Source organism: Nymphaea colorata, chromosome 1 (genome assembly GCF_008831285.2).
Source record: "Nymphaea colorata isolate Beijing-Zhang1983 chromosome 1, ASM883128v2, whole genome shotgun sequence".
NCBI classification, from domain to species: domain Eukaryota; kingdom Viridiplantae; phylum Streptophyta; class Magnoliopsida; order Nymphaeales; family Nymphaeaceae; genus Nymphaea; species Nymphaea colorata.
In genome coordinates this window covers 10,511,503-10,583,591 of record NC_045138.2, presented here as the reverse complement: position 1 = coordinate 10,583,591, position 72,089 = coordinate 10,511,503, and the positions used below count along the sequence as shown (strand labels likewise).

The 72,089-nt window shown below is 37.8% G+C and overlaps 3 protein-coding genes across 4 annotated transcripts; 1 reads left to right on the top strand and 2 right to left on the bottom strand.

The window, feature by feature from the left end:
* The first annotated feature begins 21,375 nt into the window (after positions 1 to 21,375).
* Positions 21,376 to 35,164, top strand: LOC116246159 (serine/threonine-protein phosphatase 7). Its single transcript, XM_031617882.2, has 5 exons — positions 21,376 to 22,135; positions 24,636 to 25,130; positions 26,103 to 26,249; positions 33,601 to 33,708; positions 34,724 to 35,164. Exons 1-5 carry the CDS (start codon positions 21,665 to 21,667, stop codon positions 34,820 to 34,822), a joined length of 1,320 nt encoding a protein of 439 aa, XP_031473742.1. The 5' UTR covers positions 21,376 to 21,664; the 3' UTR covers positions 34,823 to 35,164.
* Positions 35,165 to 40,699: 5,535 nt separating this feature from the next.
* Positions 40,700 to 43,175, bottom strand: LOC116245834 (riboflavin synthase). Of its 2 annotated transcripts, XM_031617405.2 has the most exons (3): positions 43,034 to 43,175; positions 41,984 to 42,941; positions 40,700 to 40,909 (listed from the first exon to the last, which is right to left on the bottom strand). In XM_031617405.2, the coding sequence occupies exon 2, from the start codon at positions 42,790 to 42,792 to the stop codon at positions 41,989 to 41,991; it is 804 nt and encodes a 267-aa protein (XP_031473265.1). In that variant the 5' UTR covers positions 42,793 to 42,941; positions 43,034 to 43,175; the 3' UTR covers positions 40,700 to 40,909; positions 41,984 to 41,988. The 2 variants fall into 2 exon arrangements, with proteins under 2 accessions (XP_031473265.1, XP_031473266.1); XM_031617406.2 differs by lacking the exon at positions 43,034 to 43,175 and having other exon boundaries at positions 40,700 to 40,900; positions 41,984 to 43,015.
* A 2,639-nt stretch (positions 43,176 to 45,814) lies between these two features.
* On the bottom strand, positions 45,815 to 67,125 carry LOC116249655 (ribosome biogenesis protein BRX1 homolog 1-like). Its single transcript, XM_031622842.2, has 8 exons — positions 66,806 to 67,125; positions 66,562 to 66,703; positions 65,601 to 65,679; positions 65,287 to 65,411; positions 59,926 to 60,027; positions 57,565 to 57,633; positions 57,366 to 57,464; positions 45,815 to 46,236 (listed from the first exon to the last, which is right to left on the bottom strand). The coding sequence occupies exons 1-8, from the start codon at positions 67,003 to 67,005 to the stop codon at positions 46,105 to 46,107; spliced, it is 948 nt and encodes a 315-aa protein (XP_031478702.1). The 5' UTR covers positions 67,006 to 67,125; the 3' UTR covers positions 45,815 to 46,104.
* Between the last annotated feature and the right edge of the window lie 4,964 nt (positions 67,126 to 72,089).

Sequence of the window (72,089 nt, the reverse complement as noted above, 5' to 3'; positions counted from 1 at the left end):
CCCTCTCCCACTGTCTCTCGTCTCCCCTCTCCACCGAACGACCCTCCCTCTCCCACTGTCTCTCGTCTCCCCTCTCCACCGAACGACTCTCCCTCTCCCACTGTCACTCGTCTCACTCTCCACCGTCTCTCTCTCTTCTCTCCCGTCCTCTCCCCTCACTGCCTTCTTTTCCCCTTTTGACCGAACCCTCTCCCCATTTTCTGCTCGTTTTCTATTTTTCTCCAATCAAGCACTTTCTCTCACTGATTTTCACTATGCTATCACTGTTGGATCCGTTTTCAGCTTGGGGATTTGTCTTCCCCCTCGTAACAGCAATTAGAGAAGGCCTTGGTAGTGGCGGCATTGGAGGATTTTAGCCGTTTGGGGACCACTTGGACGCGTGAGGTGGCTGCCGGGAGGATTACAGCAGTTTAGACCTTCAATCGGGGTGAGCAAGGCGAAATTGAACCTATTTTATGATATATTTCTCTTTGGAACGCTCATAATTATTGGTTGAGCATGCTAGAGCTTTGAATTGATTATTTGGAACACATGTTAGTGATTTTGTTTTTGGGGAAAAGCTTGCGATTATGTTGGGAAGCGAAGATTCATATTTTGGATGATCATTTAAGCATGATAGATTAATTTTTGAAGCATTAGGGGAGACATGGTAGAGTTTGTGAGGTTGAGGGGAAGATTTAGGACCGTTTTAGTGAGCCTGTAGCACGCGTTTTTGTGAACGGGTGCATCTTAGAGTTAAATAGGGATAACGTACATAAGTTGGAAATATCTTTGGGGTAGACGCCTTGATTTAAGAAAAAGGGAATTTTGAGAAAGGCGTTAGTGATAGACGGATTGATGGCTTTGAGTTTTGGCATCTATTGGCACGGCTAGGAGTGGGAAGTGACCCTATTGGAGAACTTTTGGGTCGACACTACCCGTCGACACCCTCTTGAGGCGATGACGCGTGCCTCAATGACCTTGTTTTGTTTTTGTTTGAATTGTTGAGGTTTGTAGTAGGAATCTTATCTTGTGTTTGTGTCTGCAGGTTCACCGGGTACGTCCCGTCGACCTTGAGTTACCGGATTCAAAGCTCGAGGCATTTTGAAGATTCTTGTGAACGCGCCACAGGTATGGCGACATTCCAGGCAAATCCCTGCCTGGGCAAGTGAATGAATGTGTGTTCCTAGGATCATGGGATCCTAGGATTTGTGATATGAATTGATTGAGTGTTCCGTGAACGAATATGTGTATGCATGTACATAAATTGATATATGATATGAATTGTTTTGAAAGGCTTATAGTAATTGTTTTGATAATGTTACGCATTGTATGTGCATGCTAGAATTGATAACTGTTTAGGACAGATGAGGCGGGGTATCGAGTCGAGTGTCTCATCGACCCCAATTGTGCATTAGAAAACATTCTAGAATGATAACTGCATAGGACAGCTACGAGCCCACCACAGATTGAGACTACTCTCTGTGGTTTGGCTAAGTTTTCAAAGATGTGATTGTTATGATGATGAATGTGAATGTTATGTTTATTGAATACTCATTGCTTGCACAGTGGGTAGTTGTACCCATATTGTTATGACGGCTAGCCAAAACTGTTGTGGTTATGTGTAACCCTCGTGTGGAGGCAATTGGAGGTGTGGGTTCACTCGTGAAGTGAACCAACCTCAGGAGCTAGCCAGTTAAATGTGTTTGTGCAAGTATAAGTATAAGAATGAAAGAATAAGAGATGAGAGGCCAGTGGGATGTGACTATGTATATGGGAGTTGTCCCACTTTCGCCACTGGTCTCGCCTGTTCGGAGCACAGGCGGTGCAAGGCCCCAGGGTACTGTTGTGTGATGTGCTTGGAGCGTAGGCTCCCACCTTCCCAACCTGGGTGTCCTAGGGAAGGCTGAGTATCTCTCCTTGGAATTCACACATCCATGGATGAGTGCTCTACCGCTGCAGCGGATAGATGGATCCATACTGTTCTGGGCCACCACGGGGGTTGTCTCTCGGCTGTGGGCCGCCCGCGGTGTGCACGTGCCTGTGTTTGCACCCACAGGAACTGTAAATTCACTGATAGTAATGAAACTGCAATGTATGTGATTGAAATATATAGGATTGTTGTGCATGTGACTGTTGTGCTTATGAATGCAAGTGACATGTTGATGATGCCTTGCATGTGATTGAAATTATGTTATTGTAGCCATTGAGTGGCGTCTGCATGTCGTGTCTTGACACGACATAATGATAGATTGTTCTGATGTTTGTTTGTGTACTGAGCCCGACCTAAGAGGGCTTGGACTTTTCCTGGCTTGTTGCCATACTGCGAAGGCTAAGCCTTCAGTTGTTTCCTTTTTTCAGGTTTTGGTGTACCCGGGGCAGCAGGCTGAGCAGATGGCTACACTCACGTCCTACTGGGGAGGTTTTGGGTTTTGTTTTGTTCTTGTAGTGCCGGCGCGTCGGGTTTTTGGTTTTACTGATGCCTTGTTTTGATGAGGCATCGATGTTGTGATTTTGGGGCATTTTTGTCAAATGTACAATTGAATTGAAATGCTATATAATGGAAAGCTTGCCCCATTGTTTTGAATTGCTTGGCTCATCGTCTTTTTGAATTGATGGGCAGTCACACCTCGATGCTTTATGTTTAGAAAAAAAAAAATAGTTTGAGGGTCAAAAAGGTCGGGGTGTCACACCTAGTATTACTAACTTCAACTGGGTGACAATCATAGAGTACGAAGCAGTTCCTTGCTAAGCAGGCCTTGTATCAATCGTGTTATGTTTTGCATAGGTCTAGTTAATGTAGATGCAAGATTGACTCTCTTTTTCTTTCCTGTGTTTTGTTATGATTTATACACTAACATAATGCATGAGAGCCTTAGAAGGATAGGACAAAAACATAATAGCTAAGAAACAGTATTGAAATATCCTGCTCAAACTGATTTTCACAGATATACATCTGCAGTTTCCTATCATCACCAGACCCATTCACGAAAGAACTTGCCACCCATATCATTTCAACATGCAAGCACGTTTATATTCAGTTGAGCTACTGCAACATATGTCCTGTAATATGAATTCACAGCTACATATGAGTATGTATACCTATATATATATATATTTCCTGTTGAATTTACAATTAAGCATCACATGCTACAGAAAATATCAGTCTATGCACATCTGGAATTTAGATATCATCATGTCACATCACCCATACATTCACCATCTATCGTAAGGCTGATCATGCAACATGCTTCCTTAATAAATCTGATTGTATTCTAAATTTCAGAAGCAATTCCATAATCATGATAATCCTTTCATTTTAATGTAATGCATACTAACTATTTCAGTCCAACAACCTACTTCTTACTCTAGACCTGTTCATATACACATTAAATATTTACTTATATATGTCTGTTTCATAAGCATAACATACATGAACTACATGCTGCATACACGTTTGAATATCCCCATACCTTATTGCCCCAAGGTGTTGCCGATACCGTTCGCTTGCAGGGCTGCCACTCCAACTGTAAAGTCCTTCGTTTCAACCTGCTGCTCCCTAGCTTTCTTGATCCTCCAAGCCACGAATGACAGTCATGTTGACCAGTCCCTCTTTGCTCTTGATATTCACCCCAAGATGCAGAAAAACAAGAGTTAGCTCTCACTTCTCCCCAAATTCTGGCTGGAACCTTCCCTCTATGGCTGTAGCAATTAGGAACCTAAAATACTGCAGTATGGGGTCAAATAAGGTCAATACATGGCCAGCAACACCTCCATACGAATTTTCTGAGGAGGGCTTCTCAGCTGCCCTCAATCATCTTTAATTTCTTTTAATATTTTGAGCTACTTCTTCCAGCCAGGTACATATTTAGTAACCCCTTTTTATTTCTTTCCCTAACTGCACCCCTTTATGATATAGTTGACAGTTTCAACTATATATAACAGTCATTTAAATCTACCATTTATCAACTATACCCTTATTAAAACTTTTGTAATAATAGAGAAAAAGAAAAGAAAACGTGGGCATTACATCCTTCACTCCTAAAAAAAAAATCATCCTCAAAATTTCAGCATACCTTGTTGAAACAACTGGGGGGTAACTCTTTCTCATGTCCTCTTCTAGCTCCCACGTACATTCTTTGATCCCATGATACTGCCATTCCACTTGAACTATTGGGACGGTCTTCGTTCGCAACACATTCCTTTCGATCTATGATCCGAAGTGACTTTTCTTCTGTTGTCATATCTTCTAGCAAATCTACCTCTTCGTAGTCTATCACATGCAAGGGATCGGGTATATACTTCCTTAGCATCGTCACATGCAACACTGGATGAACATGACTATATTGCGAGGGAAATGCAATTCGAAATGCAACCTCTCCAACTTTCTCAAGAATCTCGAATGGACCAATGCATATTGGGCTCAATTTTCCCTTCTTTTCGAATCGGAAAACACTTTAAGTGGGTGATATCTTAACAAATATATGATCTCCTACTTCAAAAGCGAGCTTTCTTCGTCGTTGATTTGCATAATTCTTTTGTTGACTCTGAACAGCCAAAAGTTTCTTTCTAATCATGTTGACCTGGTCAGTATAGTGTTGGATTACCAAGGGATCCTCAATCTTGTTGTCTTTTATCTCAGTCTAACACGATGGTGATCTACAATGTCGGCCATAAAGAGCCTCAAACAGAGTCATTCCAATGCTAGAATGATAGCAGTTGTTGTAAGCAAATTCGGCCAACTTTACATATTTATCGCATTCGCTCTTTCATTTCAAGACACAAGCTCTTAACATATCCTCAAGAGTCTGGATTGTTCGTTGGGATTGCTCATCCGTTTGCGGATGAAATGCAGTACTTAGTTTCAATTTTATTCCCAAAGCTTTTTGTAACCTTCCCCAAAACTTGGATGTAAATCTCGGATCTCTGTTGGAGATGATTGATTTGGGATTCCATGAAGTCTCACAATTTCTTCCACATATAAATAAGCCAGATTTTCCAGTGATTACAAAATCTTGATGGGAAGGAAATGTGCATATTTAGTTAGGTGGTCTACCACTACCCAAATAACATCGTGCTGTCATCGAGTACGTAGTAACCCCACTATGAAATCCATGGTGATGTCTTCCCATTTTCATTGAGGAATCTCTATTCGTTGCATCAAGCCACCAGGTTTCTGATATTCCACTTTAACCTGTTGACACACCAAGCACCGTGAGACGAACTCACCAATCTCTTTCTTCATTCCTGGCCACCAAAAGATTCTCATTAAATTTTGATACATCTTGGTGCTTCCCAAATGTATGGTGTATTTTGTTTTGTGTGCCTCTTCTAGCAACTTGTTTTTTAGTCCTGGATCATTTGGAACCCATAATCTAACGTTAAACCATATGGATCCATCATCATTTACATAATAATGATTTTCCTCTTTGTGACACTCAAGCACCAACTTCGCATATTCAAGGCTCTGTTTTTGTTTCTCAATAATTTCATCAAAAAATCTATCTGTAATTATTGCTACACACTTCACCTTTTCATTATGATCTTGCATTGAATGTCATCGTTCAAGGTCTTCCACCAAATTCCATGTATGCATTAACAGTCCACCATCTTTTGCAGGTGCCTTTCTGTTGAGTGCATCAGCTACCATATTGGCTTTTTCCACACCATAGAGGTAATGTCTCTATATTTTTAGTGCAAATACTACGGTTCCTAATTTCAGATCATGAGTTGGATAGTTTTTCTCATGCGGTTTCAGTTGCCTAGAGGCATATGCTATGACTTTGTCCCCTTGCATAAGCACTGCTCCATAACATGTTCCTGACGCATCAATGTATACCACAAACCCTTTTCTCCCTTTTGGTAAGGTTAGAATTGGGGCGGTTGACAAATTGTCCTTCAACGTTTGAAAACTCTTTTGACAGTCATTTGTCCATGTGAATTTGACTCCCTTTTGTAGCAGTTTAGTCATTGGGGTTGCGATCTTTGAGAAATCCTTAATAAACTTCATGCAGTAACCTGCCAAACTAAGAAAACTACTGATTTTCGTTACATTGGTTGGTGCATTCCATTGTTGTACAGCTTCTATTTTGGCTGGATCAACTAACACACCCTCCTTAGACATTATCTGTTCCAAGAAATTTACTCTGTCTAGCCAAAACTCGCACTTGGAGTACTTGGCATAGAGTTGATTTTGTCTCAATTTTTCAACAATAGCTCGAGATGTACCGCATGTGATGCTTCACACTCTGAGTGCACTAGCACATCGACAAAGAACACTATGACGAATCGGTCTAAGTACTCATGAAATATCCGATTCATGAGATCCATTAAAGATGTTGGTGCATTTGTTAGTCTGAAAGGCATCACTCGGAACTCATAATGCCCATAGCGTTTGTGAAATGCTATTTTGGGAATATCTTCTTCCTTAATTCTTAATTGATGATATCCCGATCTCAAGTCTATCTTGAAAAACACCTTTGCATCTTTTAATTGATCGAATAAGTCTTCGATTCTTGGTAAAGGATATTTGTTTTTTATCGTAACTTGATTGAACATTCAGTAGTCAATACATAACCGCATTGACCCATCTTTCTTCTTCATAAAAAGGACCGGTGCTCCCCATGGTGATACACTTGGACGGATGAATCCCTTGCGGGCTAAGTCTTGAATCTACTTCTTTAATTCTTCCAGTTCTGCTGGTGTCATTCTATATGGAGCCTTAGAAATTGGTGCAGTTCTCGGGATCAACTCAATACCAAACTCCACCTCTCGTACAAGAGGCAATCCAGGTAGATCTTCAGGGAACACATCTACGAAGTTCTTCACCGTACGCACCTCATTGATGGTTGTTAATTTCTGGTCGGTTGCATCCATACTAATCGAGTAGGCAGTGCATCCATTTCCCACATATCTCATCGCCTTGATTGCTGAGATGATTAGCTTTCTTTGGTCTTGGGGCATTTTTTCCCCAAATTCTATCTTTTGAGCATCCTCCAATTGAATCTTCAGCTTTTTTCTTTTGTAATCTATCGACGCATAATGATGGTATAATCAATCCATTCATAGGTTTACATCATACCCCATCATATTTATTATCACAAAAATGTCCATGTATTTCTATTTTGACATTTTCTAAATATGTTTTGTGTGTATCTTTGCTTCCCATAGGTGTAGTAACTAACAATTCATATGGCATGCTATTTTCTTTTATCTTTAAGAGTTCAACAAATCTCTTAGAAATAAATGAATGTGATGCACCAGAATCAAAGAGAATATGTGCCCAATGAGAATGAACTAGGAGTGTACCTTCAATCAGGTCAGTGTATTTCAGATCCTCTACTGTGATCACATAAACTCTCCCAAGTACTTTCCTCTCAGCTGGCTAGTTGGCTGCACCATGCTTCTATTCGGCCTCTTTCTTTTTTGGACATTCTTGAATAAAATGGCCCTTCCTCCCGCAGTAGAGACATGCCCCAATATCCCTGTAACATGATTTGCCTGGATGTTGGCGATGACACTTGGGACACTCCTCGTCCTTTCTGGGTGATGATGGCCTTTGTCTCTTGAACTTATCCCCCTACCTCATCTTGTCACAGCGCTTCCTCTTGAAAATGTTCGGTTTTGACTTAGGTTGTAGAAATTTATTCTTCCTGCCTGTCCCATGAGTCCTATTCCAGTCCTCTTCAAAACGTGTAGTCATGTCAATTGCATCGTCCAAATCTCTTGGGCAACTAACCATTACTTTGCTCCTTAACCCATCTTTGAGTCCTCTAATAAATTTATTTGCTCTGTCAGCATCTGAAGTATACACATGTGGGCAGTACTTCTCCAAGTGTTGTATTTGACCACCTACTCGTGTAGGCTCATATTTCTCGACTAGAGATCCAAAAATTCTTGCATGCACTTTTCCCGCGTGAAGGCTGGTATGAAAGCATGTGTGAATGCCACCTTGAACTCCTTCCAAGTTGCTTCGTGATTGGTGAACTTCACCTTATGTTGTGTCTGCCACCATTATTCAGCATCTCCTTTCAACATGAAGGTTTCAAATTAAACTTTTTTGTTCTCAAACATGTCCAGGGTAGTAAAAATTTTATCAGTTTCTTTTATCAACTCCTCTGTATCATCAGTTGTGCCCTTCCCCTGAAACTTTGGTGGATGCAAATTCATAAACTGTTTATGAGTTATGCCTCTTACATCATGATTCATTGTCCTATTCGTATTCGTACTAGTCCCACCTGAAGGAGCAGGCTACACCAGTCATGAATTAACCTAGTAATCGCATGCAAGATGTTCATAATGAACTCCTGTTCTTGTTGGATGCTTCCAACTAGTGTTCCAGATCCAGTAAGATGAATTCCAACATTTCGACTCTTGGTGTTGCGAGGAACTCTACCTCTTCCTCTAGTACTTCCTCCTCTAGTGCATGCCATTTGAACTACACCATAGGGAGAAAACAAAAAGATAACTATTGTGTTTGTAAATCAAACAAACATTTAGGACTACTATAAAACTTTGAAACCCAACATTCACAATAATTTGAAAACATCCTTCTATAACAAGCTCAGATGACTTTTCCTCTGCTTGTGATTGACATTGACATTGGACATGAACTCTATACACTGTGCTCTGATACCAAAGTTGTCAGGACCCAAGTTCTGACATGAATTTTTTTTTTATAGATAATAACAGAAACAACACTGAGTCTTACTCTAAGCAAACTTGAGCAATGACCAAAACGGAAAACAAATCAAACCCCAACAAAACATCCAACATTGTTTTAAGAGACACCCTTTTTGAATCCACACAAAACACTCAGACTGAAACAACTAAAGTATCCACGAAGCACAAACTCAACGCAGTGTCCAAAATGCCAATGCCGATCCATCACAAAGTCTGAGGACGTCAATCCTGTAGCCACAATCTCTCTCAGATTTCCTCTTAGTATGGTAACATCTAGCCTGAATAGAACATGGTCCGACAAAAAATGTACATAATTATGTCAAACAAATTCATATGAGGACTTTATGGTCGACATCCATAAGTCATCAAATCATAATGCACATTAGAGTTATTATCCTGAACGAGGTGTACATGACCTCCATATGTTTGTAGAATTACAACACTGGTCTATTAATAATGATCATGGTCATTGTGACGAGCCAACAACAGAAAACCCTGTGGGTACAACTCACAGGCAACACAAAACATATATTCACCAGGTGATCCAAATAGATCGAGGGTAACCTAAAGTGAAGCTTCCTGATATATCCCAGATCGCCGCAGCAGCAGCATGGTCTAACCACCGGTGTTACCCGAAGCGGTAGACCGGCCCCTCTAGGCACCTCAGTTGAGGGACCAGGAGATGCCTCACTCTCCAAACAAAAGTATAACAAAATCCTAGGCTCTTGTGCAACCCAGTACCCTATGGGCCACCCAGTGCAGACCGAGTCGTGTGCGACTACAGTAAGCTCATGCGCACCACTACATCCTGGGACAGTACCAACCACTGGACCAAAGCTCATGCTCGCACTCACATGTACCATTGCATAAAACATAGTCCATGTCTTCATCTATGCATTCACATGTGAGGGTTATCGTTACTAGACATAGTTTAGTAACTTCCACGAAAGCCAACTTTAGGCCCCAATGTCAAAACAAAATCAGTCTAGCCACTTTCAATTCCCAAGAATTAGGGACAACCACTATAACATACATATCAGGTATACACTACCAAACTTTGTTTATTTACGGTCCTTTATCAATTCATGTATATGTATATTCACTGCTATGGAATACACCTCATACATTCATATATCTTCTTGTTTATATATTCCCTTGTTTCTCCGTAGTTGCTCTCAACATCTTACCTTCGTATTCATGTTTATCACTTTTAGTAGGAAGAACCACATGTCCAAGTCTACTACACCGATCTCTAAAACCACATTTCTTACAATTTTTCTCCATTCAGCCACACACTGCATACACCCTACAATAATAGCTTAACTAATCCTGAGCTTGGTGGTTTCGGCCATGAGTTTCAACCAGATGTTAACAAGTTTGATTGTCGACTTCTACTAGCTTCTATTTGGTGTATTCTCATTTCTTGTCCTGTAAATTTCTGATCCTGATTCTATTTCTTGTTCCCCAATTTCTTGTTAGTTTTTCTCATTGAATGAATTTTCTGTATTAGGCAAAACAATAATTTCTTTGATGACCTTCCTAGGCTAACCTTACTCAAAAGAGTGATTCTATCTCTTTAGATTCATCCCACTGGTCTCCTCTGGTTAATTCGTAGATAACATGGGAACCATACTATTCTTTAATCAAATCTGCAAGATCACTAAATAATTTTATTTCCAACCTTTCTAAACATGTGCAGCTACTCACTGTTGCTCAACATGTCTTCAAGGGACGACTGAGTATTTCAGAATTTCCTCACCCAGATCAGAGCTGTGTGCCTCTATTATGATTAAATATTCCCATACATATCTAGTGTTACTAACTTCAACTGAGTGACAATCATAGAGTACGAAGCACTCCCCTGCTAAGTAGGCCTTGTATCAATCGTGTTTTGTTTTGCATAGGTCTAGTTAATGTAGATGGAAGACTGACTCTCTTTTTCTTTCCTATGTTTTGTTATGATTTGTACACCAACATAATGCATGAGATGCTTAGAAGGATAGGACAGAAACATAATAGCTAAGATACAAGTTTGATATATCCTGATCATACTCATTTTCACAGATATACGTCTGCAGTTTCCTATCATCACTAGACCCATTCACGAAGGAACTTGCCACCCATATCATTTCAACATGCAAGCTCGTTTATATTCAGTCCAGCTACTGCAACATATGTCCCACAATATGAATTCACAGCTACATATGAGTATGTATAAGTATACACACACATACACACACACACACACATATATATGTATACAGATCTTCATAAGAACAGAGGTTTTCCCTGCTGAATTTACAATTAAGCGCCACATTCTACATAAAATATCAGTCTATGCACATATGGAATTTAGATATCATCACGTCACATCACCCATACATTCACCATATATCGTAAGGCTGATCATGCAACATGCTTCCTTAATAAATCTGTTTGTATTCTAACTTTCAGAAGCAATTCCATAATCATGATCATCCTTTCATTTTATTGTAATGCATACTAACTATTTCAGTCAAACAACCTACTAATTACTCTAGGCCTGTTCATATACACATTAAATATTTGCTTATGTATGTCTATATTTCATAAGCATAACATACATGAACTATATGCTGCATACACATCTGAATATGCCCATACCTTATTGCCCCAAGGTGCTGCCAATTCCGTTCGCTTGCAGGGCTGTCACTCCAATTGTGCAGTCCTTCATTTCAACCTGCTGCTCCCTAGCTTTCTTGATCCTCCAAGCCGCGGATGACAGTCACGTGGACCAGTTCCTCTTTGCTCTTGATCTTCACCCCAAGACATAGGAAAGCAAGAGTTAGCTCTCACTTTTCCCCAATTTCTGGAACCCTCCCTCTATGGCTGCAACAATTAGGAACCTAAAGTACTGTAGTATGAGGTTAAATAAGGCCAATACATGGCCAGCAACACCTCCATACGAATTTTTTGAAGAGGGCTTCTCAGCTGTCCTCAGTCATCTTTAATTTCTTTTAATATTTTCAGTTATTTCTTCCAGCCAGGTATATATTTAGTACCCCCTTTTTATTTCTTTCCCTAACTGCACCTGTTTATGATATACTTAACAATTTCAGCTATATTTAACAGTAATTTAAATCTACCATTTATAACCTATACCCTTATTAAAACTTTTGTAATAATAGAGAAAAAAAAGAAAAAGAAAGCGTGGGCATTACAACTCTCCCAGCTTGCTTGAAATCAGTAATCATGATAATGAGGGTGTCCACATGATCTATATGCTTATTTTCATGTAGGATACTAGTCCTCAACCAAACTTTGATCTTGGCTTCCACCTCCTTAGTCCATTTAATTCCCATGAAGACTTCATTGCATGTTCTCCATATCTCTTCCTTCAAGTTAATCTCCTCAACAATACAGCCCTCATACATGAATCGATTTTGTTGCCACCAGATTTTCTAGCAAGTCACAAGGAATGCCAATTTCCAGCATTTCTTCCTCGACTTTCCTTCAGGTTAATCTCCTCAACAATACAGTCCTCATACATAGGGAAGTGGCTACTTGCATCCATCTTTTCAAACCAGTAGCCACTTCCCTATTCGAGGTCAAGCAAACCCCAAACTTGAAAGAAATCCACTACCAAATCTCCTTAGATTTCCTACATTTAAACATGGTATGATTTAACTCTTCGGCACTCCTGCAAAACAAACAATAGTTAGCAATAAAGGTACCTTGATTTTTGAGCCAATCTACTGTAAGAAGCCTTCCTTTGCAAGACAAATATGTAAACCAACATGCACTAGAAGGAGCCTGGGAAGACCAAATATCTATCCTCCATTTCTCATTCCTTCCTGCCTCCAATTTTCTCAGACATCTTTGGCTTTAAAGAAGCTCGACCCATTCTTCTTCCACACTAACTTATCTACACCTACTAACGATTGGAAGGATTGAATCCAACCATCCACTTACTCCAAACCTTGAGGGCCATCAGAGCCTCACTCTCTCCACATGATACTATTTAACTTTAATTGAGATGCTCCTCTCCTTCATAATTTTCCATAAGTTCTAAGATGGCACATCTAGAAAATGGTCTCTCCTGTTGTAAGTCAAGCCAAAATCAACAGATACTACCATCCTGAATTTTCTATTTCTCCTTAGTTTGGATTCACTTTCAACCCCACATCAAGCCTTTCTAGCTCCATGAGCCTTTTCCATTGCCTCTCATAGTCCAAAGCTCTGGCTCAAGAGGTATTTATCAACGTAGAGTCTTGAAAAAATACCTTCAAACATCAGAAGCCTCACACATCTACTAGCAAGAAGAGTAATATTGACGCCCTTCACACTTTTTAACGCAATCTCACCTTCATCACAAGGTCTACAAAGAGACGACCAGCTCATGTAGTGAAGATGGCTAGAGTGTTCATCCTCATTGCATACGAATCTCATGCAAGTTTTTTCAATGGTAGAAATAACCTTATTTAGGAGATGAAATACTATCATCCAATAGTAAGGAAGCATGAAAAGCACATATTTGCCGAGAGTAATTTTGCCTACAAAAGATAAAAAAAATTTGGCCTTCTAAGTTGCCAGCCTTTTATGCATTTTATTCAATAGTTTCATGCAAAGTTTCTCGATGAGCCTTCCCCAAAACAAGGAAACCCCAAGATAGGTGGTGGGGAGTATTCCAAGAGGCCGCTGCAGTATCTCCTTCAGCTGATCTGCACACTGCAGTATCTCCTTCAGCTGATCTGCACACTGCATTATCTCCTTCAACTGATATACATCACAATCAAATGTGCGCCAAAAAATAATTCTGACTTCTCTTTATTCACTTTCGTATGCATTGATCTTTCAAGGGTGTCCAAAACCTCTCTAATTGAGCCAATGGAACTACTAGAGGCATTGTATATTATGAGGACATCATCTACATAAATGACTACCACTACATCTTGATTGGCATTATGAATATTTGAAATCTAGATCATCTTATTTTTCACTTGGCACTGGATTCTAGATTTGAACATCTCCATAACCATATGCCTCCCTATTGTAGAGGCATATGGTACATTCTCCATTCTTTCTTTCTCATCTGTTGAGGATGGACATTACTTATTTCCCAATTTAAAATGTGCTGCTAAAGTAGTACTTACTATTTTGACATCCTTCATACTGAACTTGCTAAGCACCTTTCTCAAAATATTTCTCTTGTGACAACCACACCTTCTTGGCCTTCCTATCACGAACAATCCTCATACCTAACAACTGTTGTAGTGGTCTCAAGTCTTTCTTATCAAAGAACTTGCTCATGTTCTACATATGACAACAAGATAATAAAGTTACTTGATGCAAACTCTCTGATGTAAACACAATGATCTATGGCTGACTTGTGATATTTTTTATTTATCATAAATACATCAAATTTCTTATACCACTACCTAGGTGCTTGTTTAAGTCTATACAAGTTCTTCCTTAACTTGTAAACCATGTGTTTCTTCCTAGCAATGGCAAAACCTTCTAGTTGTACCATGTAGATTTCCTTCTCTAGATCTCCAAAAAGAAAATCAAAGTCTGGACATGCCACCAAACCAAGTATTACCCAGATAGATGATATTTTAACCACAAGAGAGCAAATTTCATCGAAATCAATACATTTTTCCTGCTTGAAACCTTCCACCACTAAGAGGGCTTTGTATCTCACTTGGTCTTCATTTTTAAGCTTGTAGATCCACTTGTTTTGCAACACTTTCTTACCTTTTGGTAGTTCTACCAAATTAAAAGTATAATTCTTATATATAGAGAATTCATCTTTTCTTACACAGCTTGAATCTGTTCATCTTTATGCACATCATCTAGCACCTCTACATAGGATTATGGTTCTCTACTATCTGTAAACATAATATATTCATTAGAAGAATATCTAGTAGATGAAATACATGTCCTTTTACCTATCCCAAATTGTTCTTCAATTGATTCTGAATGAGGAGGAAGCTCCCCCTCCATCTCATACTCATAATCAGTTTGAGTCTCCATAGGACTGTTATTTGTATACTGCTCCTCTGCTTCTATTTCTTCTTTTTGTACATTTTCATCATTTTCACCATACTCAGATGAAAATTCTTTAGGCTCTGCATAGCTTGGCCTATGAATACCATTAGCATTCACACATAACTGTTTGTCTCTCGTGACATCTTCAATCGTCTGATTCTCTCTGAAAACAACATCACGACTCTTATAGATTTTGTCATTCTTTGGATCTCGTAACTCGTAACTAAATTCATCATCTGCATAACCAAGAAATATTAGAGGAATGACTTTATCATCTAGTTTGGTTTGAGGTTTTTTAGGTACATGCTTGAAAGCTTTGCAACCAAAGACTCTGAGGTAGTCATACTTTACCTCTTTATATGACCAAACTCTTTGTGGAATATCTCCATCCAGAGGCACTGAAGGAGATCTTTTTATCAAATAAACTGTAGTATGCATTGCTTCTCCTCAGAAGTACTTTGGCAATTTAGAGCTAGTTAGCAAACTTCTAAATTTCTTAACTATAGTTCTGCTCATCCTTTCTGTAACTTCATTCTACTGTGGAGTATAGGGAACTATGTTTTTATGTCTAATGCTCATGCTTAAGACAATATTCTCATAAAGGAGAAACTATGTACTCACCACCATTACTTGTACACAGTATCTTCATCTTCTTACGAGTCTCACGCTCAACTACTACATGAAAAGTCATGAAAATATTAATTACTTCACTTTTATTTTTCATTGTAAAGGCTCACATCTTCTTAGATGCATTATCAATAAATGTGACAAAATAGGATGCTTTGTCTTTAGATGTCACATTTATAGGTCCACACACATCTGAATAAACTAAATCTAATACATCTTTAGTTTTTGAAGAGTGAGTTTTTTTAAAAGAAGTTCTATGCAACTTACCAACAAGCAATGATCACAAGGAAATACATATGCAACATCTGCCTTTGGTAGTAAATTCTTCTTAACGAGTAAATTGATTCCTTTTTGACCTCAAAGTCAATTTGCATCCTGTGCTTGTCTCAATGCAAACATCTCCTACCCCAATAATCTTCGAAGTGTCACTGTTGCACATGTGAACTAGTTCAAGATCACCTACTCTGTAGGATGAGAATAAATCTCTATATGGTGTGACATGATAAGATGGCCTAATATCTAATATCTATGTAGAATCATTAATCTCAACTGTAAGACAATCATTTTCCTCATATAAAAGTAATACTACCTCATCATTTGAAGCCATTGCAGTGCATTCTTTTGGTTTCACACTCTCTTGACTCTCTTTTTTTTTGTTCTTTTTCTTCTTTTAATTTCCTACAATCAATCCTTTTGTGACCTAAAATACCACATTGAAAGTATTTACCTGTCATCTTGAGCCTTGATTTAGACATAGATTTTGATCTGTCATGCCATTTATTATGGTTCTTCTATCTACCCCTATCTTTCATTACTAGCACTTGTGAGCTCATAGTACCAAGAGATTTTCTCATTGTCTCTTCATTTAGAATGTTGCTGGTTACATGCTTCTATCTGCCTGTAACTCATCATCTAATATCATTTTTATAGCTGATAACTGATTAATTATACTTTGTACTTCATTCAAATGCTCTGACACAAGTCTTCCCTTTCTAAGTTTGAGATTTACCAATTGCCTGATCAAGAAAGTCTTGTTTCCAACTGTTTTTCTCTCGTAAAGATCATGCAACTTCTGCCATAATGACTTTGCGCTCGTCTCTATATATACCAAATGAAATACACTGTCATCTAACCATTACCTGATGATGCCAATGGTTTTTCTGTCTAATAGCTTCTATTTATCATCTGCCATATTTTTTGGCCTCTTGTTCTTAATAGTTGCATACAAATCTTTACAATAGAGCAAATCCTCCTTTTTTACTTCCTATATAGTCCAGTTGTTTCCATTTAAAGAGATCATCCTCGTGGGGGTCGACTCCATCTTTCGATCTTGTAAAAGAACTCTCAATATGGATATATTCTGGTAAAAACATATTACCCTTGCAAATGAATACTTAAGAAGACAACAACCAGCCAATATCAACACTTAATGTTGTCACAGATGCTCTCAAACTTCAAGAATACATATATCCAATAACTACGTAGCTAATGATAGTCTTTAACATCAATATAATAGCCCAAACCAACTAGTTTGATAGTAGAAAGTGCACAAAACTGCTCATACCAAGCTCATGACTGCTATAATACGTGTAATGCTGAAATTCGAATAATAAGTGAACATATTGCAGGAATAAAACAACAAAAAAGATTCACACCAAGTATACATGGAAAAACCCTCAATAATGGGGTAAAAAACCACAAGCAAGGAGACTTTATATATATCAAAGGGGACCAAATAGACCAGCAACAATATCTCTATTGTTTTAAGGAAAACAATGGACACAAGAGAAGAATAGCACTCTCTTATATGAATGGAAGAAAGAACCCTAAAAGAAACAAAAAAAGAGATCACTCAATGAAGACTGCCTTCATTCCCTCTTTCTTCACCCACATAGCCTTGTTGCGTTTTTAACCTCCTTCTCTTCTTGCCTTCCTCCTCCCCTTCTCGTTTTGCTATGTATGAGAGCAAGAGGGAAGAGCCCTCTCGTTTTTGAAACAAAGGAGAGACGAGCGAGAGAGGGGTAGGGCATCATCAGGTGCCCTTCCTCTTTTCATCGCCTGCACACTCAAGTGAGTGGGCAGGCTGGGTCCTCACTTGAGGCTGAACCCGACCCAACACCTTCCTCATGAGGGTTGACTCGTTTGGGCAGCTGGTGGTGATATAAAAGAAAGAAGCATGAAAGATAGGAGGTAGGATTCTAGTGGCAAGCCATTGACTCTTGACATGGAGATGAAGGTGGAAGACACCATCCGTCTCCCAATACAAATTCACCTCCGAGGGCTACCCACTCTGCTATAGAGCAACCATGTAGAGTAGCCAAAGCCCTTGGCAATGAATTGATGGAAGTAGATATTCTTACAAAGAGTAAGCCCAAGGTGGGGTATCCTAGGTTGTGCATCAATGTCCCACTTAGATTAGTCCCCAAATTGGTCATGACCTAGAGGTTGGTTATGAATGAGTCCTCCCTCAGAAAGTGGTGTATGAGGAATGCCTTTGCTTGTGTGCTACCTGTAGATCAAACACCCACCATACAGAAAGTTGCAGGGTGAAGGAGAATGTCAGTGGACCAGTGCCATTGCAAGAGAAGACAAGTTCTAAAGGGTTGAAAGGAAGTTCAAATCACGAAGAACCAAAAAAGACAGGGGAAGAATATTGTTGCAGGCTAGTCTGGCCCCCCTCTAGTTAGTACCTCTATAAACTCTTTTTAGGCCTTACAAAATTTGGAGTCTGAGGTCAAGATGGAGAACACAAGCCCATTGTGCTGTTGTGGCATTAGTTGGCGCAACACAAAAGGTTGATGAGGGAGCTGTGACTACCCAATTGGAAGCGGCTAATGAAAATAACCCCAAAATGCATATGTATGAACTAAAAAAAACCTGATGGGAGAAGATTGAACCCACATCATGAAATAAAAGGTAGGTTTCTTTGTGAATATTTTCTCGACAACCACCGTGGAGGAGACAACTACACCAACAAAGCCAAGGTCCCCCTTGGTCTGGTATGAATAGCTCTCCCCCTCCACCGGGTTTTAGGAAAACATAGGGATGCCATGGCAATGGCAACAAGCACTATAAAAACTGCTCCTGAAAGGGCAACCTAGCATATGTCTCAGACAATTCACAAGCCAAGTTCATTCCACAATAAGCATGACAAAGCAAAAGCAATATTTGATCTACCCCCTTGCAGCAAGAAGAAGAGAAGGAAGAGTAAGAAATTCCTTAAGTCATTAACAATCTAAAGCTTCAATCTCAATCCAAAGATGATGTCCCCGTGATGGAGAGCAAGATTCAAGCCAAAGCGAGCCTGAGTTCCACGATGAATAGCAAATTACACCAGCCCATGTCGGACCCTATCCTGAATGCCTAAGGATCTTTTTAGCTCCAGGATAGAGAAGGAGTGGTCTGGTGGTTGCTATCGTGGAAGTTGGAGGAGGTCAGCAACTGGTCTCCACCAGTGATAGCTCGGAGCATTGAAAGGTTATATCCTGGTCTCTCTCTCTCCTTTATCAGCCATAAGTGATTTTTGTAAACTTGAATTTGTGGAATGTTTAAGGTATAGCTTGAGTCTCAACACAAGAGTCTCAGCACAACAAGGCACTGTTGTATATGATTTGTAACTATGACATTAATTGCATGTTTTGCTTGACATTTTCTTGTCCCCTGCCAACTTTGAGAAGTGGAGCCGTAACCATCAGGGCTTTGTCTTTGTTACTAATGATGCACTTTGTGGGGACATTGCTAGGATTGTTATTGGTTGGAAATCCTCAATCCTTCATGTCACTTCCATTAGTGTTACTAAATAATGCATAGCAATATGTGCTTAGACTGGTTGAGTCAAAAATAGTTTTGTGTCCTATGGAGTCTATCTGCATCCACATTTTGCTCCCTGGGTAGATTCCTTGAAGAATTTGAAAATAAGTGTGATGCAATAGAACTTATCTATCGTTCTGGTAGGATATTTCAATATAATGTTTTCCTCATAGGACAAAACTGGTAGGCCCCATCCCGCTTATCATGTGAATCCCTTATGAACTTTATCCAAGATAGGGACCTACGAGTTGTTGTTGATGAGTTTCAATCTTTCACTTAGAGCAACAACCGTTTTTGGGGAGAGAATATGCGATGTCTTTTGGACAGGTTGCTTGCTGTAACAACTGCTTCTTAAGAATGAACTCTCATTTTCTCCTATGAGTGGCTTCTCGGTTATCCTGGACCATTACCCTTTGATTCTTTGTGCTCTACCGATGGGCCATGGTTGGGTTGGTAGGGGTGTTTTTAAATTTTACTAATGCTAGATGCTAAGAAATGGCTGCATGGAACTCATTGAGCAGGCATGACGGATCTCACAATGTGGCTACAAAATGATCAAGGTAATTGTGAAGCTAGAAGAAACTCCTAGAACATTTTCTTTGTGGAACAAAAATATTTTTGATGACATTAATTCCAGTGTAGTAGAAATCTGCAAATCACTCTTAGAGGTTCATACAAAAGAATGAGGTACTTCAGGATGAAATGAAAATGAGGAGTGGTTACTAAGGCAAGAACTTGAACAGTTCCTGAAGGAAGAAGCAGAAAGAAAGAAAGTCTTGGCTCAGTAATACGAACCAAAATACTAAATTTTCCAAGCATATGAGAATAATAGGTGGAGCAAGCGGAACATCATGAGGAGGTAAGCTCCCAACCGGACAATATGTAAAATTATACTAACTTTTTTGATGATTTATTTAATGTAGATGCCTATGATGACTCACTTTGATGAGCTAAAAGATGGCCCTAAGGTCTCTTACTCCTACAATCAAATGTTGCTTAGGCTAGTGACGTCTGAGGAAATCCATGAGACTAGCTTTTCAATTGCAAATGATAAGGCCTTAGGGCTTGACGGCTTTCCTTCAGTTTTTTTTTTTTTTTCAAGTTGTGTTAGGATGTGGTGGGGCTGACGTTTCTTCTTATCCAACAGGATGGCTAGGAAGCTTAAGTTGGAAGAGTAAAGTTATGCCTTTAGTTGGAAGAAAAGGTGGCTGAGAGACTAAGTGGATGAAAATGACAAATGCTTTCTGGTTACTTAACAATGAGACGACAGGCGAAGGGAGGGGGAGGGCCACCTCGACTATGGCCCCACCTCAGCCAATTGAAAAAAAAAATTTGCATTAAAAAAATTAAAATTTTTAATTGTGCCATATATTGTTTGTATTCTAATTCAATTTGGCCCTACTCAGATCCATAGTTTGGACTGTTCAGCTTGTCCATAAAAAAAAATCAACCCCCTGAATGTGACATACTTGAGTCCAACCCTCCTTTGCCAAATTTTCTACCAAAGTATTGTTTTGTCAGGGGCAATACCCCCTAGCAAGGTTGCAACAGGTTTTTTTTTAAAGTGTTTAGATGACACAAAAGCTATGCAGGCTTTGAAAGGAATTGAATAGCCTGTCCTCCCTTCCCAACAGAAAGGTTATATACAAAAAAAAAAAGAAAAAGAAAAAGAGTTTTAGGTGTCTCATCCAAACTTACAAACAAATTTTTTAAAAATGACTAGAAAACAATTTTTTCACAAGAATTTTTTCCAAAGCAGTTATAAAATAAGGGTGTCATCCAAAAACGCCTACGTAATTGGAACTTGACTCAATTGGCTACTCCAGGTTACTCACTCGGGCTCGAGTTACGTAACTCGATGCCTAGATCTAAGTGAAGCACACATTTGTGAACTATGTCATAAGAATCTGTGCACTATGTCATAAGAATCTGTGAACTATGTCATAAGATCAAGCAGTTATTTGTAATTTCTCAAATATAAAGCGATTATTTATATTTGCTAAAAGTCAAACTGTTACAATTTTTTTAAAAATTATATTACAAAAATTAAAAAAAAAATACTATGAAATATTGCGTACCACCGAAGGTGCCGTACTGTTTTGGAAGCAAGACACCATTGGTTATCGATATTTTACAACAATGCTGCAACACGTGTCAAAACAAAGGGTCGAAGCTTTTAGCTAAAAAGTGAAACAAGGAAAGGCCGTTCGTAGAATTCTGGATAAATTTCCGGACCTTAGAAGATTTTCCCAAGCAAAAAGAAAACCTCCTCCGAGGTCCAGAGGCTGCCGCCGTGACGTTCCAGCGAACCGCCGACCTCCTCCATTCCCGATTTCTTCTGTTTTTTTTCTCCTCCTTCTGCTTCTTCAGCTGGAAGAAGGTTAGAGGAGGTGCCTGTAAGCAACCAGCGGAGCTCTTTGTTTGTTAAATTTTCAAATTTCAAATACGATTGAAAACATTTTCAAACTTAAAACAGTAAATTTAAATTTCTAGAAGAAAACCTAAAAGAAAAAAAAACAAAGGCATAGCGGAAGAAGGGATGTGCACGGCAGATGGGTCGTCGAACGCAGCGGAGGTGCCTTCCCCGCCCAATCCCACTACTGGTGGCGCCGGAAAATCGCCGGTCCAGATTCCCATATCCTGGCCCGACGATGGTTCCCTGACCCTGGAGTGGGTTGAGAACCTTGCCTTCATCTTCGAGTGGTCTTCCAGGAGCGTTGCACCCTCCGACTTCCCCTCCGTCCTCCCCGTCCCCGTTCTCGACCGGATCATCCTCACTGCGTCGAAGATCGTCCACGGCGAGCCCAATTGCTTGAGGATCGACGTCCCCAGCGGGGACAATCAGAGGGTTGTGGTTGTGGGCGATGTGCATGGCCAGCTGCACGACCTCCTCTTTCTTTTGCGGGAGGCAGGTTCGCCTTCCGATGATCGATACTATGTCTTCAACGGCGATTACGTTGACAGGGGAGCTTGGGGTTTGGAAGTTTTTTTGCTTTTGCTGGCATGGAAGGTAAAATTTATTTATTTATTTCCTTTTCTTTTTGAAGATTTGATTGATATTTGGTTTTCTTTTAGCTGGTGAGACAAGATATTCAATTTTTCGTGTCAACTTTGTGAAATCAGAATCCGTGACTAGTTTTGTAGTTATAGAGAGGAAGGAGAGAGGATTGGTGGTGGTAAGATACTGATAAGCTGGGTTTATGTTGTGAGTTGACATTACTATTTTGTTGATCTGTTGCCCAGAACTTATAAGTACGAAACGAGTTATTGAATTGAGTGCTTCAATATTCATGGATGCGAGTTGGTGGTAGGGGATGACAAATGGGGAAGTTTCCCAGTGCTAAAGTTTTGTCAAGAGATGATGAGTAGTAATGCAGAACTGGTTTTGTCAGTTTTCCGGTACCCATCCACTTGAGGCAGCTCTCCTCCTGCTAATATTGTTGGGGAAATTTACGCTTAATCAGATTGATATAAGCGTGGATTCTTCTCAAAACTTTGTGTTTGCAGTTCCATCGTGGTTTATGAGAGAGGAATTGTTTGATTTAACAACCTTACAGAGATTTGATATGGGCGTGGATTCTACTCTAATAAAAATGAATTGTTTGATACCAGAACTGATTCTGCTTTACTGTTTGCTTTCTGCTTTCACTGTCATGATTCTGGAAGAGAGAGTGCTAAGCTTAGAACCTTATAAAGATCCAAGTTCCAAAGTCAAGCTGGAAGGTGCTGAATGGGAGAGAGAGATCGGGAACTTATTTGATATCATGTGATATGAAACTTGGGTGACAAACTTAACCACATAATAACAATGTAGGGTTCATGTATGTATCAAAAACGAAAGGTGGTTCCTAGGCTGTTGCGAGTACCTGTCTGCTCCTATGGAAATTAAATCCCTTCTTTTTGCCCAATGGCCCCAATGGGGATAAGATGGACACTGGCGAATACATTGGTAGCATTGTAGTAAAACCTGGAGAAATGCATGGCTGGACATGTCATTTTTTGGAGTGAAACTGGTACGACTTTAATGATTAATATCTCTATAATGGATGTATTATTAAGCTACTATTAGTTTTGTGTGCTGAAAATATCAAAGTTTGAATCAAGTTTTTGAGATTAAAAAATCAAAGTTCAGAATGAAGTACCCTTCATTTGCTAGTCCATTTTCCTTCTTGTTGTCATAGTTAGTAAACTTGCCGATCCAAGTCGCAACTCGCCCGTGTCGGCTAGGATCGTCCATTTATTGGGTCACAACTCAAGGCATGCTGAGTCAGCTGAGATAATTACATGTTCTTTTTCTAGTTTGTTACTTTTTGAATTGCGAAATGTCACAAACTTTACTAAATATACATAAATACTCATATTACATATTATTCAGTTTTAGTTGATGAAAAAATCAAACATGTAGTCCTGACAAACTTACCTTCTTCATGTATTTATAGAAAAGATACACTATAAAAATTATCACCTAACACAGCCAAGTCTCCAAGCTTTCTGACCTGGTGACCTCGTCTTCAGCCGGTCCGAGTCCGAGCCACGATTTTGCCTACTATGCTTGTTGTCCAAGAGATTACCTTTGTTTGGGCTAGATTTGTGCCACTGATATGTTGTTTTAGGGATTTTTGGTCAGGTATGTTTGGTAGCATCTGATTTGAGATCAGAGGCTACCATGCAGATCTTAAAACTGTGGATCCTTTGTCCTCCCCAATTTGGATATCAAATCTGCGGTTATGAAATCCGTTGTTTGCTTCAGCAGTGGGTTAAGATGGATTAGAGATCAGCCTCACATCTCAGATCCGAGGTTATCAGACATAGTAAATGATCTTTAAATCTAGCACAATTTGGTTAAAGCATCATGGTTTCAGAGGGATATGCCATATGACCTCTTGGGCAGCTTTGTAACATTAAGATCAGAATTGTGACTATCCTTGCAAACTACATTAGCTAAGGCAGTACTAATTGATTGACCTCAGATTTTGGCAAGGCACTTCTAAGCATAGTTACAAATATCATTTAAATTTCCAAAATACTCGTAGTAGTTTGAAAATTTGAGTTAGTATTGCCAAAGCAAGATAAATTTGAAAATATTGCGAATTTCAATTTCTTGCAAAGATATTTTAAAATCCCAATATTTTCATGATGTTTTTGCATGATCCTTCAAGAAATCTTTCTTAATATATTGCAACCTTTTTGTTTCCTTTTTCAGATAACTATTTTGAAGTTTTATCAATGTTTTTGTTAGAAAATGTAGAAAAAATCATAGTTTCATAAATTTCTTGTATATCTTTTAGTTTTCTAAGTTGCTGAGATTTTTCTGTGAAGAACAAACTGTTTTGACTAATCACTGATGCATGAGAAAAAAAAACCTGGACAATAAAAATTCGAGAAAAGAAACTCTTCAATTAATTTTTAAGTTTGGATGCTTGTTTAATTTTTACTTGTTCTTGGGTGCCTATGCTATTAGCGTTTTTCATTTATCTCTCTACCAACAGGGTTGTTTTATTCATGTGCAGATTCTTTTACCTCTAAGAGTATTCCTTCTTCGTGGTAACCATGAATCTAAATATTGCACATCAGTCTATGGCTTTGAAAAGGAGGTGATGGCCAAGTATGGTGACCAGGGGAAACACGTCTTTAGGAAATGTTTGGGATGCTTTGAAGGTCTCCCCTTGGCTTCCATCATAGCTGGTTGTGTGTATACCTCTCACGGAGGTCTTTTCCGCAGCATTGGATTTGCTTCTTCCAAGAGAGCTAAATCAAAGAAGGGACGGAAAGTAGTTTCCAATATCAATCTCAAATCCCTCACCCTTGGAAGTCTGGAGGAATTATCTAGAGCTAGGAGAACGGTTCTTGACCCTCCTTGGGAGGGTTTGAACTTGATTCCTGGTGATGTTCTGTGGTCAGATCCATCAATGAATCCTGGCCTTTCACCAAATAAAGAGAGAGGTATTGGCCTTTTATGGGGTCCAGACTGTACAGAGCAATTCCTGAAGAAGAACAGTCTAAAGGTTAGTGATGTTTTTATTTTCTGGTCATTCTATCTCTTAGGCTCCTATTATATCTTACTTCTTTCTGTTCTTTCTTTCATAAAGAACTGTACTCTGAGTTTAAGATCTTTGTTTGTCTATCTTGTATAGTTGGTCAAGGTAGGCATGGCCAATAGCCAACGTATGTATTAGTAAGGTCTGTGTGATTAAGAAAGTTGTACTTGGAGTGTTTTGTGTTACAGAACACCAAGTAGCCTTGACGAGGTATGCCACAGTTGGTGAAATTCTTTGATGCCATATTTGTGGTTGCTTTAGACGGTCTTTGTAATGCATTTTGTGAATATAGTATAGGAGGTACTGTATTTTCTGGGAACGTACTGGCAGAAAAAAAAGGTCATGTTGTAGTGCATTAGCGCACGTCAAGAAGCTCCATGATTTGATTACTACTGTCAGGACATTTATTTGCATTGAGCATATCATGGGGTGTATCTTTTATTATGATAAGACATATCCCTTTCAAAGTTCCAGCTGGACATATTTCATGCTTAACTCTTTGTATTCATTTCAATACCAAAAGCATGTACTTAGGAACATGAAGTTTTTCCCATTTCAAGCTTGGTGAATGGGTAATTAGCTTTGCCTTCCTTCAAACTTAATTCCTATCCTTTTGTAGCATTTTCTCATGAGGTGGTCTGTTTCAATAAAAAGTGGCTTCATAGTAGTGCAATATCCTATATATGTGTTGCCCAAGAAGCTGAAGTTGTAACCACTTATTTGGTGTGCGGCTTTAATTTTGTTTAGAAAATTAGAACTGATCTTTTAAGCAATCTATATTTTTCTATTGCAATAATATTTTGATTTTCTTTTGCAACATTATCTGTTTTCAAATTGGTGGATAGAAATACTATTATTTTCAGACGTGCTTTTCAGATCTTTTATTGTTTTGGTTATCTCAATTTTTACGTAAAGGAGTACTAACTGTTGGAAATGCAGTTGATTATTAGATCACATGAAGGTCCTGATGCGAGAGAAAAACGTTCTGGACTTGCAACAATGCAGAAGGGTTACACAATTGATCACGAAGTAGAATCAGGGAAGTTGATCACACTTTTCAGTGCTCCTGACTATCCACAATTTCAGGTTTTTATCATACCCTAGTACTGCCTTTATCTGATAATTTGGTTTCTGTATTATGGAATAACTGAAGTACAGTAAAAAAAAAAAAAAGAATAACTGCCAATGTGCACATTTCAGTATTCAGAATTAGTGATGGCATGCATCTGGATGGGTTCCTCAAATAAGAGCACCAAGTAACATGCCTCGAGGGAGGAAGAAAACCTCCACTTATCTTCTTATTAATTCCTTTCATCCCTGCTAAACTCTAATTACAAGTTATAAAGGGATGATAGGTCGATCTTGGATCACCACCCATGGTTCCAACTAAGGCCTAGCTCTGGAACCTGACTCATCCTAACCCTACTGGATTTTATTTGCGAGGATTACTAATGGATCCTTTCTAAGGGAGCCTTCAACCCAAAGCAGTGCCAAATCACCCTTGCTCCTTGTTCACCATGTTCTCAAGTGAGAACTAGAAGAACCTGTGATGTAAGACGGCAGTGTTCTCCCAAGTTGGTTTGTCATGCTCCTACCTGTTTCCTGATTCTTTGCTGCTCAATGACCTTGGTTTGTAGCCCAAATGAATTATATTCGGAGGAAAGTGGGAGTATTATGTCACACAGACGCAGCAAAATAGCCACTCAGTTATCCTGATGAGGCTAGCATGCATGTGGATACGGGTGCAGGGTCGGACTCATCTAGGACATGGTCAATGCTATGTTGCTAATGGTCCATGCACTTGAGGATTTTTGTCCAAATTTGGTATTAGACAGCCCTGACCAAGTTCAGTTCTATCCTTTTTTTAGGGTTAAGTGAAACTGCAAACATGTTTGAGACACCCTCCCCTTGTTTACCTTCACATTGCAGGCTGTGAATGTTCCCTTTTGTACAGAGCATGTGAGGAGGCAGTAACAACACCAATTATGGTGTTACTGCCTGCTCTCATGCTCTGTACAAAAGGGAACATTCACAGCCTGCAATGTGAAGGTAAACAAGGGGAGGGTGTCTCCAATATATATATATATATATCCTCATACACACACATGGAGTCCATTGCCACCCACTGTCGCCGGAGAAGCCGTCTCTGTATTGGTCTGTAATGTTTCAGACCGTATGAATTTTGAAACACATTTTCATTTTCTGTGATTTTTATTTTCCAAAATGTTTTATATTTTTCAAAAAATAAATAATTTCTGTCAGCAGGATGAATGGTTCATTAAATAAAAATGCTTATAATGTATTGTTTGTGCTCTTTTGAGGAAAACAGATTTGTAAGTTATTTTGCTGGTTTTCAACATTTAGTTTTTGTAATGCTCTAGGTATTCTGTTTAATGCTAATTACATCAAATGATATATTTGTTTATCATTTTATTCTTTATGAACTATGAATCATGATTCCTCTTGTTCAGTATATATCTGTATTCATGTACCCAAATTTTTGAAATTCTTGTCCACCCATACCTGCACCTGAGTGACATGGTATTCTTCAGCTCCTGTGAGTGCCTTCAGCCCTTGGTAAATAAAATACTGTATGGACAATGGAATCAGGGGCTTGTCAAACCGTGTGAGTACTATGAATAAACAGCCCAAAATATTTTAGAGAAAGCTTTATACTGTCCTTTCCATCAGTCCCTTTTTGAGGGCTAGTATATTTTTAATTAAACCTAAATTACTGACCTGAAGTTGTCTGTCTTGGCGGTTTTTCTGCTATAAACCTGTTTCATTTGAGTGCCCTTTTTGTAAGTTTTCTTGAGCACCTTAAGGGTCTCATCCCGACCCCTTAGCTGCCTGTCCACCTCTTTATCCTACCTCCATTGGGTTTTGTATTTGCAGAGATTAGGAGGTGGTCTATTGTGAATTGCTTCAAACAATGTTATAAAAGCGTATCGTAAAGCATATCGGTCGAGCTGACCTATACACGTATCATAACATATCGCATATCATAAGCATATCGTAAATTTATTTTTTAATTAATAAAAAATCAGAAAAAAAAGATAAATAGATAAAAATTCAGAAAAATATTGAAAAATCAGGAAAGATGTGTTCTATACAAAAAGCTCATTACACACATAATGAACATTCATGATTTATCATTCACAAGGAACAACACATTGATAAAATGAAGTCTAATTTACATTACATCAAAACATATAATCCATAGTAGTTCACTGTCAAATGAAAATTGACATAATTTTTATGATTAAATAACATCATGTATTTTCAATCGATACAATAATCAATCATTATCTTCTCATCCTTATCCTCATCCCTTCAAGCTGGTGATTTCTCCCCTAAGACAGTGATTTCTTGGCAATTTATTTTTTTTAAATGGTGAAAACTCATCCTTCCACAGCTCTTAGAAGCGTTGAAAATGAAAGGGGAGAGAAACTTTTAAAAAAATCTCAACAAAGAAGGGGCATCAGACCCTTTTTGATAAACAGAGCCAATATCGTAAGATACGGGTGTATCAGCTGTAGCATACAATAGGGGAGCCCTATCATAAGATGCGGCCGATATGGGCATGACACAGATGCATTTTGTGTTTCGTACCCATGACGTATAGGTTTTTTCAACCTAAACAAATGCATATCATAAGATACAGCTCTATATTGTAGGATATAGATAACATTGGCTTCAAAAAGTCATGGCTATAAATGAATCTCGGCCCGTACTGTAGGAACACTCATCCGATGGCAGGAACTTGGCCTAATTATTAGGCTGATCACCTGCAAGACAATATAAATAGGTTTGGAAAGTGCAATTTACTACCTGTGTTTGACTGTAAGCTTGCATAGAGTAGGCAGAACTCGTGCAACTTAGCTCCTTGTACGACAAAATACTCTTTACAAAACAGAGCTGAGCAAGACCATGCCCCTGTCACTGGTAATGGAGTGAGACATGCCATGCATGTCCCACGTGATTGAAAAAATGTTTCTGCCACTAGCTGGGCAGTGTAGCTTCAATTGACTGTGACAAAGCAAATATGCTACCACTGAGATGATTTTTCCTTTGGATTTGGGCTGTCGAAAGCTATTTTCCAAGCCTTCATTCCTTTTAAGGTAGCAGAAACTTTTGTTTTGACTAGATGAGGAGTGCATCTATCACCTAGTGACAAAAATAAATAAAAATAATATTATATTACTAACATGCTTACAAAAGCATTCATTTACAAGAGGAATAATCACTCCTATATATATGAGAAAGGAGGGAGAACTATTGTTGGGTCAGCTCCCAACAGCTTGAATTCTAGCCATTGGGAGCTGATCAACAGCCAGCTGCAAGGTCAAAGGCCATTCTTGACCTTGCAGTTGATTGAAAGAAAAATAAAATAAACAAATAACGGAAAAAGACAAACAAAAATGAAAAAAAATAATACTTATGTACATTAAATGTATATAGGTAGATGTATATGTATTTACATTTCTAATATTTGACCTGTTGCTGCTTCTTTGTTTCTTCTTGATAATGTGCCTCCAACTGAATTTTCTTTCCCTCTTTTATACCTTATCTCAAAAACATAGCCGCATAGTTTTGCCACCAGCTGTTTCTGGGTTGAAGTGGTCACCTTCTGTTTTATCAAATTACAGAGACTGCAATGATCACTTTGCACAATTGGCAACCAGGAGGTAGGGTTATCAAAAAATGGTTAACATCATGGCGATGAGCTCCTGCTCATGCGCAGATAGTGCCTGACATTTTCTCAAGAAGCATTGCTTCAAGTGGACTGCTGATATTTAGGCAGATATCTTCTGTTGGTGTAGAATTTTGATGTCTGATCAGAAGTGTTCCAGATGACATATCCAATGTGCAGCTAAGATGAGCATATTCTCAAACAAGATGAGTATAGACTTAACCAAATACTGCTTGAACGCCTCGTTCGTCAGCATTAAAAGGCTGTTGGTGCATTCGTGATTGCAAAGGACACCATTAGGAAATTGTGATGTCCTTTTAGCATTAAAAAGTTGATAGTGCGGTTCTGAGTCCAAAGGACACCACTAGGAAACTGTAATGTCCTTTATGCATCCTAAAAGCAGTTTTCTGAACATGTTCATCCACCATCAATATCTGGTGGTATCCTGTGACAAGTCCGATCTAGAAAAATATCTTGACCTCGGTAACCTATCTAGATCTTTTTTGACTTGTTGTACAAGAAACTTATCCTTTTGGTTCACACCATTAACTCCTTATGATTCATGCCACCCTTCTGTTCTTTTGATAAGAAGCATTGGGGAGACAACACGCAATGTGGGTTGGGATCAATTCCGGAATTCAATATCCTGACCTGTGCACCAGCTGCTCAATCTCTGCCTTTTGAGGTGCATATCTATACACCCAAAGCCTTGCAGGTGTAGATCTTGGCTGATGGCAGAGCCCTCAGTTCGGTGGCAGGCCTACTGGCTGTGGGTAAACCTTGTCATACTCTTGAAGGAGTTCCTGCAGTTCATCTGGGTACACCCCCTGTGTTTGCAATCATCCTTGCCTAGCTCCATCTCAACTGTCAAACCGGAATAAGTAGGCTGTGTCTCTCACCCCCGAAACATTGGAGTTTAGAGCCATTCCTTCTTCCCTTGCCTCCGAATAGGGAAGCCATTCATTGAGATCTCAGGCAGACCTCCTTGTCTTGGTGAATGAACTTCATTGACATGACAATGAAATTCCAAGTCACTTACCCTGCCCATTCTGGCATTGTTGCAATCCCAGGACCATATTGGCTCCTTTCATAAGTCCTACGAATCAAGCTTGGCTGAAGATGGCTCCCCGTAGCTCTAGTTTCACACTGGGACTGTGGGACATTTACCTTTACATGTAAGGAAGCTCACATCTCCCACCACAATGTCAAAACCAGGCTGGGATTGGATCTCATAGGCAGACTTCCTGGCAGTCTAATAGCACATGAAATTGTATATGGACCTTGTATCCTCCAGAAATGTAGCAGGCTAACAGGTTTGCCATTTGGCTTTGGCCATCCTCATCACGGTTGACTCCTACCAGAACGTCCATGGATATGTCCAACATTTTTTTTTTCTTTCATCCTTCAACTGTTCTTAAGCCTCCTAAAACTTGTCCTCACTTTTATCTACCAGGTACATGTGAAGGATTTTGCAGTGGTGGCCTGGATTAAAAGTGGTAGCAGAAACCCTGTCACCCCCACTATTTGATTTGCTCAAATGATTTTTTTGGGCTTCACCATCATGGTTTTGCTGTTTGGATTTGGTGCTCTTTTTCCTTGGCCTTGACATTCCTGTTCTTCTTCAGTTTATGTTCCTGACTCTCAATCATGGACTCTCTTAATATTTTTTTCCCTACCCCACCTCAAAGCGCTTGAGCAGGTCCTTCGTAGTGCATCTTCAGGGTGCACCTATGAATGCTTCCTTTAGCCACCTAACGACAATGTTACCCATGGCTTCAGATTCAGACTAATAGTCCCTTACCGTCCCTGTTTGTTTAATAAAGGTCAGCTCTGCGTTGAAGCTAGTCTAAGCGAACAGGCTGAAATGGATCATCATCATACATGTTCAGACAAATTTGGTCCAAAGGGGATGCCCCTTTTGTGTGCTTCATGCCATCTGAACTGCCTGACTACCTTGTTTCCCAAATGGATGGTGTCAATGGTTACCTAGTGTTATCCATATCACACGATATGGGCTCATATCGTGCGATACATATCATAAAAAACCTATACAATACACCTTGATACACGACACGCTTCTGTATCGTAAGCATATCATATCACCCATATGTCACGATATGGCTGATTGATACACTCCATATGGTATGGGGATAAATTGAATTTTTCATGGTTTTTTTCAAAAGAACCTCTCTCCTTCTTTCTAAACATGTTTAAAAGTTTTGAGAGGGGGAAGTTCTTCTACAAAAATCGCCCATTTGTACGATATCCAGTGGAGAAGAAGGTTTACTCATGGCCCTATGTGAATGATGGGACCTTGATTGTTGATTGATGATAATCATGATTATATGTTGTGAACTAAAACACTTTAAAATTTAAACTTTAAAGTTGTGATGGATGCTTATTATGGTATTGTAAATCTCTGATTTCTCATTTCTAAATGTGTTAATATATTCTGGCTTGTGAATGATGTGATGAGTTTTTTTATATGGAATACGTTTTTCCTGATTTATTTCTGAAAATTTCTTTGTTTTTCTTTATTTTACCCTTTTTTTAATTTTTTTTATTTTATGAATTAAAAAATTAATTTAATGATACGTTACGGTACAGTCGGCCCGACCGATACACGTTACAAATTACAATATGCCTTTTACAAGATCAGGACAACTGGTTGGTAGCAAACCAATTGGTAAGCGTACCCAAAAAATCCAATTAAGAGCATCTTTGGCTGAAAATTTTGGAACATCGAGTTTGCTGACGTTACCTGTGGATATCCTGCTTCATCCCTGCAATGGGGAGTTTTCCTGAGTCAAATAAATATTCCCACAAAAGCGAAGTTCTCTTCCCTCCACCCCTTTTGAATTGTTTTTTAGTGGCTTACGCTCTCCTTTGAAGTAATCAAAAAAAGGAACACCAATGTTCTCCCAGACAGCCAAGTGTTCCTATGCAATGGCATGACTGTCATTTCCTTTTATCTCCTGGTTGTCTGATTGCAGCTTTGCCATCAGTGCATTCATCTATTCCAGGTGTTGACACAACCCTCTGTAGTGTTTCTCTAGCAGCACTAATCCTCAATGGGCTTCCTTTACATGTTGGCAATATGCTTCCGAAGCCAACAGTTTTCTGGAATGACACGATGTCCATTTTTTCTGGTGAAGGCTGGCTGGAATACCTAAATGATGGGCCTCATCTCCTCTGCAATACCTATTCAGAATTTGAAACTCTTCATCCAATCTCAGATTGCAAGGATTACGGGAGATGAGCAAAGATGAGGGATTGAAGAAATTAGGGTGATAATTGATATATACCTCTTATCAGTTCCATTCACACGGTAATATAGATGGGTCTCCGATCATCACTAAGGGTTCCAAATTATGATCCAGTTGGAACCTGACCGGCCCTTACTTTACTCACTACCATGTAAAAGGATCACTAACGGTCCTTGGTAATGAATCATTATCCCAAGGACGTGCATCAGTGGTGCAGATGCTAGAAAAGACTGTGAACTAGATACTTTCAGGTTTAATACCTTTTACTATAACATTTGTAAACAGCAGACTGAAATGGCTGAGGCAACATATGTATTAAAAGATTTGTCGTATTTTCAGCAATGTGCTGCCACGATGCTGTAGTACCATATGGTATTGCAGTTATATCCTTTTGCTTTCTTGCGGTTGGTTGCAGTTTTATTATCCATTCTTGGCTGTTAATGTTGATTGAATCGTTCATCTTTGTCAACTGTTTCAGGCCTCAGAAGAGAGATACAATAACATGGGAGCATATATAGTTCTGGGACCACCTGATTTTTCTACCCCAATTTTCTACAGCTTTGATGCTGTTAGGCCCAGGCCAAAGGTGACTTGCTTACTAAAGTAGTGCCTTGTGACCCAATCTTTATCTTCAACACTATGGGATCTGAATTTCTACTTACATGTTTGGTTTGCAACAGTTCATCAATGAAAGCTTGCATTGTTCTCAGTTTGTCATTTCTTTATCCATGGTTTGGATTCATTAGTTTCTTTTTTGTCCATCCTTCATCCATGACTTGGTTTTGCCATTCTCTTGAATGATCATTTTAAACTCTCTATGTATCATTCAGTTCCCAATGTATGATAAACCATACAGAAATATGTGCATAACATTAACAGCCTGTTTGGATGGTGGGAGAGGGAGGGAAAAAGGAATGGAAAGAAAGGCCTTTCTTGTGTTTGGATGACTAATTAGCATGAAGGGAAAGGAAGGGAGAACTAATAACTGTGTTTGGATGCAAGGGAAAGGAAAGGAAAGGGAGGGGAAGGAAATGAATTTTTAATGTAATTTCATTCCCTCCAAAAATGGAGAGATTGGAAGGGAAAGGAATGGATGATCATTCCATTTCCTTTCTTCTCCTTTCCCTCCCCACTCCCTTCCCTTCCCTTTCCTTTCATTTCCCTTCCATCCATTCCTTTCCCTCCCTTTCCCATCATCCATAGTTTGGTCTCATCGATTTTTTGACGGATTATTTTAGACACTATACATGTTTGATTCTAAGTGGAAGCTAAACGGCACAGATGTACGACAGTAAGGAATTGCTGCAAGCAGCTTCTTTTGAATGTTCCTTAGCTTAATGCTACTCAACAAGGGAAGTGCATCCTTTTTTCCATGAAGTAGGTAGACATTGATGATGGACTATATTAAGTGTCTGATTTCCATCTTTTTCACAGTGATCATTATGAATTTTTAATGCATCTTTTGGTAGTACTGTGAGGCATTACTGGTTGATGGATTTTGTGTCTTGGATGGTCTTTCATTCTTCTCTGAATTATCCATTATATTTTTGCTTTCCCTTGTTAATTTTCTGATGCCAACTCATCTTTGTCTTCCGTTTCAGGTGAATGCATATTATGATTATGAGGACGTAATCGACTCTGATGAGGAGCTCGACTTGGGATCAATGGCACCTAGTCAAGCCGACTTTGTAGAGCATTAGTGTAAATTTTTATTACGGTATGAGTATAGAGGTGTTCCAGTTCTACTATATATATATATTTGCATATTCATTTAATTCTGGTGGACGTCCTCTTCAGCCATCACATGTATAATTTATTTCATTTTCAGCGTGCTACTCTTCTGGTCAAGGCTTTTCAGTACGTTGTGTAATTGATTGATTCCTTTCTGTGTCTTTTTGTATTCTCCGTTAGCGCTTCAATTTTCTTCCTTTTGGGTTCTTGTGAAATGTCCATCGGATCTTGGGGCCTAAGAAATTCAATTAGGGCCATTAGTTTGTAGATGAGCATAGCTTTATCTGACTTATTGAAAAAGTAGAGAACAACTCTCAGAACACTTGGATGACTTGGAAGTTGGGGATCCTTATTTGGCTATTTGAAGCGGTTGCTTGGAACGTCTCAGGTAATATTGCTTAAATAGTTTTAGCTATTGTACAGCTTTGTAATGTAAACAAAATTATAATTTATTTTTGTTTAGATAAACTCCGTAGATCATCTACTTTATTTTCTTTAGATCGAATATGTTTTGTATTCTCTTGTTTTCCCTAGTTTATACCTTTAAGAATTCAAACTATTATTTTTTTTTGTAAAAATAGCTAATTCCATGAATAATTGAGAAGGGGTTACAATTAAAATCTGATTTTAGTAACATTTTTCCAGGTTATTACTGTCATTGTTGCGACAAGTTTGACTCCACCAGCTTGTGTCATTGTCCTTTCTATTCTCAAATTCCGTACTCTACGTGGAGGAGCTTTTACCCAATGTCACCAGGGTGCGGCAGTATTGGACCAGCACTCGCGTCGACGCGACGCGGGTGCGACCTGGATTTGCACCCAAACCGCACCTGACAACAATGACTCCCTCAAACCGCACCTTGGGGGAGAAATGGACAGGATTTGGGGGAAACGGAGAGGGAGAGTAAGGAGGAAGAGAGGTGTGGACGGGAGGAAGAGAGGATGGATGGGAAAGGGAGGAAGAGAGGTGAGGACGGGAGGAAGAGAGGGCCAGATCGAGGGGGAAACAGATGGGAGAGGGAGGAAGAGAGGAGGGGGAAACAGATGGGAGAGGGAGGAAGAGAGGTGAGGATAGGAGGAAGAGAGGGCTCGAGCGAAGACCTAATTGTCCAAATCGCCGCCGTGCTGCACTGCCGCTGCCGCCACTGCTCCTTCCTCCACCTTCTTCTTCTCTGTTCTCTGTGTGGATGCTCACCTGAAAGAGGGCAACTAAGTGGGAGGTAGAGATTAGAGAAGAAGACGTGGAAGAGGAAGAAGAGGAAGGGGAACTCGTCAGGCAGTGATAGAGTTCGGGTTTGGATTTAGATCTTGATCCAATTAGACATATCTAAAACCAAAATTATTATAAGAATGATGCTCGTTAATGAACAACGGAGCGCTTTGTCCCGTCCCTTCGACGCCGAACCTAACTAGCTAACCTCCTTATTAAGAAAGAAAGGAATGGAGAAAATTGTAATTATGAGTTTGATATTTAATAATTTTATGGTTTAGAGATAATTTTGTTATATATATTATTATAAATTAATAATAATAATAATAATAAATAGTCTTTCCGCACCGCCGCACTTAAATTTTTTGAGATATGCTGCACCGGCACCCGCACCCCGATGACATAGCTTTTACCTGCTTATTTTTTCGATGGTCAGGGCGATTAATTCCTGATTCCTAATATGGTACCGAATGTTCTTTGAATAATATACTCACGGTATTAATAGGTGTAATCGCCTCAAATACATCATAAGGTTTGAACTTTTCGTATAGATTAGTGTGACTCTCTCTCTCTCTCTCTGACACAAACAAATGGATGGAGATTGGGTGGGCTATGCCAATTAAATAACGGGTGCACCAGTCCAAATTATGTCAAGCGCAGCTGGATGACTGCGTCATCAAGAAAGCTTTTCTTGATTCGGATTCATTTACGGTCACCAACAAATTTACTTCTTACATCTTTTCTGTCGTTTTTTTTATCTATTATATGCGTTTGCTGTCAAAAGACCAACCTCTCGGTTACAGCACAATTTAACAAAGTCACTAAAGCCACTGAAATAACGGTGCTAAGATCAGTTCTCAATAAACCCATTTTCTTAGCAACGTAGTCAATGTTCTCGATGTAATTGCTGAGTTCCGATGGTTCTGATGCATGAAGATAAAAAGGCTTTCTTAAACGTGACAACCGTTTGTTAGTTGATGCATTTTGAACCTTTCAGGACAGAGATGATGCCCGTCATTAATGGTGTTTAATATACCAACACTAAAATCACCGGTTACATTATTTATTGTCAATGACAATGTCCTGCAACACTTTCTCCTTGTCATTCCACCACAAACTTTTAAGGCAGTCACAAATATCCTTTGCAAAATAAAAAAGGTTGCCCTAAATTCGTTTCACTGACAGCATATGATACAGATCTTTCAATAAGAATAGGTTGACAAATATGAAAAGAATAATTGGCCGCTAGATGGCCATAATTCAGTCTTGATTTCTGAATTGTAATCCTGTGGGTACATGAATCCTCTATTTGACTCTTTTTTTCCATTCTTTCATGCACATCATGTTGGAAACTTCACGTTGGAAACTTTACGAAAATGACCAACATCCACGAGATGGAGGCTTGGAGCTCATTCATTATAATACCATAACCAGCAGAGACCATGATCAGCAGTTGGCTCTGTACATTTTTCAATCAGTTGATGAACTAAGAAATCCAGGCCTAAGACAAACATCAGTACAAATGTGACCAAACAAGAGTTCCATAGGCCAAGCTGGATGAGTCGCCTTCAGACCTTCAAATTTAAGGTGAGTTTGACACCTGTGGTTAAATCTTTTGATCTAGTCTAGTTACCCTAGCTTGCCAGCACAGGCATACTACTACCAACTAAACAAAGTAAAGCCCTTTCCACAAAAGTACCCTTGTGCAATTCAATAATTCAGCCTAATATTCATTTTTCTATTGAACTGGATATAAGAGTTCAACATCTTCATCCCTCATCGTCCATATGAGACCTTTCATAAAGTCATTTCATGTATGATGGTGCCTCTAACAAACCATAACACGCCAAGAAGTGTCACTAGATATTTAAACAATTATTTGGACAAGCATGAGAACCTTTCTATACTTTCATCAAGTGCATAAGTTCCACCCTTAACTATTTTTACTAGCGTTGTGGTCTATAAGTTGATATTGTGAACCTAATGTTGAAGTTGAACGTGCAACCTGTGAAGCCATGAACAAATTAACAGTAGAAGCATGAAACCCATTGTCACAATGGAAGAAATGAAGAAAAACAAAACATCAAAAGCATAATTTATAAATGAATGCTCATGAAGAAATTAGGTAAACAGCCATTGCAACCCTGCTAACGATCCTTTAATTAATAAACTTGTGACAGAAATCAACTGAACTATACAGTCACGACTTCCATAATGCACCACGTATGCTATATGCAGATTCAACTATCTCTGACCTAGCGCCAGCAACAAAATTGAAGTTTCAACAATGAGTAGAGTTCAAACTTGCTTGACAGGCATAAGTAGATTTACTGAAACCGTAGCTAAAAAACTGTAGTCAAGAGATTCCTTTTAATGAGCGGAAGAATACGTAGCAAAACTATCTCTGGTCCTTGTAATTTTATACATGCCTTTGTACCTTGTACTGATCCTCTTTAGTGGTATTAACCTTGGAGGAAGATTGTACTATCCTGGATAGCCTGCACCTGAATGATAAAAGGGTGATGAGAGTACATGTGTATGGCCATGTAAAACATGTATAAAGAAGCGTTCAATCTGCATCTTGACCAAGAATAAAAATAAGAGATTGTTAGTTGTGTGAAAATAAATTAATTTTCTTTGAATTCTTTTTCAAACTATGTTCGGATGCATTGCTTGTTCATGTACTGCATTCATGCAAGACCTCCATTCCTTATTCACAGCTTCTTCAATTTAGAAGCTTGAGGAAAGGAGACAAGTTCTTCCTGGCTTTTAACTTGAGAAATAAACATTTTAAAATCTGTGGAAAAATTTTATAACTAGAACCTCTATGACCAACATCTAGAACCTCTATGACACAAGTGATTTTTGGTTCTCATGTTATGTAATAGTTACACAAAGCAATGAAAGTAACCCCACCTCCCCACCATGCTTTGCCATTTATATCAAACATGCACAGCATACATCAAATATTGTCTTCCACACACTTGTAGAAAACAGAAGCTAGTCCCTGGAGGGATCTATTAGTTAGCTTGACTAGTTGTTAGGAGGCTTGTAGCAGCTAGTTTAACTAGCCATTAGATACTCCGAAAGTCCTAACAGCTCGATTCAATCAATCAGCAAAGTATCCTTCATAACAAGATAAAATACTAAAAACCAAAAATATTGAAAACATAAAATTGTAACAGTACCTATATGTAATCTGAATAGGAACAAGAATGAGAAAAATTCTTCAGTACAAAGCCAATACGAAACAACTATTCAACCAGAATATACTCAAACCCAATAAGTAGGTGCTCTAATAATGATATTTTACTGACATGCAATTAGCATTTGTAACAAATACAACAAATTTACATAAGACCACAAAATATGCCACCACCCTTAGGATTCCTAAGGGTAGCAATAAATGCAAAGTAAATACAAGAATGGTACCACCACATTCTGAAATTTTAAAAGCAGCATTTATTTGTTAAATGCAAGATCATCAATCATCAAGGCCAAATTACTCACAACCAACCAATTCAACTTGTTATGCAAGTTCAAAAAAGAGGAATTGGTTCTCATTAGCTGTAATCCCACAATTATAAGGGATTAGGGTCGGGTGAACAAAGTTACACAATCAGTCCCAAACAGAAATAATAAATAATAAAAAGACTTCCAATGACTTTTACTAAATTACTAAAGACCCCATCATGTCAAACTAATAGCTCTCACACAACTAAATACTCAGATCATGCAAGCCCTATTACTCACAACCAACCAATGGGACTAAATATTTCCAAGACATTAGCCCACCAACGGTAGGCATGCAAGGATGTTGCCAACTATCATCATCTTCATCACCACTTAAATGTCTAGATTCAGTTGGTCTCATAAACACAAAATATAAGAGATTTGTATTTAACGCTAAGGTTCCAGCAAGGAAACAAAAGTAGTTCCAAGCTGAAATTATTAACACAAGCAGATCCATAGACACATGAATGAATTAATGGATAAACATAATGGACACCAATAGCTGGAAAGATAGATAATTCTGAGCATAGATGAATGAAACTAGATATATTTCATACAAACAATTTGAGCAACTAGAAATACATGTAGAAACTAGAAATATATGTTTTCTTCCAGATATAAACAACAAAAAAGAAAAAAAAGGATGAGCATTATGAGCAATATCAACCACAGGTACATGGAGTCGGAACAAGTTACTCTCCAAGTATGTATTTAAGGTAATTTTCACATCCATTATACTGTTACAAAAACAAGGATCAAGACCACATGAACTACTAAAGGGGCAGGAGCTAATTAATTTGTGGAGAAATCTTTTCTTTTCCTGACAAATCGCTAAAGAAACCAAATACAGGAAGAAAACAAGACTCTGGAAACAAATGCACAGGGCCAAAATCAACATCATGACACCAAAAAGGAAAAGAATGTAAAGAGGTCAAAAGATCTCCTGGAAACTGCGGTGACTTGGAAAGTAAGATCAAGAAGCTCAAACCAGAAAAAGACAATCTTACAAGTCCAAAACCTAGGACAGAAGTAGGATCCGGAGAATGCATATGCTGAATCAAAAGAATCAAAGTTGAAGCATCTGAGATTGGGTTACCTTACCTCTTCTAAGTTGACAACAATCATTGTGACAAAAATTTATTTAATGAACACGTTTAGTTTCCAAAGGAGCACAGAACCTAGTTATTTAAAGATAATTTCAGAAGTTTAGTTTACAACAACTGGAAATGGTGCATGTTCAGCACTCCAAGCTGTTATCTTTCGTCATGCCTGTTTCCATTATCTCTGCTTCACAGAAAAGTGCAGATCACCCCCCTGACTTTTGCCTGTAGAACCTAGAAAACATATACTAGATTCAGCAAAGCACATACAAAAATACCCCATTCTTTTTCAAACAAAGAAACAAAAACACTTTCCGTTCAAGATTCTATGCAGGTTAGACTTTTTCAAGACCTAGAATAACATCTCAACCCAATTCCCACACGCATAAAGTAAAAGGGAAAAAAAAACTTGAAACCTGAACATGCTGCAATATGTACGCTCCTGCCTTTGTTAAGAACAAAAATGGCAATGCTGTAGGTTGTCAATGGTTATTGAAATAAAATGAAAAGTGATCAACGGATCTTGCTAACTACTAGTTTGGTCGTAACGAAAGAAGATACTAGAAAGGGATCTCAAGATAAAATAAAGAATGTTCATTGATCAAAATGATGCTGAAGAATAATCGAGTAACCGAGAACAAGAGAAAACCAACAGAATTTTGCAAAATGTGTTACTTCACGCCAGCTTTACCTGACAGGATGAGATGCTTTCTCTGAAACTCAAATCAAACTTCTTCTGATAAAGAAATGAGTTTTAAGATAAAGATTAAGAAACTGAGTTCTGGAAAGGTTTTGGTTTCAAGTAAGCGACAGTTTCCGTGGTGAAGTTCTCACAAGGTCCAACTGAATATGTTTTATTGTGAAATTAAATGAAAAGGAATGGACAAGGACTGCATGCAGGAAATAGCTGAAAAACCTGTATCTCAGACATTAAAAATGAAAGAAAACAAATCAATATCCTTCTATTGTTCAGCGCATTTACCCCTATTGCGAAGACTCAAGACTTCGCAGTATTTGCGGAGCAACGATAAGATGTTTACCCACAAGTACATCACTAAAACTAAGACAACGAATAGGAAGGTTTTCCCAAATGCAGATTCCCGTCTTCAAGGCATGAACAAGAGGAGAAGAAGAATACTCATGATAAAATCTAAGGCACCATAAAAGCTCAATAGACCATTCAACCTATGCTTCATCAACGAGTTTTTCAACTATCATATGAAAAAACGGCAGCATGAACCACAAGCCAAAACATTCCTTCCCCTCATCCAGACAAAATATGTAGGGAAAGAAAAAAGAGAAGATCACCTTGATTAAGACAAATGTCTGAACCCACCAACACTGACGAGGCGCTCGACATACTTGCCGAGAATATCGACCTCCAAATTCACCTTCTGCCCCACCTTCTTCAATGGAATCACCACCTTCTGCTGCGTGTAGGCGACCAGCATAAAATTGAAGCATTCCTCGTCATCGAAAACCTTCACAACCGTCAAGCTAGTTCCATCGACGGCGATGAACCCTTTGGGGACGATATACTTTAGGAGATCCGGCCCCGTCCTCACCTTCACCCACAAGGAGTCTCCTTCCACCTCTTTGGCAACGATTTCACCGGTGCCATCGACGTGGCCCTGGACAAAGTGGCCGCCCATCCTGGTAGAGGGCAGGACGGCACGCTCTAGGTTGACGGCCGAGCCGGAGGAGAGTTCAGCTAAGGACGTCTTGCGCAGAGTCTCCGGGGCGAGGCCGACTGTGAAATCGTTCAGAGAGAAGGACGTGACGGTAAGGCAAGTGCCGTTGACGGCAATGCTGTCGCCGAGCTTGACGTCGTCGACAACCACCTGGGCGGATATCCTCATGTCGAAGCCGCCGGCAGAGGAAGGGCCCAACTCCTCCACCCTCCCCATCTCTTCTACGATGCCCGTGAACAAGCATCTCACCCTCGTCGTTGAGTGGCGGCCTTCTCTGGTGCTTCTGCTGCCTCTGTTTGAGAGAAGGCGGATAATGGATGACAAGTTGGGGTGCTGGTGGTGGTAGCTTACTGGATGGATGAAGGCGGACCTCAATGTAGTTCTGAAAGCAGGGGTTACAAGAAAGTAATTGCGGAGAGTAGCCATTCTTTCCTCTCCTTCCGCAAAAAAATCAATCGAAGATGAGCTAAGACAATCAAATTGCCCTTCTCTGTCCCTCTCAAAATCGAATTGCACTTCTCTCTCCCTCTCTCAATCGAATTGCCTTTCTCTCTCTCCCTCTGTCTGTGTCTACGCTGGGCAGCAGAATACAGGGTCAGCGTTAGGCGGAAAAAAAAAACAACAACAACAGAAAAACAGAAAGAAAGAAAAGGTGTGCGAGATTCACGTGGGAACCGAGGGTTGGGCACCCGCATGGGCCGCCGACAGGGACCTAATACCTCGCCGACCGGGGCTTGGGCACTGTGGCCTGTGCCCCCATACAATGTAACAGGTTGACGGTCAGCCAGTCGCGGCCCATTAGGCCCAATAATTTAGCATATTTAAAGTTCAAAATTAAAATGAATTTGGTGTGGGCTGCCCTCTGCTTGCTATAGCTCCACAAGATCACAACGCCGTCACCAAGGTTTTCCAAGTGGGGAGGCTGGAGGTTTTCTAAGTTGGATAGCTTGAATTGACCTTGTCCATCAAGCCTCGCGCTTGAATTGATCTTGCTTAAGACTATCCTATTTTCTTTTTTTTTTCAGATTCTTTTAGCAAACGACGCATTGATAGAATTCGCGCTTTTTATTTTTATTTGAGATGTGAATCAATGTTATTAGATGTGTGTGCATCAGACGCACCACCCAGCAGAACACACCAACCTTCATGGGTGGTGCGTCTTGCCTTGATGCGTGTACATCATGGCCTAATGCACATGCATCAGGTGATTGATGGCCAGTGCACAAGATCCTAATAGTCCCTTACAAGTGTGGTTATACATTCTTTTTTGTTCAATATGCTCTAGGAGAGCATGGCACATGGTTACATTCACATATGCGGGGAATTAAAATATCTATCATCCACATAGTATGCATCATGATTATTTAAAATGAATATACCATTCATTATCACACCATAATATGAAATAGCGTTTTTAAATAAAATATGCACTGAATTTTTCTTCAAAATAAGTTTATAATCGACAGAGTAAATTTCATTGAATATTGGGAACATGAAGCACATCATGCTAAAACAAGTTTCATCTGCTTGACAAATCTAGTTTGCAAGTCTCAAATCCCTCAAACTTTTTAACGACTGTTATTTCCCACAAATAACCATCTTTTTACCATTAGAAACTTTCGATAATCAACAAACATATTGTGATCATGCGTCATATGGTCAGTTGCTTCAAAGTCTGCAATCCACATGAGATAAGGTTTAACAATCAGAACGCAACTAGGGATAAAAGAGTAAAAAGTTACTTAAATATACAGATTTGTACATTCTTTGATTCGCTACACTTTTGTACAAAATGGCTAAACTTACCATTGTTGAAGCATTTACTGTCTTTCTTCTCTTACTTATTGCCATTTATTGTCATGCTTTCCATAGTGTCTCCACTTTTTATTAGTCTCTTCTTTGCCTTGTTCTTTTGTATGTTTTCATTTGTATCCCTCAAGACCATTTGCCCTTTTTCTTTTGAAATTGGGAATCTTCCTTGCCTTCCCTACCACAAAGGTTGACTGCTATATTTGGTACTTCCAAGCACTCATATTCTAGCTCCAAATGAAAAATTTTGAAGTTTTCATTGTGTCGTTTATTTTCATGTATTCCCAGCTTTTTGTCAATGATCTTATAACTGCCGAATCTGTTATCAGTCAGGGGATGTCCTACAGATTTAAGTTCTCCAATCATATTTATCGTTTACTAGAGATGTTTTTTCACAGTATGTTGATGTTGCTTTTATATGAATCAAACTTGAGCATGAGCTTTCTCAGTTTAGTGGCCATTAAATTTGTCCTAAACGTCTGATGGCAAGTAGTATATTCCTTGAATTGAAACATAGTATCATCCTAAGGCTAAGTGACGTCAAGTTATGCCCAAGAGAGGCTTTGAAGGGAGAACAAAGCGAGAGCGGTCTGGAATAAGACCAGTTTTCATCTTCCTATAAATACCTTTTTCCTGATTGCATGTGACCTGGTCCTTTCCCCCCTTTAATGCCCAATTGAGAAAAGCGACCCTTCAATTGGAGTTCCAAGTACTGTCCTAGTCCTCCACTCGCTGAACCAACCTGTGTAAAGCAACAACATTGTTTGTGTGTGTGTGTGTGTGTGTGCGCCCCTTACCAGTTTCACTCAATGTGTGCAACTGATACGTGCCTGTCTAGGAGTCCATCGAGAGGGGACAAACAGCGCAGTCTGGGTTTTCTGGACAGTCTCTTCAGTCCATTCTAAAGTGAGGTTAGTGGAACATCCATGCGATGCCATTGCGTGCATGATGTTGACGGCCCTCCAAGAAAGGAAAATGGGCTAGAATGGCAAAGAAAATGGGCTAGAATGGCCGCCATGTCGCTTTAGCGCAGTTACGTGTCTAGGACACAGAAAGATGGTTGAGAGTTCGGTACAGATCACTTCTAACTACAGTTTTTTTCAAATTCATTAAAATTTCAAGGAATGACAAAAAAACTCGCAAACAATTCCTACCATGGTGAAAGTGGAGCTTTTAGGGGGACGTACACCCAAGTCATCAATGTCCTGAAGCTTACATTTGGTTTTCCTAGCTCTGCTGGCTGAAAAGAATGTTGAAATTCTTTCCTCTTCCCTCTGCCGTAGTGGCTGTGGGGATTGACAGGTAATGCTGTTGCTTCATTGACTTGGACACGTTAATAGGCTTCCCATTTGATTTTGAATGTTATATAGCCCAAGTTGAGTAGCCTGTCACCAAAAAAATATATTTATTCTCATATACTGAGCTCAACTCAGGTCCTGACAGGCCACTCCCCATGCTGAGCGTTAGCCCAAGTTTCGCACAGCAGTCATGTGCCGGACCTTGCATTATTGACAGAAAAGAAAAAAAGAGACGGGTCACGTTTGTGACTTCAGTGTTAATTTTTTACTAAACAGTTCAACCTGAACATTTTTGTATACACATATACGCCAGAAGAAACCAAGGTATGTGAACAAGGTAATGAACCGTCAAAAAAATGCCATTTTCTGCCAAGATTTGACTCCCAAGTATGAGACCAGAGCTAGTGCCTGGCTGCTGATGTGAACAAATAAAAATGCTATTTTTTGCTACAATTTTATAAATATATCATTTGCACAAGTTTCCTGCAAACCTAAAAGCCACTGGAAAGAGGAGGAGAAAGGAAAACAAAGATGAACAAAATTGATACAGCTACAACTCAAGAAAAAGATGACTTCCATTCTGACACTATTTGTTGTTAATACGAACCGAACGGAGAGCAGGATGAATTAACTACTCCTTCCACAGATCAGCAAATTCATCTCGCTCCAATGGGTTTGACATTTGATGAATCTTCCTTTTCGTTTTTGCTTTTATCTTCATGGCATATTTCCCACCCTTTTTCCTCTTCTCTAAGGCACGGATCTGAAAGAAACATGACAATTATGAGAAATAAATAAATAAATGAACCCCAGATACCGAAATATTGCAAATAAGCTAAATAGCAGCTTTGGCAAAATCAATTATGAAAAACATAGTTAGGCCTCCACATGTTGGTAATATCCCCCATGTGGTCTGAATACTAAAAATCCCCAGATATAATCTGCGGCCTCACCATACTGTATTTTTATCAAGAACAACACAGATATACGACAGAGAGGTCCTTGATATTGTGAGTATCCTACAGACATGAGATTACTATGGCAGCTAGATATGACACAGCCGAGGCTGCAAGTGCAGCACTTTGTATTTAATGTTATATACCCAATAGTTAACTAAATTAAATTTAGTATTCGCTTTCCTATTCTTTTGATTACTGAACTTGTTACTCTTTGCATGTCTGTGTATGTGTGTAGACTGTAGAGAGAAGTAAACCACACTGCAGCTACACCTTTTATCCATGTTACAGAGCAAGAGAACAAGCAAGAAAAGACTGGTTAAGAACCATGTCCCTTATTCAACCAGATCTGAAATCCCGTAGGATGGATATTTCGAAGTATGTTCAAAGCAGAGCAGATTTACATGCCCTCCTCTGATGGCAGGTAATAAATGAGGGAGAATATTGCTTTAGCAACCAAATTTCAGAAGAGATCCAAGTAATCAGTAGAAACAATGAGTTAAGAAAACTGGATCAAGTGAGCAACTTCAACACCATGCAGGTCCAAGTAATAAACACTACAAGAACTAAAGAAAATAGAATAAGGAAATAGGATATTAAAAAAACAAAGAACAGAACGGAAGATCATAAGTTTACTCCTGGCGTCTCCACATGCTTTTGACAAGGAGGAAATAACCACTATGCTGATCATTCAAATTGCAAACAAAAAAAGGTGGTGCTGGCGGTGATTAACAAATTCTGGTAGGTATTTCTTGCTATATATCTCCATTCTATGAACACCAACTAAATTGAGACACTGAGAGTCCCTTCTTTAAAGAAGAGCCAGGAAGATCTAGTGTTAAAGAGAATGCAAGATGACTGAAAATCTTTATCAAGCAGACAACACAGTTATATTTACAATGGGCTTGGCACCATGCAAGTGAGGCTACAGGTGCAACACTGTAGTTTTAAGTCATACACAGTATAATTAACTAAATTACACTACGTTTGCCACTTTGTTTCTTTTATTATTTGGCACTAAAATTGATAGTTTCTTTAGAGCATATCTCTCTTATGAAAGCAAGAAATAAGGGAATGAAAATAATGGTTCGGGCAAGTAAATTCCAGAACCAGAAGAAGTCTGATATACTCGGGATGAACAATAAGTGGCATTCAAATGAATAAATTCAGCACCATGCAGGTCCAAGTACTGAACACCATAGGAACAAATAAAATAAAATAAGTAAAGATTGACAGAACAATGATGAAGATGACCATAAACAAGATGAAGACCGGACAGGTTCCTTACCCAAGCATATCTGAATATTCAGCAGTCCGAGGAAAAAGACAATGAAAGAAAAAATAACACAAAAGTGGAAAATTGGAAAAGTGGAAGGACATGAAGAAGCTAATGAAGATGAAGCAGCAAGGAGAACAAGGAGGACAACAATGGAGAAGCACACTCTTCAAGAGGAACAAATTACCCTGAAAGCTTGACATCCATAAAGCCTGGAATCATAGTAGCAACGAGGAAGAGAAGAGGAATATGAAAGGAAAAAAGGATAATGATCAACCAAACTGCAGTTTCGCCACCATCCAGGAACCATCGGTTTCAACAGTGGCCCTCAGAGTGCAATTAAATGTGGGTAATTCATCCAGGCAAATTAACGTTAGATCATTCATCCAGATTCCAGGGTAAAGAAGTCTACTTATCCAGGCGAAAAAAGCCTGACCCCTGACGTCCAAATTTTTCCTCCAAAGAACTCTAGTTGCAGGGAAGTAGTTGTCGGAGGATAACTACTGTTAGAGTATATACAAGTGCTGTTGTGTGTGTGTCTCTATATATACATAGGTGGGACTGTATTATGTTGTATTATCTTTCTGTATTTTCTTATTTTTTGTCTCTATTTTTGGGATTTTTCTGTTATTTTTAAATTTGTGGCTCCACTATACTAGCCTTTCGGCTGCCCCAAAGGCTAGTTTTCTATTTTTTATTAGTGTGGATGACATGTTAATAATAGGCAGAAATATAGAGGAGATTAAGGAAATTAAATTCCTGTCAAAAGACAAGTTTGAAATGACAGAGCTCGGTTTTTTAACCTATACGAATTGAAGTTACCTATTCTACCAGAGGATAAATTTTATCCTAAACAAAACTTGCCTCATATATTATTGTGGTTCAGGGGTTTTCAGCTAACAAAGTTATAGAAACTTTGAAAATGAAAGTTGAAGATACGTTATAGACAACTTGTTAGATCACTTGTGTCACTCAACATCACAAGGCTCAATATAATTCATGTTTAAATTGTAAGCCAATTTCAACATGCTCCTTCCTTGATTCACATGAGTGTTGTGCTAAGGAGCATGAGATATATCAAAGGACCTATCAATAAAGGAGTTCTTTCTTCATCTTACTCAAATTCAATTGTTTATACTGATGCTAATTGGTAGAAGATCCCAATAATAGCCATTCAACTACTAGTTTTTGTGTTTTTTTAAGAAAATCTCTTATATCCTTGAGATGCAAGAAACAGCAAAGGGTTTCTTATCTTCTACTGAAGCAGAGTATATAACAATTGGTATGCAACAATGGAAATTATATGGCTTGTGCAAATGATAGAAGATAATGGTTATTGGTTTAGAGTGACCTACAAAATTATATTGTAATAATAACGATTCAATTTATATAGCTAGAATCATATTTTTCAAGAGCAAACATAGTACACAGTCATAGACTGTCATTTTTGTCAGAGAAAAATACTTAAGGAAAACAAAAATACTTAAGGAAAACACATTGACCTCCATTAAGTGGGCTCATAATTTCAAAGGAGACTTCACCAAAGCATTGTGTGCTGAGTTTAAATTTCTCCTCAACAAATTTTCAGCAATAGCAGAGTAAGTTTAAGGAGTGGATGTCAGGATATATTTTAAAACTGTAAGATATTTAGACATCATTTTTTTGTAGTTTCTTCTTTTCTATCTCTATTTTTTGTAACTTTTCTGTTTCTTTCTTGTAATTTGTCGGTGCACAATGCTAGTTGTTGGGCTGGCTCCAATGGATATTGACGGCTTCTTCCTTTCTTGTATGTTTCTTGTTCTTTCCCATGTTATATTCAATATTAATTTTATTTGTTAGTTTGTGCCTTGGTGCACCTTTGAGCGATTGAGTGAATAGGTTTTCTCTTTTCCTTCTCAAGGTCTTGAGATTCGTTATCAGCAGGCTCTTTTTCCAATTATAACTTCTCCCATGCCGGAATGGCATGGAGTTTCATATTGTGACCTTACTTGTTAAGGCGACGCCTAGTCGTGGACTAGGCATGAGTCCACAGACTGCCCAAGTCCATGATTTAGGTGAGGGGTTTGGTGTTGGTGCCTAGTCTGGCGCGTAGGCCATGCCTAGTCCATGAAAGGTGACTTTTCACCTTCCTTCCTTAAGAATAACCAATTCAGTAACTGAATTGCTTTCCAACTTTCCATAACAGATTAATTCCAACATGGTGATTGTTTGTAACTTTGTACCAAATGTCAAAGGCTATGTCACACGGACGCTGCATTTTCAGTGCCACCCGAGTCATGCAGGTGCGGACTCAGGTGTGGCTCCGACACACACCCAAAGCCAATCAACGAGAGTCAGGTATGGTCAGCTGCACCCAACCAAGATTGTTCAATTTTGGTGCGCACCCGACTAGGGTCAAACGTGAGTCAGGCAATGTTGTAAAACGCGTATCATAAGCCGTATCGGTCCGGCTTTAAGATACGCCGTATCATAACGTATCATAACCGTATCGTAAATTTTTAAAAAATAATAATAATAAATCAGAAAAAATTAAAAAAATCGAAAAATTCATAAAAAATCAGAAAAAATTAAAAATAATAAATTCTTCATAGAAAACATGTTTTAGTCTTTTAGATAATGATAGACTTATTATTTTGCTAAATGCTATAAACTTACGCGTTCAGGGTTCATCATTCATACTTCATAGACATCAAAATTCATAACAATATCATTCTTTTTCATCTTCATCTTCAAAGTTTAAAAAAACCCCTTTCCTAAAAAAACCCCTTTCCTCCCAATGGGAATCAGCCACCCATGCACAAATCCATGGTTTAATAGATGATTTTACGGTGAAAATCGATGATTTCACAATGGAAATAGATGATTTCCCTCTAAGGCGGTACAATCTATAGATTAGAAATGAATTAGGGGTGGGTTTTTATAAAAAAAAACTTGAAAAAATGGGGTTCAAGCCCCGTTTTTAGAAATCACCCCGTATCGCACCGTATCGTACGATACGGGGGCCCGTATCGCACGATACAGGTACGATACACCCCCCATTTACGATACAGGGGTGTATCGTATCGTATTTTGTAAACGATACGATACGTATCGTACGATACATACAACACTGGAGTAAGGTGATGTCAACCGTGACGAGTCTACATTTGTCATTTTGTTTATTTTTTTATCATTTGTTAGAAGTTTAAAACACAAAACCAGAAGGGGGATTAGGGCTTTGACTTAGTTGAAAGCCCTTCGTTCACCCTTGAGGTGCCTTCTTGTTGTGTGTGTGTCCCGGCGATCCTCACAGTTTTCCAGCGACATGAGACTGGCGTGCTATCTTCCAACAACTAGAGCACCCTTCAACGCATCTTTGGCGCAAGGCAGCCAGCGCAAGACCATCTGGTCCATCTCCATTTGGAATATAGAGGCGCTGGCCGATGGGTCTCCACCAAAATGTATAAAAAATCAGCTGCGAGTCTGCGATCCATCTAGTTGATTTCTTACTGCCCCCTGTGTGTTTGTCTTTCACTGTTGTTTCTCTTTAATTCGATTATTGTTTTTGTCACCTTTATCTTTTGGGGATGATGGTTGCAACTCCGTTTGGCATTTGCTCATATTTGCAATGTGTTTTACTGTTTTTCAGATCTTTTTTGTGATTTTCAGGATTTAATGATTATTTTCTGAAATGTGTAATTATTTGTTTGTTGTTTTCATGGTATACACTATATATGCTTGAGTTTGATTGTTAAAGTGTTAATGTTTTTCATCTACATCAATTTTTTGTTTTGCTGCAATGACAGTTATAATGTTGTTTAATGTTTACTTGCTTAGAATGTTTTTATGACTAATTTCTGTTGTGTTTGCTGTTTTTATAGTGTCCATAATTTGATCTGTTTTGCCACAATGACTGTTAGCACCGAATGTTTGGAGTGTATTGTAAATATTTACTCATTTAACATTTACTGATTTAGATTTTAGTATTTTACTTAGCACCGAATGTAGATAGTGTAAATTTGAAAATTTTTTTATAGACAATTTTGTTTTAGATATATATATATATATATATATATATATAATTAGTAATAACAATAATAATAGTAAATTACCCTCGCCGCACCGCCGGACCTAAACTTTTTTGAATGTGCTACACCGGCACCCACACCTCGCACCTATGTGACATAGGTCAAAGGGGTATATCAGTGTTCGAAAAACCTGTTCACTTAGAAACAAACCTAAGCAAAGTGTTTGCTGTGTGTTTTCAAAGTGTTTACTGTGTGCATTATGTGTTTCAAAGTGTCTTTTTCTGTGTTGTACAAGTATTTATCTATGAGTTCCATATTTGTTTGTGTATATATTGTAACTTGTAGCATCAGTGAGAGCTTTTATTATAACTGGTTTCTTATTCTAACTCTCCATACTTTGAATCAGTGTTGTACGATACGTATCTTTTACAAAATACGATACGCGTCCCGTATCGTACAATAGAAGCTGATTTCAAAAAATGGGGGCTGAAACCCCCCTTTTCGAGTTTTTTTTATAAAAACCCGGCCCTTCTTCATTTTTAACCTAGAGATCGTGCCGCCATGGAGGGAAATTATCGATTTCCATCGTTAAATCATCAATTTTCAAAATGAAATCATCGATTAAACCATGGATTTGTGCGTGGGTGGCTGATTCTCGTTGGAGGAAAGAGGTTTTTTTAAATCATGAAGACGAAAATGAAGAAGAAGATGGAAATGAGGATGAGAATGAATATGATGAAGATTATAAATGAGAGTCGAGAGTGCTTTCATTTTATATGTATTGACATTGAACATTTTCACAATTTTATTAACATCTTGTGATGTAATACATAACATCTAAAACTTGTTTTTTGATGTGGTATCTCGTAGACTTATGGACGTTATGACTTATAAATCTATGTGTTTTTTTATGAAGAACATATTATTCTTGTTTTTTACTGATTTTTTATGAATTTTTTGAATTTTTTTCCTATTTTTTCTGATTTATTAAAAAAAACGAAAAGGTTACGATACGTTACGATATTTTACGATACAGTGTATCTTAAAGCCAGAATACGGCTTACGATACGCTTTTTATAACATTGCTTTGAATGTCATCCTATCAATTTTGGTAACTGATTTCTTCTATCTTTCCATACGTTGAATGCAATCCTATCTCTATTGTTAATTGTTATGAGGAACTAATCTTCAAACACAAAAAACAGTTGAAAGCCTGGCATTTGACCAGAACCAACTATAGCCAGACATTTCACTATTTATCAATGCATTAAAACATTTTATTTTGCTGTTTTATAAGTTGATTTGGACTAATGCTAACTTGCTAATATGCTAACTTAACACATAAAACATAAAGCTAACATTTTAGAGTTAAAAATAACTAAGCAAAATTGCAATGACTTTTGGACAACTTTTGAGGCTAGGCCTGCCCAGGCGCGCCTAGGCAGCGCCTAGCCACCTTGACAACTAAGATTGTGACCATTCGTGCAGTTCACACAAGGCCTCAAAGATGATGTTGGAGTAACATTATTTTACTCTTACCATACCACTGAAACATGACCGAATCACTTCTAAAAAGCAAACATAAACTGTCACACAAATTCACCTAACAGGCCGCCGCACCCGGGTGCACGGATGGGTACTGCCCGACATGGCACTGGTCTGCCGCACCCGTTGGAATAGATGGCACGTCTAAGGCGCACCCGACTCAAGTCAATGACGAATATGTTCTCTTTTTAACGATTTTTTTTTGTACTTGAAAATCATAAACCCTTGTCAAACAAGGGTTTTATTTTTATTAGGGCTTCATTGAAGCCCTTCAGCTGCCCAATGGCCGACTGCACATGTGCTTCGTGAGGAGCTTGTTTCCAATGGCCGACGAAGATTTCTGACAAATCGTGGTTTTCTCCGGCGAATCGTCTTCTCTCCAACGTCTTCTTTGGTCGATTTTTTGACGCCTACCTACTAGTCCAATCCCTCTACAACAGAGGGTTTCCCCGGTGTCCACTTGGTTTAGATAGGTGTACCCAACTCCCTCATCAACTGATGACCGCACACTCTTCTTCCGCCTGATTTCACGTCGTTTTCTGGCCAACCTACTGGTTAGACGACGGGTTTCCATCCCCATGCCTCAACTAGACATTCTGAACATTCAATTGAAAAGCTCCTTGCTGATTTACCCAATTTCCCCAATTACTGCCAAATTGCCAATTTCCACTCTTGAACATTCTGGCGATTTTAGCTGATTTCCGACAATTTTTTTGTTTTTGTTGTCAGCTACTCATCCTATATTATTGTATATTTATGTTTCTATCTTTCTGTTCATAGCATTTTTTATTTTTGTTCATAAGCATGTAGAGACAGATTTTCCTCCTCTTGTGCCTTGCTGATTTTTTATTTTTGTTTCTATCTTTCTGTTCTTTGATTTGTATATATTTTATGTTGAATCTTACATCATGTTCCTGAATTTGATTGGGATTCTTACATACTCTTTTATCGTCATATTGGCTTGTCATAGATTTTCCCTTTTTTGTAATCAGCTCGTGGATTTGAAGCTTGAATGATATATAGTAAATATAGTATAATTATAATCTGTTGTATATAATTAATCATAAATGGTCATGGATCATCAGCTCGTCGATTAGATTTTATATATATGTTAGATTTAGGCACTATCATTTAACTTTTCAGTTTTGAAATTTGAAGGTGAAATTTACTTGATGGAGACAAAGGGAATGTGAAATTTACTTGATGGCTGACAAAGGGAAACGAAATACTACCATGTCAGAATCTCCAGCAATAGGATCTTCTTCATCAAGTCTAAATAACGTTACACAATCAAGGTCTGGCTCGCAGCCTAGTTCTGTATATGCAAGCGAAGAGAAACCATTGTGGAAAGGAATTCAGGTTGTCACAAAAGATGCATCCACAGGCAGTGGTAGCAGTGGTAATGTACGTTTTGTGTGTAAATATTGTGAGGGTTCATTTGTTGGATCTTCCACAAGAGTAAAAGTGCATCTCTTGAAGATAGCAAATTTTGGAATTCAATTAACAAAATTCCTGCAGACAAACTTAGAAAGTATAGGAAGTTACAAGAGATTGTTGATCAATGCAAGAGAACAAGCGGTGGTGACAAAACCATGTCTCTTAAAGTTGTTGATAAGAAAAAAAAGGCCTGTGAGAATACTTTAGAGGCATGTTTTAATTCATGTGGAAGAGCAAAGTTAGATAAGCTAGCCGGTAAGGTTTTGTATTCTAGCTGCATTCCTTTCAACATAACTAGAAATCTCCACTGGAACAAGTTTGTGTGCGAGTAGCAAATTGGTTGGATATTTACCTCCAAGCTCAGAAAGGTTACGAACGTCAATTCTTAGAGATGAAAAGAATGATGTTGAACAAAAATTGGCTATGACAAAGTTTAAATGGAATAGAACTGGAACATCAATTGTTTCTTATGGGTAGACAGACATTCAAAGGCATCCACTAATTAACTTTGTTGTTATTGCTTGTGATGAGCCAGTATTTTTTTAAGACAGTTGATGCATCCGGGGAGTACAAAGATGTTGAATATTTGAAGCGGTTATTCGTGAAGTCATCAAAGAGGTTGGTCCTGGTAAGGTAGTACAGATCATCACAGATAATGTTGTTGTCTGTAAAAGTGTTGGCTTAAGTTTAATGAGTGAGTTTCCTGATGTCTTTCGGACTCCATGTGTTACACATACCCTGAATTTGAAATTGAAGGAGATATGCACTCCACCAACTGAAGAACAAGATCCTCGAGAACATGAACTATTTTCATGGATTCAAGACATGGAAAAAGATGCAAAGAATATCAAAAATTTCATTGTCAATCACCAACATGATTCAGATTTGAAATTATTGAAAGTTGCTGAGACATGGTTTGCTTCCATCAAGGTCATGTTGAAAAGTTTTCAACGAGTAAAGAAGGCATTAGTTCATATGGTGGCTGACAAAGATTAGAATTTCTATCGTGTTGAAGATGAGGTTAAAGCTCAAGCAATCAAGAACATTATTGTGGATGATAAATGGTGAGATAGGTTGACATATTTTTTGGAGTTCACATAACCAATTTGGAATGCTGAGAGAAGTGGATAAAGATGAGCATATGCTTAAGGTTTACGAAATGTAGGATAATATAATTGAGCAAATTCAACTTATAGCTTTCAAGCGCGAAAAAAATGTATTGTACTTGATAATTCGGACTTTTTTTATCACATTCATTTAATACTAGTAAAAAGATGGGATAAGAGCAATACTCTCCTACACCGCATGGCTCATTCTTTAAATCCTAAATATTATTCAAAAAAATGGCTAGAAGGAGATCCTGGATGTGTCCCTCCAAATCAAGATCATGAGATATCGAAGAATAGAATATCATACATGGAGAGACTTTATTCAGATCCCTATGTTAAAAACAAACTAGTTATGAATATTCAAAGTTCAATGCAGGAAGATTTGAATCTAGAGATGTAGAGATAGCAAGAGAAGATGAGGAATTAAGTCCTTTTGATTGGTGGTCAACATATGGATTAAAAATGCCAACTCTTCAAAAATTGGCATTGAAATTACTTAGTCAGCCTATTACATCGGCATGTTGTGAAAGGAATTGGAGCATATATTTTCATATTCATATACATAATATTAAAAGGAATAAACTCATTAGCAAGCGTGCAGAAGATCTTGTTTATGTGCACTCCAATTTGCATCTACTTTCAAGAAATGATAAAGAATATAGGTATGATACCATCTATGATTCTATATTTTCTTTTGTTATTTTGTTAATTCAATATTTCAACTATTTAATTTTCATCTTATAATTAAATGCAGCTGCGAATCATCTCAATATAGGGATGTGGACGCAGAAGAATTCGATTTTGATGGAGAGCACAACTTACAAACTGCTAATCAAGATTTAGCTGATTTCAGCAAAAATTTTCAAACCTACTTAATCTATTCTAAAATGTGCTAGCACAAGGCGCTTCCCATTTTTTGGTCGCATTATTTTGAAGTTTTATCTCATATATGGATCTTGAATTTTTGAATGTAGATTTGAGGTTTAGCTCCCTGGTTTAATCTAATTGAGCCTCTGGATTTGGATATGGATCTCTGTTATATTGGAAACCTGCTCCAAAACACCAAAAAATATCTTCACCTTGCTTTGCACCAAATTTGAACCATAAGCTCTTAACAAAATATATATATATATATATGCATATATATATATTAATTCATGGGATTTAAACTCTAAATTATGGATGAATGCATAATTAAGCTAAAGTACGATGCATGATATTGATTTTAGTGAAAGGACTGAAGATAATAAAGAAATTGATGAAGGAAGATTAGAATGATGAATAGATTAAAACAAGAATGATGAATTTTATTTTATTTATTGTAATTGTTGAATCAGTTGATGGAACAATCCTTAAAACTCTAATTATCTTATCCTTGTTGATTTGTAGTGGTTATTTGTTAGTTTTTATTTAAAATTTTCTTTTATACATATATATATATAATATAATATTTGTCTCGCCACACCCGCACCATGTGACATAGAATATAAAAGATCAATAACCCAAATACTTTAAAATGTGTAACCCTAAAAAGCTTCCAAACAAAATAAGGCCAAACTTACCTGATTTGGTGATACATAGTATGGATTCTGATAAAGTGTCTGACCTCCAAAGCTGCCACTAAATATTCTAATAGGGTTTAAACAAAACCGCGGTCCAACCTATGTAATGAACACCACAAATGAGAAACAGTAGTTACTGAAGCACCAGAGAATTCATATTCATCTCAGGAGACTATACAAAATGTCAAGCAAAACAAACCTCTACAAGTGTCATTTTGTCTAAGCCACCATGGGCAACTTTATCAACGTCACTATGTGGAACAGAAATCTGCAATGTTGATATTTATTATAAAAATCATTTAGTAAAAACACAACAAGATAAATGAGACTGCTTCATTTCATTAGATTTCCTTACTAAAGCAAAAAGGATAGGATCACTCAAACATGTAGTAGAAACGAGGAGATAACTTTCTTGATGGGATTGAAATTAAGAAAATAAAAATGTACGCAGATGAGTTTTCTGTGAGCTTTAAAATAACGAGAAAAAATAGATGAATTTGCAAATTAACCAAAGATGTCCCACAGTCACCAGAATTATGTCTCACTGATTTATTTGAAGGACAATTTACAGAAATGTCAAAGTACATGGAGTGATGGATTTTTTTCTTCCACCAGGAATGGCACAAATCTTTACCCTGATGAAAATTTAAACATTCAGTCATCAACTATGCACATGATTTCAGACCACCAATTCATCAACATTTCAAAGAAAACGCACAGAATATGAATCTTAAAAGTGTTCTCAAATAAAACCTACAACATGTTAAAATTGTTGACAAACAAACATGGCAGAAAGGATTCTCAAAAACAAAAGAAATGATAAAACATTCAAATGCACTTTTCTTAAAGCATCCAGAGTTGATAGAATAGCATCAGATGCACTCCAGAACAAAAGTTTCTGTACGATGGAAATGTTTAAAATGTTAAATATTTAGCTAACCTAAATTTACCACTTTGAAAAAAGTTGGCTACTTTCCAGAGCAGTTCTGAGAAAAGCTAATATGTCAAATATTAATGACCATTAAACAATTGAGGGAAGGAAAGAGCAAAAAGGATAGTGCACTGTCTCATTCAACAGAAATTGATGAAAGACCTAGAACTAGAAGAGCTCTCATCTGGTCGGAGAAACTTGCGAGCACCACCACTATCACTGGCATGATATTACATGTTCAAAATTCAGAAGCAGCAAACCTTGTTAGAAGGTCAAAGATGCGTCCAATCAGGAAATTCAGGAGGGCAAGAATGTCTTGCCAACAAAACGGCTACTAGTGTACATTTGGTGATAGGAGTCAAAGGATGGCTTTTCTTCACCTAGCCAAAACTAAAATGCTAATTGATAGAGAGAGTAGAGATCAATACCATGTGACTAAAGTGCTAATTGATGGGAGGAACTACCGTTTCGCTGTGATGCATACATCCTGATCTTATAATTCAACATCTCTTCCAAAATACTATGACATATTTGAAAGCCTAGGATCTCAAATCCATGGATCTGATTTGGCACGGTGTTACTAATTTTACAAGGAACACTTCAGGTTTATCAAACTAGGGACATAATGTCAGATCTAAGGTTCACAATTAAGCTCCTTCTTTTCTGTCACATTGTCAAAAGATCTGATATAAGATCAGGAGGCTGATCTTAAATCCATGGATAAGATCAGGAGGCTGATCTCATATCCATGGATCTAAAACTCTGAGAATCTAGAGATCAGATCATATCCGATGTAATCAAACGATTCAAACCTAATCCAAGTATTTATGTAAAATAACTACATAATTGCAGTTTTTCCCCATTGTCCAAGAACATACATCTTCCTGGTAGTTGTGATTAGTAAATTTCTTCATGATATGTGCAGTAAATGATTTCTTAGCCATATAGGAATTATCTAATTGGGGCAGAGTCTACCAACGACCAGAGTACACCCACTAAACCAATAGACTCAACCTCATGTAACAAAAGCTAAGATATCGCAAGGATCTACACATGCAAATTGGTTGTATGTGCACCAGTGTCCATGCCTGTACATGTGACAAGATGGGAACTTATGGATGTCTGCAAATATGTTTAATCAATAACTCATGCAAAACTAATCCTTTATGCCAAAAATATGTCCAGATCAAAAGGAAATATGTCTGGTAATTTGTGAAAAGCAACTCAACCTCAGTTGCTCATCCAGCGATTACTAAGTTCTGAACCTACTCAACAACCACAATACATCAACAAAAAAAGTAAAAACCATTGTCCATAGGGAAACTGAAAAACTTGACACCTGAGAGAAAACCTGAAGAGACTATAAGAGAACTTGAAAGTAAATGGTTTTTTCACATAATTTAGAGCCATTTTTGTTTGAAAATACAAGCAACCCAACCCCTTGAATGTTCCGAAGGGATACTGAAGCATAAGCAGGAACTTGAGAAATGATGAACTTTTACCAATTATGTGGAATAATTTGGTTTTTTAATTGTGTTCCAGTCTCATCGCAGTTTATATTAACATGATTGATTGGCTTGCACTGAGTTGACAACTAATTATAAAAGCACTTAACAGGGAAAGGGTTACCTGATAATTCCGGAACCATATATGATCATCAACGATTGAAAAAGCAAATACATGGTCATGAAATGGTTTAGCTTTTTTATGATCTTTCGGGGTTGCAAAAATCTGTAACAAAAACAAAGCAAAATAAGGTTAGCATGCCAAATTTAGTAAAACTACTCCATAAAAGGGGCAATATGGAAGAGATGTTGCATTCACAGCACAAACAATAGCAACAGACTCATGAAGCATGTTAAGATGAAGTAGAAAACTTGTGATCACAGTGATTAGTTAACCACGACCAAGTTAAATGCCATTTTTGAAATCCATGCTCAACATAAGTAAGCAACATAATGTCTTTCCTATGCCACATAGACACTTCATTTTTTGCAACACACTTGTGTCAACACAGTAATGGAGAAAGAGGGTTTTTGGTTCCTAAGATTCTATAAAATTTTCAAGTTTAAAATTGCAACGGATGCTTATTATGTTATTTTGAATCTTTGATTTCTTATTTTTGAATATGTTGTTGATATACATGAATGTCCCTTATGCATCATGATTTTTTTTATATTGAACACATTATTCTTGATTTTTGTTTATTTTTCCGGATTTTTTTATGCTTATTTCTCTATTTTTCTGATTTTTTAACTTTTTAAAATTTAAAAATTAATTTTAGGAAACGCTATACTACGTTAGCGATATGTTACGATATGGCGTATACCTAGGTCGACCTGACTGATATGCATTACGCTACACCTTTTACAACATTGATGATGAGTGTTGAGTACTCGTAACAAGGGATATATCATCCAGTCAGATTTTACAAACTAGCCCCTTCTACAAATTATCCCAAATTAAGTGTCTTTCTCTGTCAAATAATACATCGTTTGTAACAAATGACATTGGTTTTCCCCTATGTCACACGGATACGGGTACGGGTATCCTATGGGTGCGGGTACGGGTACGCGGGTACGGCAATTTTCAAAATTTTAGGATACGCGGACACGTCGAATTTTATATTTTAAAAAATTAAAAAAACATTAAATTAATAATTCACTCTTACAATCTCATAAGTCATAAGAAAGAAAGTCTCAGATTCTCAAACAAAACATTGTTCATGACCAATCTCATAAGTCATAAGAAAGAAGTCTCAAACAAAACAAAGAATGTCGAGTTAGTAAAGTGGTTCGGATCGGGTCTGACCCAGACCCGATCCAAAAAGTATCCTGCCGTGTCCAAGTGTCGGTATCCAGGTGTCGGAGTGTCGACACCGGTACTTGGCCCATTTTGAAGTGTCCGTGTGACATAGGTTTTCCCCAGTTAGTGTCATTTTGTATGAGTTGTTCTTTATGCTTATGTTTTTCAATGATTCTCATGCATTGCTATTCAGATTGTGGTTGTGAAAATCAAGCACGCAACTTTCTTTTGAGTTGTGGGCATCACTGTAGCAATCTCTAGCAATAGTGCGAATCTAATTGTTACTCAGTAACTTTGGAAGCTTGTGGTAAGAGGAGAAAAAGCTAGTGGTAGTGGTGGGAATGTGCAGTTTGTTTGCACTTTGGGTTACGGACAATTCACTAACTCATCCACGTGTTAAAGCACATTTTTCCACAAATCTACAGTCGTGAAATTAGATCATGCAAGAAGGTTGACAAAACATATTGAAGAAGTTAAAAAGGAAAAGCTGGCAAGATGAAAGATTAAAAAAAACAAGTGAACTATCTATAACTTTTATTAATGTTGAAAAAAAAATCTTCAAAGAAAAGAAAGATGGCTTGGAAGCTAATAAAACAATAGAAAGGGCATTAAAACCATTGTCAAAAATATCATTCTCGGGGTTTCAACGCCGAGATTTTTCTAGGGTTTTTAACATAACTTTTACAAAAAAATTGGTTGCTTTTTTTGCCGAGGCGCTGCCTAGCGCCAAGGCACATGGCGCCTTAACAACATAGCTGATGGGTGGACTGGTATATACAAAAGCAGCCATTGATAAATTTTATTTACTGTTCATCTGATGTGCCAATCTTTTTAAAGCATCTTGATGCATATGGGGAGGATACAGATGTTGAGTATTTAAAGGAATTATTTATAGAAGTAATAAAGAAGTGGGTGAAGATAATCTGGTTTTGTGTAGATCATTACCAACAATGCTCTATTCTGAAGTCGTAGAATGAATTTGGCAAGGATCCAACTAGAATCATATTTTATAGACTCTTTATATGGGACAAAACTTATCTGGCGCTGAAAAATATATAACCCTGACAAAAGATGCAAATTCATATAATCCATGTTCATGGATTAAAGAACTTAAGCAGGACATCAGAATCTCCATAAATTTTGTTGTAGGCCATCAACATATTCTTTTTTTAATAGGAATTATGATCTAACGTTATTGAAGGCTGCTAGGACTTGTTTCACTCATATGATTGTAATGATGAAACGATATAAGCAAGTCAAAAGTGCATTAATGGTGATAGTGACTGACAAATACTGAGATTTCTATCATAGCAAAGTTGATATAAAGGCCCCAAACAATCAAAAGGTACATTCTGGATATATTTATTGTGGGATAAAATTGCATATTTACTTCAACTTACAGAGCCTATTTGGGGGATGGTAAAGAAAGTTGATAAAGAAGGAGCCAATGGGATAACATAAATTGAAAATTCAAAATAATAATTTCAAACATGAGAAAAATGATTTTACACTTGATGGTTCAGATGTTTGAAACTTTGAACCATAAGCATGCAATTTTAGTGAAAAGGTGGGATAAAAGTGATAAACTGTTGCTTTGCTAGCACACTCAATTAGTTCAAATTTTTACAGATAAAAGTGCTGTCAAGAGGTCTTCGTTGCGTTCCTTCACATGAAGATCCAAAAATATCAAAAAATAGATGACATGCTTGGAAAGACTCTTTAATGGTCATCATATGCTGAAGTTACTGACATTGTCTCAAATATCATTTGCGGGTTTTTAACAGTGAGATTTTTCTCGGGCATAATATAGCAAACTCGAAAATCTTGGCAAAATCTCAGCAAGTTTTTAAAAAAAAAAATCCTACATGCAAAAAACGTGAAAATAAAATATATAAATAAAAAAATGCAAAAATGCATTTTTTGCATTTGTTGACATTCATTTGTTTTGGCATCTTTTTCAAAAAGATGGGTTTTTTTCAGCTTACTTATTGTTGACATATAAAACGGGTGTTTTTTCTGAAAATATGGATTTTCTGTGGCAATGTTAATAAAAATTGAGTCTTAAAAGTTTTCGACTGAGAAATTTGACTTTTCAACAGCTCTAAAGGTAAAGGATGACGAAGATCATATTAACTAGCGGGCATCATATGAATTAAAGACACCAAATCTCCCGTGTCTTGCAATGAAGTTGCTATCCTAGCCTGTTACATCTACTTTTGTGAAAGAAAATGGAGCATATATTCTCACATTTGCAACATTGAAAAACTCACCAGCAAGAGAGTTGAGGTTTAATTTATGTCCACTCCAGCTTCCAATTACTTTCATGCACTTTTGATGATTATAGGTACCTTTTGTTTTCATCTATGATATAAACAATTTAAATTTGAATGTTTGATTTGTTATTTCAAGTTAAATATTAATTATTAAGTCATATTGTATTGTAGTTAGAGACCTTCCATGTTTTGGGATGTAAATTTAAAGGACTTTGACATGGAAAGAAAATACAATTTGCATACTCCAAATATGAGCTTTGAGGAGTCTGCCCTTCCAATCTATGCCACATAGGTACAGGTATGGGCACGAAGAACTTTGAAAAAAACTTGGGCATGGAGACACGATAATAAAACTAAAAACAAATAGATTACAGAGAAGTGTACAGGCACAACAGCAATAAGATGCAGCTGGTCAAAGTGTAGAAGAAGTGGGGAAACAGGCCAAAAACTAACATAGATGCATATTTAAAAAAAAACTAAAATTTGGACGATTTTGGACTCAACCAAGTTGGACCGACTCCAGAATTCAATAGATTCAGCCTCGAGTGCATTGACCGTACCCAACACGGTCAACCCCATACCTGAGCAGTGTTCAAGGCAGTACTAATACCAGTACCAATGTCGACTTGTGTCGACACTAGTACTTCACTTCAATAGGAGTGTTCATGTGACACAGCTTACAATTCTGATGATGAATTAGATCAATGATAAGTTTGTCATGTCATTCTCACGAACATCGTACATGATGTACTTTGGTATGTTTATTACTTGATTTGTTTATTAGCTTATGTTTCATAATTATAAATTGTAAATAATGAATGCATTTTTTTGTTTGTTTAAAATCTTAAATTTGTTATACATATGTGTGTGTGTTTGTGTCTCCACAGCCAAATCTTTTGAGATTACTCTGCGCCCTTGCGACACCCATAAAACAACAATTTTTTAGCCCCAACATGCAAGGTACCTAAACCCAAATGGTTCTCTAGTGAAAACCCATCCTCTGGAAAGTGATTTGCACGTGAAGTTTCTTACTGTAATGGACTGGAAAAGCAGATGCTTGCCCTGTGGGAACAAAAAAAGAGAAACTTATTGCGAGAACTCGCAGCATACAGAACTAGATCCTTATTGCTGAATATAACTCAATCATGCACATCTAGAGGCAAGCATGCTAGCTTTAGAACTGTGGCTCTACAACCAACAAAGAACAAATTGTATCATAGCAGCAATTAAAGGAAAAAACATGCACGTGATATTCTCATTGAACAAAATCATTCATGTACAAGACAACCACTACCATCATCTTGTGTTTATAGGTTAATCTAAAAAAATCAAGAGAAAATAAAATGATTCTGAGAAATAAAAAGAACAATAATCTCCCACAGAATTGGCAGGGAAACTAAAGATATCTAAAGTTTTGATATGATTCAACAAATTAATGCTGAGTAGGAGAGAACCATGACGGCCATATGCATTGGAATCTCAGCTGAAATGCAAATGGTTAGCTCATATTATGTTGTTTGTCTTTCTGTATAAGAAAGGAAAACGTTTAGTGGCTTTAGCCAGCAGTCAGCTACATCACGCAGACTCATCTAAATTGCCAATGCACCTGCATCAACATGGTTAGACATCAGACAGGGCTGGGATTTGGTCTGCACATGATGAAACACATTCAGGGTACAGTCCATGCACCCAAACCCTCTCTGTGCAAACATGATTCATATCAAATCTGGTTCATACCACGATTCACGACAAATTAGGATTTAAAGGATATCATTAAGAGGATCAATATATCAAAAAATGTGCTATTGACATCCAAAAGTCCAAAGAAAAAAGAAACAGGAATATCAATTTTAAAATGGAAGCCAATGCTAAAGAAACAAACAAATGGCAGAAACAAGTATGTGAAATTAACCTGTGTGATCATCTCTTTTAGTAGCTGCCAATGAGGTTTTGCATCAAAGTTCTCTGAGAAAGTCAAGATTGGCCTTGACCCTTTTAAATGATTGCCAGTCAACTTCAATTCTTCCATTGTGTGTACTGATGAAAGAATAAGGAGATACAAAATACAAAAAGAAGCATAAGCTTCAAACACAACTTTTTTAGGACAAATTCATTATTGAAAAGAATACAACACTTTTAAAAAAAACTTTAACATGTCGAATAAAGATAGGAATATCAACAAGTGGACCAGAAAGAAATAGATGTGCTGTTGCAAGAATAAATTACCTGCATTAACCAAGAACTTCACTGACGGACCATCAGGACACTTAGCCATCCAAAGATAGAGATCTTTCTGCTTCCTGCACTGAAAGCCGGCCAAATCCCATAGAGAAAAAAAAAGTGAAAACAATGGCATGGAAAAAAATCATGCCACTATGATATTAATAATTCAAAATAAAATACACATCATTACTCATAGCGTTCTGACGCCTCAGTCTCTAAGAACCAAAAACACCATCTCAACAAGGACACATACAATAGGAATAACTAGAAGTAAATTTTTTTTTCTTTGATGGCATACTGTTGATCACTATGTAATACAGGTAAAGACAGATATATACATATAATATATAAAGACGTTTTTGATGTTAGAAGATTAAGGCGAGGATCCTTTTTCTTTTTCTAATATAAAGAAAAATATGTATTGCTTATATTCCCATTGACAGCACATAACTCTCAAAGAATCGATTAATACATATTATAATTCATAGCTTGGTGAAGCCTCAGTCTCCAAGGACCTAAAAAATTATCTCAAGAAAAAGACAGTACAATCAAAACGACTAGTTTTTTACGACTATAACTGGCCGTCTACATTTCACATAAGTGCACCTGCAGTATTTTCACCAAAAAAAAGAATATAGACGAGAGAGAGATACGTATAAATTCCTATATTATATGCATATACACGGCATCGCTCCTGCACATTTTCCGGCACATGTTAAGTCGTTGACGTTCTCGATTCCACCTTCTGCTTCCAATATGCGCAGACAGCAGAAAAGCAACCCTTTTAAGTTTTAACAAGTAGTTGTTCTCAATAAAATAAAACAAAATAACCAGTTAGGAACGAAATCCTCAGAACGATGAATTTGCAAGCAATCTCAATCAAAACAGCACGAAATGGAGCATGATTTTGATTAAAATACTACTACCAAAATCTTAAAGTGCCATCAGGAGAAATAAAGATCACCTCGAAAAAGAAGCAGTAGGAACAGTTTCTAAGTTCGACTAGCTCGTTCAACGTCGCGCCTTTGCTTTCCTTCGACTCGACTTTGTTGTCCTTCTTACAGTGAGGCAACAGCGAGACCACATTCAGCATCAAATGCCGGTACCTGCAGATCAACTCGATTGAAGGAAACGGCGAACAGTTCACACCCACTCTTCGTAAAAACCAGAAGAAGAAGAGGAAGGAGTAGAAGTAAAAGAAGAAATGCCTGAAGACGATTCTTCTGGAACAGGTGACAAGAACTTTCTCTCGATTCCTGAAGACAGGAGGACGGTGGCCGTTGCCAGCCTCGCCTTCTTCCTTGGGTTTCTTGTCCTTCCAACCCAGAAGCGTGCGTTGGGGCCGTTGCTCCTCCGCTTTCTCTTCCTTCTCCTCCGTCCTCTCTGCGTGCTTTCGTTTCTTCCCCATCCTCTTTCTCTCTCTCTCTCTCTCTCTCTCTCTCTCTCTCTCTCTCTCTAGCGAGCGAGCGCTCTGTGCGTGCTTTTTGCAGAGGCTCGCAGAATTTGGAGGGTCTGAGGGAAGGACAGAGACCGAGCTCTCACAAAACCCTAAACCTCCCCGTCCGAACCCGACACACCATGTTCGGGCTAGGTTAGGCTCTGCAGCTTGTTGGCAAGGTGCGAACGAACGCAGCGACCGTTTCCGGGCTCAGCTCGTGCTTGGCTCGTGGATCAAGTGATCTGCCTCAGCTAAGGGTTAAGCTCGACACAAGTTGAGCTCGAGCTTATAAGCGAGTTGAGGCACATAAACTCTACTCAATTAAACTCGAGTAAGCTTCTTCAGTCTAGTTTTTCTTGAAAATTTTTCAAACTTAAAATCAAGAAAAGACAAGAAGTCAAATGATGAGTTGGTAAATCAGCTTAAATGAGTCGAGCTTGAACCGAGACTCCTTCTATCAAGTCAAGCTCGAGCTGACCTTGTACAACTCAACTCAAGCAAGATATGAGTCGGGTCAAATTGACTGATCTTGTGCCTGGCTCGGCAGATGCATGTCATCAACTAGCATTATGGGGAGCAGCTTGGACACCAAATAGATAGCTTTAGTGGTTGTTTGAGAATGGGAACAGTAATAAATTGTTTGACGAATTTGCTTTGTGATTCTTTGACGAATTTGCTTTGTGATAGAATCATGAAACACTATATTATAGTGTTCTAGGGCAGATTCATGTGGTGCTCCCACTGCCAATCAACCTCTTAGCGTGGGAGTAAAGACAATGTCAAGCTACACCAACCAAAGATGAGAGTGCAACCTGAATCCATATTGACAGTGGCTCGACATGCCGTAGAGTTGGACATATCAACAAAATTAGAAATGTGGGTACTTCGTTTATTTAATTTGAATATTTGGGAACAGTATTATTTGGCATTCGAATGTATGGAAAAGGGCGGGACATGTCATTGGCATGTGAATGCTAAGTTAGAATGCAACACTTCCGCTATGCAATTTGGGTTGGATACTTCTCATGTAGTGGGGGAGGCAGAAATTTTTTTTGGAGGGGGCATTGATTCACATGTTTTCATTCCTTCATTCCTGAAATGGCACTTATATATATACCAAAGTAAATATTAAACAATCTTAATGTAAAAATAAAAGAAAATTGAGAAGTTAGTGTAGGCCGTGACCACACCAGCCTATATGTGGCTCTGCCACTGTTCCCATGAATATAGCATTAGGATGTGAACACTTATGCAACCATTAAAGGGTCTTCTTCCAATGAAAATAACAACATACGATTTCATCTTTTGTTTAATGATTGGTGCAGATTCATGAAATAATGTAACATTATGAATTATTATGTACGGTGTTGCAAATGTGGATGAGTGAATGTCAAGTGGCAAAAGTTTTAGTTGGCCAGCTTTGAGTGGACTTGTAATCACCCCAAATTTTTTCAAAAAAAATGCATTCTTTCTACCCAAACGCGAATTCAAAAATCAACTTTAGACGTGAGATTTAAATCAAAAATCCAATTCTTAAATCCAAATAAGATCCAAAATATAAATCTAGATCCGAATTCATTATGTCAAACTCAAAATCCAAAACTGAAATCAAGACAACAAAATTTGAATTTATGAGCATCACACATGCATGCATGGACTTTCCCTTTGTTTATGCTTCATTCTCACGCCAAAATGTGTTTTTAAACTGTAGTCATGCGCTAGAATGCGTCGGCGAGCAATTGAACACAATCCGGATTTAAAACAAATTCTGAGTCACTCGAAACGGAGTCGACCACCCATTTGGAATAAAAACCAATTTTATACACATTTTAAATAAAAAAGGGTTTTATGTTTTTTTTTCACGAACATCCCTTTTTATTTATTCATTTACTCATTTTATCTTATTTTATTTCACTTTTATTTCATATTATTTTATTTAAAAAAATTAATTAAAAAAGGCACGCGCAACAAGATGTTGCTTGCCCACGCGATGTGAAATTGTGCACAAACGCATGCCATGCAACGCTCGACCGCTTGCCAAGTGACGTGATCGCCATGCCTGCTCGCTGACGCGTGCCTATGGCCGTGCCGGGGCCTGCAACCGGCACAGGCCCTATTTCAATGATAAAAACCACCCCCAGGGGCGGTTTTGGGCATGTTGGGTGGACATTAGCCCTACCCACATCCCCAAAAGGGTATTTGCAGAACTAATGGCCAATCCCACTTAGTTAAAACCTATTTAAAAAATAAGTAAATGAAAATTATTAAAAAAATACTTAGAATTCACATGAAAATGTTATGAAATTCAAAAAAATTCAAATTTTGAGTTTTGGTTTCAAAACTCTCTATAAATACCCCTACAATTTTCTCTCTTGGGATGAGCTAGTTTCTGGGGAACCTCTAGGGCACTATCACTTGAGGACTTAGAGTTTTTCCTTTGCTTTTTTTCTCCATTTCTCTGTTATTCTTTCCTTCTCATTTATCTTCTCTTCCAACCTTGAGAGCAAGCTTCTCCAAATTTCAATTCTTCAAGGGAGCACAAGGAGATCTCTTAGAGCAATATCTTCATCATTTTGGAGCTTCAGTCAAAGCGAATCTAGGATCATCCAAAGAAAGGGTATTCATTTTTCTAAAGTCATTCTTGTTAGAGGTATGTAACCAACATCACAATCATTTTTCTTTCCTTACTCTTTTTCTTCTTCATCTCACCATGGCTATATAAGATAGCTATTAAACCTTCACTTCGGAATTAAGAAATATTCTTGAGTGTACCAGGAGCATAAGAAGTTGAAATGATATCTCATTTTATGATTAAAACGTGTCATTTCTTTTTTGAATGTTGTTTTATTTTGGTTTCCTTACTTGCTTTCTTCATCTCCCCATGACCATATAAGATAACTATGAAATCTCTTTTTGAAGTAAAAAAACTATTCTTGAGTGCACCGGGAGCACAAGAAGACGAGATTATATTTCATTTTATGATTGGAATATGTTCTCTCTTTTTCAGAATGTTGCTATGTTTTGGATATTATTCATGCATAGTTGACTTATTTTTTCATTTATATATGAATGAATAGTGATAACGAGTGTTTGGGTTGGGATTCTTCTCTGTTGTTATGTTGATGTTTGAGACTGAGATTTGTCCAACCCAGGAAAACTCTCATGAATATGTACATGTTAATATGTATTTTCATGTCATTCTTATGTTTAGTTTTTATCTTAATCACATAATTAGAAACCCTAATGAGTTATTATGTTAATTGATTTTCTTCCATATCTAATGGTGGAAGAAACATATTCTTTTGTAACAAACGAAATAATTATGTTTCATGTTCATATAAAAAAATATTTGAAGTCATGTTCTTCAAAAGACTTTCAAAAGCAAGAACCCTCTCTAATGAGGCTTTGGAGACCTAGCTTAGGCTCTTACATGAGGCCAAGTTCTTCTACAGCCTACATAAAAATTGAAGTCAAATATTTTAAGTAATTTCTTAATTTATAATCTCAAGAAGACACATACATATATACATATTATATATGTATATGTGCACATGATGATGTTTTTTATCATTTTCTCTCTATATTTCCACATTTTATTTTACAAATTTTCATATACACATGAATACGTATATATATGTGTTCTATTTTCTCTCTCTAGAATCTTTTATTTCTTTTTTCAAGTTAAATGTCTTCTCTTAAAAATTTCTTATATATATATGTGTGAGTGTGTGTGTGTGTGTATATATATATATATATATATATATATATTGCTGTATGTATATATATATTTCTCTATTTCTTTTCCTCTAAAATCTCTCTTTCTCTTCAAATCAATGTCTCCTTTTATAAACTTGCATATATGTGTACACATATGTGTGCATCTCTCTCTCTCTCTCTCTCTCTTTCTTTTTTAAGAACTTTTTTTTCTCTCTATTTAAGTTAATACTTTATTTTCAAAAGCTTTCACATACATACATGTACATATATGTATACATATACATATGTATATGTACGTATATACATATATATAGAAATACAAATCTCTCCCTCTTTTAAAATATTTCATTTAGTGATCTTTGAAATCTATTTTTCTATCTCTTTCTTTCTATGGGTGTATTTCATCTTTTCTAATTTTTTTGGATATTTTCTCCAAAGATCTAAGGTTTTAATTGTCGACTTCATCAAGACCAAAAAAATCAAGTAATGACCCAATATTGTAATCATGCTTGATGGTCTACAACCCCATTTTATTTTAAAAAACTTTTCCCTTTTGATAACAATATTTATAATAATCTTATAAGTACAAATAAGAAATTTAGATGTATGTGATGGTAGAAATGTTTCCTAATGAATGTTGTGGTCGGAATGAATTATTCTCTTCTAATCATATAGAATTAATGCATTCATGCATTCACACTCACTTAACATCACTTATGATCACAAGCACATCTCAAAAAAAGCTTAAGCAAGATGAGATGAAACTCTAACTAGGCAGTAACCAAATTAAAGCAAAACCCTAAACCTACTTAAAGTCTTAAGAGAAAACTAAATCCACTTCAAAAATGATTTCCTAAGCTTTTCAAATGGTATTTGTAAAAATTTCTCAATTCAAAATTTCCTCAAATCAAAATGTTTCACATAAGTGATTCTTCAAAGAACTTTTTCAAAAGTTTGAAACATCAAATCTTCAATTATTTTCTCAAACACAACACCACATTTATAATGAAAAAGATATTTAAGCCAAAATGAAATGCATCAATAATAAACATATTCCTTGGATTGATTACCCCCAGTAAAGGTGCGGGAAACAATCGATCTTCGTACTGACGGACAAGTCCCTTTCTCTCATTTTCAAAATAAAATCTCTTTTTTTTTGGAGCACTCCAAAAGCCAAATTTTTTTTTGGGATGCGAATAGATGACGACCATAATGGGACTCATCACCGTTTGGCTGTGATTATCATTGATGCATTTCCACAAACTTGGACATTTCATATATTGCTAATGATAAAACATGTTTTCTTCTTTGGCCTTAACCCCATCAGCATTTTGTTA

Excerpts from the sequence above, each read along its gene's own strand:
- LOC116245834 (XM_031617405.2), bottom strand. The coding sequence starts at position 42,792 with ATGGCTACTCTCCGCAATTACTTTCTTGTAACCCCTGCTTTCAGAACT.
- LOC116249655 (XM_031622842.2), bottom strand. The coding sequence starts at position 67,005 with ATGGGGAAGAAACGAAAGCACGCAGAGAGGACGGAGGAGAAGGAAGAG. Across the intron at positions 57,465-57,564 it reads ACAAAATGACACTTGTAGAG|GTTGGACCGCGGTTTTGTTT; the intron begins GTTTGTTTTGCT and ends TTCATTACATAG. Across the intron at positions 46,237-57,365 it reads ACTATGTATCACCAAATCAG|ATCCGTGCCTTAGAGAAGAG; the intron begins GTAAGTTTGGCC and ends TGTTTCTTTCAG.
- LOC116246159 (XM_031617882.2), top strand. The coding sequence starts at position 21,665 with ATGTGCACGGCAGATGGGTCGTCGAACGCAGCGGAGGTGCCTTCCCCG. Across the intron at positions 22,136-24,635 it reads TGCTTTTGCTGGCATGGAAG|ATTCTTTTACCTCTAAGAGT; the intron begins GTAAAATTTATT and ends ATTCATGTGCAG. Across the intron at positions 26,250-33,600 it reads CTGACTATCCACAATTTCAG|GCCTCAGAAGAGAGATACAA; the intron begins GTTTTTATCATA and ends CAACTGTTTCAG.